The 72,089-nt window shown below is 36.4% G+C and overlaps 1 protein-coding gene and 1 non-coding gene across 3 annotated transcripts; both read left to right on the top strand.

Moving 5' to 3' along the window:
• Nucleotides 1-29,655: 29,655 nt before the first annotated feature.
• LOC112661248 (U6 spliceosomal RNA) lies at nt 29,656-29,761 on the top strand. The gene has a single exon (XR_003137554.1). It is a non-coding gene; the product is annotated as a U6 spliceosomal RNA (small nuclear RNA).
• Nucleotides 29,762-29,784: 23 nt separating this feature from the next.
• On the top strand, nt 29,785-58,646 carry LOC118352125 (transmembrane protein 258-like). 2 transcript variants are annotated; one of them, XM_049100004.1, is made up of 4 exons: nt 29,785-30,554; nt 33,699-33,743; nt 54,904-54,952; nt 58,569-58,646. In XM_049100004.1, exon 1 carries the CDS (start codon nt 30,022-30,024, stop codon nt 30,259-30,261), a length of 240 nt encoding a protein of 79 aa, XP_048955961.1. In that variant the 5' UTR covers nt 29,785-30,021; the 3' UTR covers nt 30,262-30,554; nt 33,699-33,743; nt 54,904-54,952; nt 58,569-58,646. The 2 variants fall into 2 exon arrangements, with proteins under 2 accessions (XP_048955961.1, XP_035561119.1); XM_035705226.2 differs by lacking the exons at nt 54,904-54,952; nt 58,569-58,646 and adding exons at nt 42,656-42,826; nt 42,921-44,310.
• Nucleotides 58,647-72,089: the final 13,443 nt, after the last annotated feature.

The raw sequence follows: 72,089 nt of genomic DNA, 5'->3' as shown, positions 1-72,089 counted from the left end.
TTATAATCACCATGTTAAACATTAGATCCGCAGAACATACTCCTCTTACAGCTAGAAGTTTGTAATCTTGGACCACCTTCTCCCTATTTCTTTCACCTCTAGTCCCAGGTAACCAACATTCTACTCTATATTTCCTTGAGTTTGGCTTTTGAAGATTCCACACATAAATGATATCACACAGTATTTGTCTTTCTCTGTCCAACTTATTTCATTTAGCATAATGCTCTCAAGGTCCATCCACATTGTGGCAAAAGGCAGGATTTCTTTTTTTATATATCTGAATGATATTCCATTATATATATGTGCATGTGTATATGTATGTATAAAGAAAATGTGATCATATATATATGTGATAAAGAAAATATGATTATATATATTTCTTTATATTATCTATCTATACATTATATATATTTTTCTTTATCTGTTCATCTGTTGATGGGCACTTAGGTTGTTTCCATGTCTTGGCTATTGTGAATAATATTGCAATGAACGTGGGGGTGCACATATCTCTTTGACATAGTGATTTCATTCCCTTTGGATATATTCCAGAAGTGGGATTGCTGGATTGTATGGTAGTTTTGTTTTTAATTTTTCTGAGAAAAATCTGTGTCTTTTTCCATAGTGGTTGTACCAGTTTACATTCCCACCAACACAGGGTACCCTTTTCTCCATATCCTTACCAACCCTTGTTATCTCTTGTCTTTTTGATAATGGCTATTTTAATAAGCGTGGGGTGGTATCTCATTGTGGTTTTGTTTTGCATTTCTCTGATGATTAATGATGTAGAGCATCTTTTCATGTACCTATTGGCTGTTTGTGTGTCTTCTTTAAGAAAATGTCTATTCAAATGCTTTGCCCATTTTACAATCAGATTTTTTTTTTGCTATGGATTTTTGTGAATTACTTATATATTTTAGATATTAACCCCTTATCAGACAGATGTTTACAAATACTTTTTTCCATTCTGTAGATTGTCTTTTAGACAAGTATAAGAATGATACTTTAAAGTGCCATTCTAAACATATTGAAAAAAAAAAGGGTTAAAATATATCTGCTGATTCTGTTTTATTTAAAAATACACATGTATCTCTGGTGGCCCCTATTGAAATTATTCCTTTTGTTTTTGTTATTTTCTAATTTTTCTTCATTAATATTATATTTTTATAGGAAGAATAAAATTCAATTCTCTGAATTTTTAGAAGTACATTATTATAAGAAAACCTTTTTTTATTTCCCTAATTTTATAACATATTTCTTTTCCCATATACTGACTAGTACTAACATAAGTTCTAACAAGACCCTTTGGTGAGCTCTAGGTTCTACCAAAATGTTGGCTGGTTGCAGCTCAGCATCAGACCCTTGCTTGATCATCTGCTGTCCAGAAACCTGGGCTTGTGGCATGGTCTTCAACATTTGGACTTTACTCTTTTTGGTTTTTTGGGGACTTGGCTCTCAGCTCTCAGAGCTCCTGCTCAGGGTGCACTCTGGCAGTATGGGTAATTTTATCATTCAACTGGCAAGAGAGCCCTCAAAAAAGTGCAATGTATTCAGCCCCCCAACCCACACCTGTGAGACAAAATTTGACTTCAGGGAGTCTAGAAAGGAGCTGTCATATAACTTGATGTGTAAGGAATAGTTAAAGGCATGGAAATTCAGGACTGAGTACACCTTGTGACATCATTCCAAGTGACATAAATCCACTTGGGGAAGAGTGGTGTCACTGTCCCAGTTTTTTCTATTTTTGATACATTATTCCTGTTTAGACAATATTACTCTGTAGAAATAAGAAAAACAAGCTAAAATTTAAGATATCAAATATAAGGTCACTATTTTTCCCTCCACATTTTTTTACCATAAAGACAAACTTGGCTATTAAAGAATCATCTTCACATACAACCGTGTGCAGGCTAATTCTTCCTCTGATTTTGTGAATATTTTTATTATCTGATACTAATAAACTTTCAGTTTCTTAAATTGTGATATTCTGGGGTCCTTAAAGTAACAGGTTTAAAAGATTACCTGGCAGGAGATTTTTTTTTGAACAGCAATGTTGGAAATGATACCATAGAACTTCTCTATCTGGTGCTTACATTTTTTAATTTAATAGGACAAATATATGCACCTCATTTTCTTTCTCATCTCTAAAATAATCACTTTCTAAAGATATTGTGCAAGGAAACGAGAGTCTAGAGTCTTAGAGCTTGTGCTGTAATTGGTAATTCCAGACCCCTATTTCTGGCCCTTGTTTTAACATATTGTAACAGGAGCACTTTTTTTTTTTTTTTTTTTTTTAAGAAAGAGATCTTGGCAAAACTTTTCCACTCTGCATTTTGCCCTTTGTTGGTTAATAAGCTATTAATGATAATGAGCATTGTGCTAGGTGCTGTGGGGAGTCACAAGAAAGAAAGTCTCATTGCCCACCTAGAAGGGACAATGGTCATAGTTTAAATGCTGCCTGAGACAAACAGCTCTACTTATGTCCCTACAGGAGGAACTATTTTAGTCTGGGTCTGTGGAGATGCAAGAATTCCTTTTAATGGGAGACTTTTTCCTTCTATGTCTCTTTCTTTTATGCGCATAACTCCTACATCTACCCCCCCCCCCATTTTTTCCATATTCATTTCACTCTGCTCCAGGAAGGAATGGATAGAGAAAGAGGAAGGAGGTTTGAGGAAGATGAAGGAGCGCATAGAGAGTGTACAAAGCTGTACTCTTTTTATATTCCTAAATTAGGATTTGACCACAAATATTAGTTCAATACTATAGCTATCTATGTGGGGTTTTTTTGGTTGATATGGGTTTCATTCTTTAATACAACCAGGACCTCCAATTCGTTGACTCCGCCATGTTATCATTGTCATTTATCCCTTTGTCAATCTTAGATTCTCTAGTTCACTATTAGAAACATTTTTTTGAATGGATTCCCTTGCTGGTTTCTTCCCAAATGACATCTGCCCAGCCTAATCCCAACTCTAGTTAAATCCAATTCGTAAACTACTTACACTTAGTCTTGTATCTACATGGCTGAGTGTTATTAAAGAGAAACGTAGAATATCAGTGACCATCTTACATTCAATTCTTGACACTAAGTGGGAACTTAGTGCTTGCTGTCTGAAAGACAGTCCCATTAGACATTTCCAGACATCTAATTTTCCATTGTCTCTTAGCAATAATTTCTCATCTATTCCTTTCTCTTCAAATCTTCAACACTTCCTACTTCTTGATGATATCAGACAATGACTTATTTCTTACTCGACTCAGAAAATAGAAGTAATCAGGAAAATCTACTACCTGCTGCTATCATTTTGTTTGCCAAATGGCCAGCATCTACACCTGTAAATACCTTCATGCTTATTATATACAGGCCTCTTATTGAAAGCCAACTCCACATGTTTTCCTCTTACTTATTCAAAGACTTCATTTGTGCACTGTTCCTCCTCTCTCGTAAGACATTGATTTTTCCCTCACTACTGGATAAACCCCATCATCTTGCGAACATGTGTGCCATTATCTCCCATTGAACTCTCATCTCTTTTCAGCCATTGCCTTATTTCTCTTCCTCCACCCTTATGAAATGGTTGTCTAAATACCTTTATTCATTCTTAAAAATTATTTTATTGTGGGGGTGCCTGGGTGGCTCAGTCAGTTATGTGTCTGACTTGATTTCCACTCAGGTCATGATCTCAGGGTTGTGAGATGGAGCTCCGCATGGGCTCCATGCTGGCATAGAGGCTGCTTATGATTCTCTCTCTCCTCTCTTCCCTCCTGTCCCCTGTCCATAAAAAATTAATTTATTGTAAAATATAGCACACATGTAAAACACTGACAAAAACATAATGCAGATGAATAATGTATATGAGCAATTATAAGAGAACTACCCCTGTAATCATCACCTAAGACATGAAATAGAACATTGTCAGCATCCCAATAGCTCCCATGTATCCTCCTTTAGGCACTTTACTTTTCCTGCTCCCAAAAGGGAATCCCTGTATTCACTTTTGTTCTTTTATGTTCTTTTATGCTCTTGTTTCTACCTCTAGTTTGTTCATTTGTATTCTTGTGTGATATCTTACTATATGGCTATATCCCAGTTTATTCAATCTACAATTTATATTTCTGTTGTTTGCTGTTTCTCTTTATGCCACTGCATACATCTCGCTGTTGTCTTCGTTATGGCTCCAAGTTGCTCTGTTCAAGGTTTCAGGTTTCCAAAGTCAAGGGTCAATTTCCAACCTTATATTAATGGATTTTGGGGGGCATGATTTGACATAATTTACTAACCTCCTTCTTGAAACAGTTTTTTCTCTTGGGTTCTGGGATATTACTCTACCAATTTTTCTTCTATCCTTGTGGCTGGTCTTCATCAGTGCCTTTTGCCAGCTTTTCCTTATATTTTCCATATTTAAGTGTTGGAATGCCCCAGGAATCAGGTCTTGGACACTTTTTTCTTTCTTTTTTCCTCATGCTTAAGTACTCTCATGCAATCTATGCCTTTGAATCTCCAAATTTATTTCTCCAACCCAAGTCTTACCTCAATATATGACTCTGCCAATGGAGTGACTTCATTATAAAAATCTATTTTTTTTCATTATAAAAATTTAAACCTAAAATCAGACTCTCCATTCTTACCCTCTACACTACCCTGCTCTATTGTTACACTTTCTCAACTTGGAAAATGGTGACTACGTTCTTCTGAATGCTCAGGCAATAACCATGGTGTCATCCATGAATTTTGTCTTTCTCTTTCTCATGTCAAAGCATAATATTTCAAAGTAAAAGGTATGGCTTTCATGCAAGTATATAAGGAACATATGTAAAAGACATATTGATGATGGAACCAGTAAGATATATTTATAAGCACTCTAAATGATAAATATTAGAAAAAGATTGCCAGGTTAGATATAAAACTAACATCCCACAGAGCAATAAACTACAACTTTTGGGGTTGAAAAACCCCATATTATAAGTTCATAATTTTTTATGAACTCCAGAAAGTAATTATTTGCATCTTTTCTGGGAAGAAGTCTACAAATTTAACATGTAACTTCACTAAGCCTAGGACCTTTAACCCAAAATACAAACACCGGGATCCCTGGGTGGCGCAGCGGTTTGGCGCCTGCCTTTGGCCCAGGGCGCGATCCTGGAGACCCAGGATCGAATCCCACGTCGGGCTCCCGGTGCATGGAGCCTGCTTCTCCCTCTGCCTGTGTCTCTGCCTCTCTCTCTCTCTCTCTCTGTGACTATCATAAATAAATAAAAAATTAAAAAAAAAAAAAAATTTAAAAAAACAAAATACAAACACCTAGGTAACAGTTAGGTGGGCCTTTGTCCTCATAAATTTGATGCCATCCACTTTTTGCCATATTTCCAAGTTTTGAAAATTTTTCTTAATGCCCAACAGACAATCCAGCCATAAATCTTATTGGCTCCAATCTATTTTCAGGATTCAAACATTTCTTATCATTTTCTTTAGCTACTGTACTGGTCCATATCATCATTATCTCTTGCCTGGATTTTTGCAATTGCTCCCTAAGTGATCTTTCTGCTTTTGTCCTTGCCCTTCTACAGTTTTATTTTGTTTTGCTTCTCTCTTTTCTCTCTCTTTTTCTCTCTCTCCATTCCAAAGGCAGCAAGATCCTGATCTGTTCAAATTATTCCAATGTTTTCCTATCTCACTCATAAATGCAGTGTTTACCTTGGTCTACAAGACACAATACTCTTTTTCTGGCTAATTCCTTGGTCCTATCTCTTCCATTTTACTTTAGTGTCTTTGCTTATTCTCTAGGAGACATCCTGCCTTGGGGATGTTATTACTTAGACAACTCTTATTCCTAGCTCTCTGTCTCTGACTTCCTTTTTCACTTCATTTGGGTTTCACCCAAATGTTACCTCATAAAATAATCTTTTTCTGATTTGCTGTCTAATGCACTCCCACTCCTGCCCTGATTCATAGCATTTATCACTGCCTATATATTCTAAAGTTATGTTTGTTTGTTGCCAGTTCCTCCCTTCTAGAATGTAAATTTCATGGGAGCAGTGATTATATTTTAATAACTGTCATAAAAACTGTACAACGTAGATCTTAATAAATATCTATTCAATCAGTAAATGAGTAAATATATGGATTCTTCCTTGGAAATAATCTCATGGAGAAGCTTCATTTTTCAGTTGTCAAACCTATTGATTAACTATCTCATCCCTTCTCTGAACACAAATAATCCCATTTTTGCAGCTGTGTACTCCCAGCATAATTTTAAAAGCCATACCTTCCCAAATGAGTCTCAAAAGAGCCATACTTTTGTTTCACTATTAATTCCTAGGTAGGCATTAAAGTCTGGAAAGAAGTAAAACTAATAGCAGTTAGTGTTGAGGAGGGAAAATTTTTCTCTACCCTTCAATATTCTTCTGGCTGGTCTAAGTATTAATTTGACATGAGATAGATTAACAGGAGAAAAAAAATCCACAAAGTTTAATTATGTATGGATAGAGGCCTAATAATAAAGTTGAGACATAAAGAAATAACCAAGGCAGGCAGCTTTGTTTTTTTAGACAAAGGAACAATAAATCTATGAGAAATTGACAGGATAAGGAAAACTTATGTTTGGGAACTTCAGTAAGTAAGGAATTCCAAACAGAATTTATGAGGGGATAATAAATTAATGAAAGTAACAAGGTTTGTTTATACAGACTTCTCAGCTCTGAATCTCCTATCTCTAGTGATAAGGATGTCTCTTTACCTCCTGGTATAAAGGAGAGTATTTTTCACATGGGACATTTATTTTCTGCTTTATTGGAATCAAAGGAGGATTAGAGTGCTTTTCTTACACTAGCTGTTTCTTAAGTAAGTTTAATTAAAAATAATATAGTCGCACATTTTGGGGTGGTCTGCCCTTTGCCTCCATGCTAAGAAGGAAAGTAGATTGACTTTTCCAAAGACTCCCCCAGTACCAACCAAGATTTCACTAGTACAAGTATCACCGATCTGCATTTTAGGAAGTTCCAAGCCCCTTGCTGATGAACTTCTATTTCCTCTTCTCCAGCTATATTGCTTAGACCAGTGGTTCACAAAGCATAGTTCCAGAGCCTGCAACATCTGCATCTCCTGAAATACTGCTAGAAATGCAAATTTTCAGCCTCAACACCGACTTACTAAGAAATTCAGGAGATTCGGCTCTTCCATCTGTTTTTTGTTGTTGTTGTTGTTGTTTTGTTTTGTTTTGGTTTGGTTTTTGGTTTTTTGTTTTTTAACCACCTTCCAGGTGATTCTGTTGCTCACTTAGAATTAGAACTACCGCCTCAGGTAGTTGGCCTCTATACCTTGAGGCAGTGGTAAAGTTAACTGGATTGAGTCAATTGCCTCAAATCAAATCTTGGTTTTACTGATTCCTGGCTGTGTGACTTAAACTAAGTTACTTAATTTTTCTGTGTCTCATTTTCCTTGTGCATGAACTGGAGATATTAATAGTACTATCCTTGTAGGTCTATTGTGAGGATTAAAGTGATATATCCAAGTAAAAGAGGACAATGCATGGCACATTATAAGAATCAACTACAAAACAGGTAAGTGTATGGCACTACATATATAAATTATCTATATTCCTGACTGCTTTTGGTTATGTTTTCTCTACTAGCTTTTAAACTCTTTGAGGGCAAAAAATTCTATTTCTATACCCCCAGAGAACTGAGCATATCATTATTTTTTTAAGACTTATTTATCTGAGAGACAGAGAGAGAGTGTGCAGGGAGGGACCGAGGGAGAGTGAGAACCCTAAGCAGACTCCCTACCAAGCATAGAGTAGGGAGTCTGACATGGGGCCTGATCCCATGACCCCAAGATCAAGACCTGAACTGAAATCGAATCAAGAGTCAGACACTCAGCCAACTGAGCCACCAAGGCACCCTGCATATCATTACTAATATTACAAACGGAGTGCTTTACTATGTGTCATAAAATGTGCTAAGAACTTTAATTTCATTTAATTCTTGGAATTCTACTAATTAAATGTCATTACCATTTTATAATAAATATATTTAACTGAGTTGTTTGAAGTATTCTGCTGATTACTTAACAAAAAAAAATCTGTATTAATTTGTCCATTGCAATTATTTTTGCATTATTTCAGAAACTTTGTAAAAAACATAACTGCTAATGAGTTTCAACCATTACTTATATAAAGATAAGTCACAAAACTATAGATCTTTTGCAGCCTAATTATTTGATTGTGTAGAAATTCTGTGTACCCATTTATATATCTTATTAATTTTTTATAAAGAGCAAAAAATTATAAATGTTAAGTCAAATTGTCTGTAAATGACTTAAGGAATATGTTAATGATCTTGCTCCAAATGAATAATTATAAAGCAGGTGCACTTGAGATATGATCATTTAACTGACAGCAAACAGCTTCTAATAGCTTCAATAACCAAGATAATGGTAATATCAGAGAAGTCTGTTAAGCTCATTGTTCATATCATCCATTTAATACGTAAGAGAACTTCAGCTGGAATCTCCCTGTAGACTCATTGTCCCGCTTACTTAAATAGCAGTTAATTTAAACACACAGCAAAAAGTCAAACTCCATTATTTCTAACATTTTTTTTTTTTTTTAGTAAACAATATTCTCCTGTCATAAAATTCTGGCTAAAAGAGACACTTTCATATATTTATATGGGCATTGTCTTCTGTTGTTGAGATTTATCCCCCAAACTTACAATATCATGAATGGTTAAAAACACAGGAAATGTGGAAGCCTGGAAGTACAAGTTTCTGACCAAGGGCCTAATGAGGTCACTGTTACCATGACCCCCAGGTTCAAAAGGAAAAGAAGCTAGTGGATATCAGCAAAGTTGATAAAATTTTAACATACTGTGTTTAGGTTGCTTAGTCGAGAGAAACAGGACTCACACTTCTAAAAACAAACTGAATCTAGAACCAGTGCTTATAAATATAGGAAAAAATCAATGTTGGTTTCTAGCTCATTTCATTTGAACCTCAAACTATCTCTTCTCAGCAGGACTGTACCAACAAGTGAGAAGAATCAAACTCCAACTAGCATAAGCAGAAATGGAAGTTTATTGACTCAAATATCTGAAAAGTCCAGATAGCTTCTCTTCCAGACAGGCTTTCTCATAAATGGAGCAAGATAACTGAAGTGTACCCAACCTATCACCCCCAAAGACCCACATCAATCCAGCTTAATGATCTCAGTTGAAAAATGGTTTCTTCCCTATTTGATGTGGCAAAAGATTCCTGGTGGAGAATCTGACTGACCTAAATTTAGTTGTGGGTCTATCTCTAATGCAAGAGAACAGGAATATAGAACAATCCCTTCCGAACACAAACATGGAACTAGTACCCTACATGAAAGCAAGATATCATTACCAAAATAAGTGGAAAGGGTTACTGGGCAGCTCATAATAGCAGATTCCCTTACATTTACTGTGGATTGCCCAGCACATATGCACCCCCCACTTTTTTTCATACATAATTTAAAAAAGCATAATACATAGCAACTACCATATAGATTCTAAAATATATATGCCCCTTCTCTGATGTTCAAATTTTACATATTTTTCCAAGTTTGAGATTTCTCTAGTTTATCTGCATTTGTCCCCTGGTCAGAACATGGCTCTTCATGATCTTGTCAACCATGGCTAATGGCCCAGCCCTCATTTTAGAGTCTGTTACTTGCAACACAACATTCATGACATCGGGATTCCTAACTGTAGGTGACAAGTCCAGTCCAAGAGTATGCTGTCTTTATCCTTAAAAAATATCATCAGAGTCCATATTTTTGACAGACTCTCCCTTTATGGTGGGCTGTTGATTCTTCCAAATATTATACTCTAATAGCTTCTCAGCCTCAGTGGGAATAGAATTGAGGATTAAATGATATTATGCACATGAGGAGCTGATCACAGTGTCCAGCATAGAAAGTACTCAATAAGTGATGGTCTTTTATATTTGCAACTCTTATTATTATTCTATCACCATCATCATCATCATCCCCTGAGAGCTTCTGGTAGGTAAGTCTTGGGATTGACTTAAGTCATGTGATCATACTTGTGGTAGGGAGGAAGAGAGATGGAGTCACCTCTCAAACCTGGAGAATGAATTACCCCAAGCTTAATGCGCTTTATTTTCAGAAGAAGGAATAATGCCAGGTAATCAAGAACAATCTATATCCACTACAATTCCCTTATCAACCATCTGGCCCACATATTGAATTTTTTTCCCTAAAGATCCTTAAACGTGTGCAAATAATAAATATTTTGATGTCAAAATTTGAAGCTGTGGATAACTGACCTCAGTTGGGTTATTTGAAGACATGACTACTTAAGGATATTAACAATATGTGTAATACTATAAATTATTAGATTCAGAGACTTAGTAGGATCAAAGTGTATGTTTCCAAGTTTGCAAGCTGTAGCTAAATTACATATCAAAGTATTATTTGCTAATTAAAAGCTGATTTAGAAGTCATTTCAGACGGTCATTAGTTTAACTTCTGTAAAATTTAGTACTTTTTTTTTTAAATTTAGTACTATTTTTATACGTAAAATGAATATAGGTAATATGATCTATACATATATCCCACTATCTGTTTCCAGCATTTTCTTTTAGGAGTTACTTAAACTATTATACTATAAGGAAGGGGAGGGGGGAGCCAGTATTGTGAAGATATCTGCTCTAAGCATAATAAAACAGGTGTACCTTAATACGTCTACCAGGAATGTTTTAGCTGTTAGCATCTTTTAAATGCTTCTGCTGAGAAACCATGTTTTCATAACAAGGTTGGTGAGTATTAAACCTGTGATAGTTCTTTCTGGGATTACTATAATTTACAAAAACAATAAAAACCTGCTAAAAACATTTATGTATTTTTAAATGTTGTAATCTAGGGATCCCACTGATATTTGTGGTGAAAGATTTGCCCAAGGCTACATAACCCTGCTTGTACATTGCCAGGACTGCAATCTGTTTTATGACAAAACAGATTCATTTATCTCCAAATAAATAAATTACTTTTGTGAACATTTAGAAACATTTGCATAATTAGGCTGTAAGATCTTAGCAGTCTTTTTCATAATAATTAAACTAATCTAATCTTGGACAGGGTAAACAGACTTACTAGGATGAGAGCAGCCTTCAGGCAAGGAACTTACCGCATTCTGCAGGAACTGTAAGGCTGATGATGTTTGTTAATTATGCAGAGCTTTTACTCCCTAGTAATAGCAGCGTTTGTATTGCCTGAAGCTTAGATAGCTACTCCCAGGCACATAAAATTAGACTCTGCTTTTTTGACATTCTTTAAAAAAAAAAAAAAAAACAAAGAAGATACTTCAAAATGATTATATGCTTTCAACAAGGAGGGCATTAGCTTTCCACTGATGGATCCTGGATCTGCACACAATTGGCCCATTCTTCAGTCATGTGATCTTGATTATCTTTAGATCTGGAGCCTTTCATTCTGTATACAGATACACAGAGCTGAGGCTTAATAAAAGAGCAGTAAAATGAATGACTAGAAGTTCCTGGAATCCCAAGTTTGAAAAAAAGACACCTTACCACATAACTCATTTTAAAGAAGGCTCATTGTATTTATAATTATCAAAAGGGAATATTGTAAAAAAAAAAAAAAAGTCAAATAAAAATGAATGTTTTACAAATATTCAGTGCTTTTTCTAAACAGCCCATCAGATTGGCTGATATGGTGGTTTAAGGGTGACTTAGCTAGAGGGAACCAGTTTTTCTTTCTGGTTATAACTAGTACATTTACCTTAAAAATGATCTAACAGATAAGAGATGAACTTCATGAAACTGACAACAATTTTATGTGCTACTTTTTATATTTCCTATTGCAAAACAAAAAAAGTATTCCTGTACAGATTTTTCATAAGAAATTTTAATAACTGATTTTTCCAGAACCAAGTCCTGAGAACATTAGTAAATTTAGAATGCATAAGTGAGATTTGCTGGGGCCACAGGAAACATGAACATTTAATGCATTTATTTTTGTTCATATGGGATTTAAGTGAATGTGGTTGCAATAGCACTAGTCTTCATAGAAAGGGTTGTATTATGTATTCTTTACATGTCATCTCTTATTTTTGTCTATAATTTATTCATATATGCACAATATTTTTATTTTCACTTGTAGTTAGGTGGGCTCCTAGCATGATCATTTGTTCTTGGAATGTTCAATCCTCAGTGCATTTAATTAAGATATCACAAGCCGCTGTCTCCATGGGAAGAGATTTGTGATGTCACAAGCATTGGGCATATGAGACTGACAATCAGGAAATAGAAATTAAGGATGGAAAAAAGTGCCATGTGAATTGTAACGTTTTGGGAAGAGAGTGGGAAAGACAAGGCAAAAGGAAGCCATTCATCAGTCTTTCTCAAATAAACTTTACGACAGTGAAGGTGGAAAGTATGACTTTTGCTCTTTTATAAATTACATTTTTGATAACTTGGAATTTCATCAAATATTTATTAAAATTTTTGGATTATATTCACATGTAGTCATGAAATATGTTTTTTTAATAATAAATTTATTTTTATTGGTTTTCAATTTGCCAACATACAGAATAACACCCAGTGCTCATCCCGTCAAGTGCCCCCCTCAGTGTCCGTCACCCATTCACCCCCACCCCCTACCCTCCTCTCCTTCCACCACCCCTAGTTCGTTTCCCAGAGTTAGGAGTCTTCATGTTCTGTCTCCCTTTCTGATATTTCCTACCCATTTCTTCTCCCTTCCCTTCTATTCCCTTTCACTATTATTTATATTCCCCAAATGAATGAGAACATATGTTTGTCCTTCTCCGATTGACTCACTTCACTCAGCATAATACCCTCCAGTTCCATCCACGTTGAAGCAAATGGTGGGTATTTGTCGTTTCTAATGGCTGAGGAATATTCCATTGTACACATAGACCACAGCTTCTTTATCCATTCATCTCTCGATGGACACTGAGGCTCCTTCCACAGTTTAGCTATTGTGGACATTGCTGCTATAAACATCGGGGTGCAGGTGTCCCGGCATTTCACTGCATCTGTATCTTTGGGGTAAATCCCCAGCAGTGCAATTGCTGGGTCGTAGGGCAGGTCTATTTTTAACGCTTTGAGGAACCTCCACACAGTTTTCCAGAGTGGCTGTACCAATTCACATTCCCACCAACAGTGTAAGAGGGTTCCCTTTTCTCCGCATCCTCTCCAACATTTCTCCTCCTTCTACTATTCTATTCCAGAAAGTTTATGTTTTCACTTTGCCACCTTTAGAATTTCCCTTCTGTTTAGATATCACAGGCATAGAGTATATGACTTGTATTCTCTTTTACTCTAATTAAATGAATAGTTATATAAAATTAAGATGGCAACTAATCTTTTTCTAATAATTTTATTTTCTGTCTACAATTGCAATTTTGTACTTTTAAAACTACTAATTGCTAATCTTATTTTAACAGCAGTAGCAGATACCTTTTATATTTTAAGAAATATATTACACTTTTCCAGAAGTTAAGGTAACTGAGATGTACAGAGATTCATTTTCCTGCTTCTGTTGCAGAGATTTGGCAATGGGGCCCAGATCTACTTAATTCCAAAGCCTAGGTTCTCTCTTTCACTGTCTTTCTCATTGATGGAGACCTGAACCATTTTCTTCTGAATAGTTTTATAATCTAATAGTTGGTTAAAATAATGGCCCTCTCCAAACTTCTATGAATCTTACAGTTATGTTAGTAAAGCTCTTTTTTCCAGGTAATACATACATACATATATATATATACACACATACATATTTATATGTGTATGTGTGTAGGTATATATATTTATCTTTAAGTTAGGAGCATGTACTTCTGTCACTAATTATTAGAATACATACTTAATTTTTAAAAATTTGAATTTAACAAAAATTTAAAAATTTGAATTGAATTTGAATTTAACAAAAATTTGAATTTAACAAAAATTTAAAAATTTGAATTGAACAAAATTCAATTTGTTCTTTTGAACAAAAAGAGACACAAAGAATTTAACAAAAATTTAAAAATTTGAATTGAATTTGGATTTAACAAAAATTTGAATTTAACAAAAATTTAAAAATTTGAATTGAATTTGAATTTAACAAAAATTTGAATTTAACAAAAATTTAAAAATTTGAATTTAACAAAAATTTAAAAATTTAACAAAAATTTGAATTTAACAAAAATTTAAAAATTTGAATTGAACAAAATTCAATTTGTTCTTTTGAACAAAAAGAGACACAAAGAATCAATCTAATAACAATTTTTGCTCTCCCTCTTTCCACCATCCACCCCAAATTAGGAATTTATATATCTGGGCTATTCAGTGCTGGGAGACAGATAATTCTTCATGGGTTTCTTCATATTATATGAGCAGAGGCACTGAGTGTCTTTTGTCCAGGACTGTCTTTTCAAGGATGTTTGTATAGTGAATCACCTTGGAAGATAGAGATAGTGTATCTTTCTGAAGCAGAGGGCAATATTTTTGCTGTGCAGTATGATAAAGGTAGTATCTGCCTCGAGGCCAAAACTCAGACAGGTTTGCCCATCGCACATTATAGAAGACTGGGGTTTCCCAGGCAGCCATGCAGATGCACTGAATATGCAGCTCTCCCTGGACTACTCAGCATTGCTCTGGTAGGACTTGAGAAGAAAGGGATACAGATGCAAATATGAAGTTTACCCTTGCGTGCTGCACCGTAAGTAATAAAGTCCTTTTCCTCTGAGCCAGGAGTCTCGTGTCTTCTGCCAATATCTACAAAACTTTGGCAGGTGAAATTTTTAGGGAACAAGTAGAATAAGTGTCTCAGACTCTTCTCCGTCTTTGACATTGCCCCAAGAACCAAAGATGTTCTACATCGCTAATTAATTTGGTTTGAAGATTGATAGTTCCAGTCACAGGAAGTGATTTTAAACTTTGGAGTCCAGTGTGTACACAAATACACATTAATCCTTTTAAAGTGCCATCCTTATAAATAACATCCATCCTTATAAAAAACAGTAAGAGCATTTAAATGAACATAGAAAAAATTGGCATAATCTGATGACTGTAAATCTGAAAATTGAGTCCCTATTGAAAGGATGGGTCTGGATTATTTGCTTATTAATAGCAGAGATTTTTTTACTCTTAAGTTGTTCTGAAATATGAGTTTTCTTTTAAATTCAGTATCTTGAAGTAAATCTTAGCCTTCAATTTCATCATAAGCTATTAAGTTTTAGCTCTGCTTAAAAATAAAATTTCTGGGTAAATAAACTTTATTACAAGAAAAAAAAACTTTTCATAAGTACTATTTACCATAGGTTTATAGTCTCTCACTCTAACCGGAATTTGTTAACCAATACATACATATATACAAACATATTAGAAATAAGATTCTAACAAAAAGAATAAATTAGAAATTTTGTAAAACATAATATGTATCTTCTGTCTCTTAATACCAAAATTTGCTAATTTATTTTTTTTCCCAAAATTTGCTAATTTGGAAGGTACTATATAAACCTAGGGGAAAATTTATTTTATGAATAATTGAAGTAAACCTATATTTCAAATAGTCTTTTATATAATCTTGAAGTTTTGAGTCAGTGTTTTCATTCTGATTAAGTCATTATGGTTGCCCATGTAAAATAGTTGCTGTAGGCTTTCTTTTTTTCTTTTTTTTTTAAAGATTTTATTTATTTATTCATGAGAGACAGAGAGAGAGAGGCAGAGACATAGGCAGAAAGAGAAGTAGGCTCCCTGCAGGGAGCCCGATGTGGGACTCAATCCTGGGACTCCAGGATCATGCTCTGGGGCCAAAAGCAGGCGCTAAACCGCTGAGCCACCCAGGTGTCCCTGCTGTAGGCTTTCAGTTGCTCTGCCATTTCCTCTTGTTGCCTGTGTTCACATTATTAATATTATTGTCAATCTTTTTAATTCAGTGTCCACTATGTGTGGGTAAGTATTGTCAAAATCAGTTACTGCAACTCATAAATCCACATATTCAGGCAGATAAAAGTGAGTAATAAAAGAAAGTCTCACATTTTCTTCCTGAAACCCAGTGGATGATCTTTTATACACTTCGGACTGCATCTTATTTGGAAACCACTGAAATTATGTCAGTTTATCTATACTTCAATTCCATACCTGCCCTTTCTTTCATTTCTTTATCACACTGAAATTCATTTCCAAGGCTCCTTCCTCCTTCTGAAGCTCCACAACTTACAAAATAGGACAATGGGAGGGTGAGAGAAATCAAGATATTTCTTCCCCTGTTTTTTCCTTCCTTTGGTGTTCCTGCAATGACTAATTTCTCTCTGTGCCTGTAGGTCCTATTGGAAAGCTTCTATCTTCCTGGTTCTGTCTTCTAGCAGGAAAATCCTTCCACTTCCAGCCCTAGTCGTCATTCATCAGTCTTCTTCTGGATTCTGCTAACACCACTTCTTCTGCTTGTCCTCTGGCAGGGGTTGTAGTGACTTTTCACTGCTGCTAATCTCTGGATTGCTTTTCAGCCTATATTAACAATCCTTCATGTTAAAGTATTTCTTTATAAGATTTAGAGTCATTTCTGTTTTTCTGACCAGTCCTTGGGTGATAATACACTGTATATTAATTAAAGACTATTCTACATCTAGCAGGTCTGTTTATCTAACATGGTAAGTCCATGGAGAGAACATGACCAGCTGAGTTGAAGATGAAAACATTTAAGTATTTTCAAACGCGTGTTTGAAACAAAATAATCCCGGTTCAGATGACCAAACTGCTTAATTGGATAACCAGAAGGTTTAGGCAGTGATCTCCATTGAGATGAAATCTCATTCTGATGCCATGCCAGGAAAGGAATCCAAAATCTCTCCACTATCAAACTATAGTTCCTAAAAATGGAATAATGCCAGAATTCCACTCCATTTCTCCAAACGTGAGAGATCTTAAACTGAATAAAGACAGGCCATTTCTGTAACATGAGCCACCAGTATTGATCATCTTATCTATGTGAATTAAAGAAAGCAAACCAGGAGTGAGGAAAACTTGAAAAATAATTGAGAAACATGTCACCATAATACTAAAGGAAAAATGATTATGATTTGTGGGTAAACCAAATACCTGTACCTCATTTGTCTTAAAAGGTATAGTAGAACTTCTTATCAATGAGACTCTAAATGTAAAAATATTTCAGTCAGAGAACCATCAGACTCTATAGATGTCATAAGCAGAACTCTGCTATTACGCATGTTTAATTTCTTCCTAGAAACTTGGTTGTGTCAATAAGCTATTTATGGTCATGTGACAAATATCTCTTATGACCTTCATTAAAATCAGGATAAGGTAAATGGCATATTGAATGCTTGTGGGACAACTTTGCTCTGATATCCTGGTAATGTTCTTCAGTACATTCATCCTGACATTTTATTCGAGGGCCTTCTATGTGAAAGGCAGTGTCCTATGTGCTGGAAATACAAAAAAGATGGAAACAAAATCCTGACTGTTAAGATCCCAGTACAGTGAGGAAGATTCACAGTCTAGTAAATATGCATTGAATTATTCAGTTGGCAGCCAAATGATTCAAATATTCTCTAATTATAAGATTTATCTGCCATAGCAGATGTATTTTGTTCTCTAAAAAGAAACAGTGTTCTACGAGTGTAAAATTACCTTGTAATCTGTGTCTTGCTTTTGGATGGGCAGAAGAATCTCTGAAAATGCCAATATTTCCATTGTTTTGAAGATACGACATTGTGTCTTGTAGCTGTTCGACAAAGCTTAATACACATTTGTTTCAGTATTGATTTTATTCTAGAGCTTGTAGAGAAGGACTGGAGATATTTTCTAATTATCCCCGGCTTTTACCAACATAAAAATTATTCCATGTTGTAGGCAAAGATTTCAAAAGAAGCACTGTTCTACTCTATCGGAAGCTTGATTTTCTTTGAGAATATTCTAGCCAATTGGAAGTCTGGCCCAATGTTTTCTATTCCCTGTATAAAATATATTAACCAATGCCTCTGCATTTTAATAAGTTACTCTCAAGATGCACTTGTATTTCTGCCCCTACTAAGTGAATATGAGTCATATGTGTATGTTTCCAGCCCGTGTATGTCTGTGATGCTCTTATAATGATTGCACAATATAACTAAACATTATATAAATGAAAAATATTTATCAAAAAACTTGTTCTGTGAAAACTAATTCGAATGCCCTGGAAAGATTTCATAAATAGAATTACCACAAGTTTTTCTTTGGAATAAGCTGTACTGAAGACAAGATTGCTTTTTGAGGGGAGGGTATGGGATTACAAAAATCTAAAAGGATTCCTTGCTCTTTACAGAGTTTTAAAGTTCCTAATTTAAAGCTCTTAAAGAAAACATTAGTCTGACCACCAGATTTATAGTTGGAAGAAAGATCTTAGTTGGTTTCTAAATTAAAAGATTGGTGAGTAAAGATATCTGTGACTTTTTAATTGAAGCAAGATATTTAAGATATATTTAACAAAGTTTTAAACAACCAAGTAACCACAGGGCTAAATTGTGTGGGATACATGGCCTCTTGCTGTAGCTCTCAAAGCAAACATATAGTCTCCTTACCTCCCACGCAATTTTATGCTCTTTGAGTTTTCATCTTGGAATCCAATATTTTGCATGCAACGCCTATTTTAACAAACGTTTGCTGAATGAATGGGCTACTGGTTTCAACCTCTAGTTTTAGAGAGAGCTAAGGAAATTGGCTTTTGGCAAAATAATTAGCATTGTTTTGTGTAAGTTTGCAGTCATTGATTTACATATTATTAATTGCCCTCAATTCTCTTTTTCTCCTCTGTCAATCTCTTTAGATTGAATTTCCCCATCTTTAGCCTAAATTAAAGGTTAAACTAGAAACGAAGTCTTTGAAGATGAACATTGCCAAGCGTGGTAATATTAGTACTTATCTGAGATTTTTTTTTAATACCAAAAAAAAATCAAGTATAATTTTACCTATTCCAACACCTGCCATCACCCCTCATGGAATCAGCAAAGGAACTCTCTAAGAGGTCTAGGTTTTTGCAAGTTTCCTCCATACTGACTCACTTGAAAGAAACGAAAGCCTTTGCAAAAGCAAGTCCGTGAATACCGCATACTAATCAAAATGCACTTCTTGGCACTTTTCCTGCGGTCACCCAAGGGAAAATATGTCTGCCACTCCACAGCAAGCATAAAATTTCATCCTGACTTTCAGGCAAAACACCAATGTAATTGACATGTACTACTAATCAGATGAGTATAACACATGATAATATCTTTTCCTCTGTGACTAAGAGTGATATGCTCCGGTGGTTATCGCAGCGTGCGTGAAGCAACTCTCTTTATATGCACATAGGTGTTCAAATAATGCATTCCGAACACCAGCACGAGGCACTCTATCCATATGTGGTTAAATAATTGAGGCAATTGCCGTGTGAGTTGCTGGCCACCACATCTGTATATTTCTTAGGCTGCAAGCAGCACCAGATGTTTTACCAGATGATGGTTTATGATGCCACGAGGTATTTCTGACAATCCCAGTGGGGATGCGGGCCCTGTGTTAACTTAGTCCTGCAGCCTGACAGGGAGAGCCAAGAGGAGCCAGCTTGGTGACCAAAGAGACTTTTGCCCGAAGAGCACCACCCACCCTTCCTACTTCAATATATAGCAAGAAGAATTGCACCTTCTCTCCACGACCATAGAAATTGCCAGCCCTAATAAAATCCTCTAGTATCATACCATTCTGCAATTTTTAAGTATGTGAATCACCCATTACGTTAGCCATTGCTGACTATCTTAAAAATTATGCTTAAATGTGTTGCTTATTTTACTTAGGTACTAACCTCCTGACTTTATAATGAATACATGATTCATTACAGAGGGCCAGCGTAATTGTCACTGAGAATACATTTCTATAATTTTATTATATTCCTAAATCTACATATTTAAAGTAAATATGTGGCCTATCTCTTGATATCACTCCAAGTAACTTCTTTTTGGTAAAATAGTTCCTTTTAATCATTCATTTCATAAGTATTTATTGGGTACTCTTATACCAGATACTATACCAGATACCTAGACCTTTTAGAAAGTTCATTTGCTGATTCCATGAGGGGTGATGGTAGGTGTTGGAAAAGGAAAAATTACACTGTAATAATAAATAAAACATAAAACCTTTTTCCTAGTCATATAATTAATATTAAAGCAAGAGAGATAACATTCTCCTGGAAGAGCTTTTATTCTATTGAGAAAATTCATTAAAATGACCTATTATAACATTAACACCTATGTATTATAGAAGAGTACCAAGACAATGAGATGTGGCAAAGGAGGGTGACAAGGTCTCCTCTCTGCTTAGGAGGACAGCCTGGTTCTTGAAGGCAGTGGCTTCAGGAGCCAGAATGATGTTTGCAGCAGGTGCTGTTGAGTCACTCTCAGTGCTGAAGGAAAGGCAGAGCTGCTGCATTTGTGGAGATGACCTCTGCTCTGGAGCTTCTCCTTCAAGGAGTCTAAGCCCCCTTAGGGACCAGAGTCCCTGGAGGCTAGAGACATGTGTGGGTCTTAGGAAGGTGACCTTGAGCAGCTCCTAACAGGGATGACTCTAGTTAGTGAGCATGACCCTGATAACCTCCTGGGTTTATAGCTAGAATCATCCCCCACCTATCCCCTTTCTAGAATCCAAATGAAGTTGCCTAAACTCACTCATTGACATTGAGTAGACCTACCAGATCTTCCCTTATCCAACTCCAGTACGTTCCCTGGCTCTAGTTCCTGTGTCCTCAGCATGAACTTTGTCTTCAAATCCCAGAATAGGGAAGCTGCTGGCTGGCCAAAGACCTCAAGCTTGCCTGACATGTGATACCCAGGGAAATGAGGGATGATGAGAGGCCAGTAATGAGCTGGGCTCAGAATGCTTTCCATGTCTGGGGTGCAAGTTGTGTACCAGGCCTGCTTGATGGCTGGGCCTTCAGTGGCAGGCTCTCACAGGCTCTACTGTGGTTCTATTGGAGTTAAACCCTGAGACCACTTAAATGTTCCTTGAGATTATAGAATTGTAGGGTCTGATTGAAAGTAACCCCAGGGCTAGAAAGTCACCACAGTTGTACCCTAGAGAAAGAAATGCTTCCCTAAATAGGAAAGAAGTTTCAAAGGGTTCATGAAAGAGTTCTAGAGAATGAGTTAATAATTAGTGAAATTAATCAGATGCTTTTAGGGTTAAAGTAAAAAAAAAAATCTCAGCAGCTTCTCTCCGATTATAGCATGCAGAACATGCAGAGGACCTCGCTCCTAGGCTAAAGGAGGTCATGATATTCAGTTCTTCCAAACTTGACAGCCCTCAACCTGAAGAGTAGTATGGACAATAGATGACTCCTAACATGCTCTACCCCTCAAAACAGGCTCTTTCCTTTTTGAAGCATTAATTCATGTATTTATTAGCTTATTACTGGAAACAAAGGGATAAGGAATGAGATTCAGAGTATATGGGGCTGCTTCTCTATGTAGCAGAGCCTGGAGCCATGGGCTCTCTGAGATCCAGGACCAGGAGGTTGAGGCAGCTATTTTTCCATCTGTAAGCAAAATAACAAGTTGGAGAGAAAGGGGCATGCCCTGGGTGTGCATTTTACTGATCCAGCTCGTTCAGGCCTTAGTCAAGTTACCTGCCCAAGGTCATAGGAGAACTCTCCTGGGTCAGCAAGGAGTTACTGTAGCCTCTTCCTTGGTCTCCATTCTGCTCCATTAGGAGGAAAGTTCTAATATGTTCTGGAACTTCAAGGCTTTATAATAGAAAAGAAACAAAAGAATATCCATATTTGTGGAGAAATAACAATAAAAGTCAAAGTTTTTAAAAAGTCGTCATCTCTAATCTTACATCTACAGGTGAACCCTGTTAATATTTTAACATCCTCCCTGCCTTCCTTCTCTGTATATTTTTCACGGTTTAAGCCTAATAAGTAGACAATATCACGGTCTGCTTTTTCTGCTTATCATTATCCCATAAGTATTTCCCCCCATTACTATTTTATTGTACATCTATTTGGTTGCTAATGAAGGCAAACTGTTCCGGCATTTCATAGAAATTTGTACTTTATGTTTTGCTAATTGTTAGATAAGCTGTCTATTAAAGGTTAACAAGATGGACTTTGAGACAAAACTGGTTGGAATTGCCTCTTGGCTCTTGGCTCCTCTACTTACTACCTGTACAGCCTCAGTCTTCTCATCTGCAAAATGGGGATGATGATAATAATATAACTGCTACCTCATAGAGTTGTTGTAATAAATGGATTAATATCTGCTTAGAACAGACACATATATGCATAGTAAGCATTCTGATAGTATTACAACTAGTAATTTTTTAAAAGATTTTATTTATTTACTCATGAGAGACACAGAGAGGGAGAGGCAGAGGCATAGGCAGAGGGAGAACCAGACTCCATGCAGGGAGCCTGATGTGGGACTCGATCCCGGGACTCCAGGCAGATGCTGAACTGCTGAGCCACCCAGGCGTCCCAACGACTTGTGATTTTTAGATCTGTATATGTTAGTTTTTACTGTATAACCAACTACCCCAATACTAAGCTGCTAAAACAATAAAAATTATTTCCCGTGTTTTTGTGGGTTAGCTAGGCATTCTCTGGGTCCTAGCTGATTGGATTGGGACTGGATGATATGGGGCTTCTACTGCAATAGCTAGGATGCTGGAGATTTCCTTTCCACATGCTCTCCCATCCTTCAGTAGGCTAGCATAGGCTTGTTCATATGGTGGCAGAAGGTTTCCTAACACCAAAAAAAGAAATTTCCAAAAGCAGACACTACTTATGTGTCTCTAATATTCCATTGGCCAGAGCAACTTACAAGGCCAAGCTCAGTTGCAAGAGGTGGAGAAAAGGGCTTCACTTCTTAATGGGAAAAGCTATAAAGTCATATTGCAAAAGGGATGCAGAGAGAGGAGGGATTTGTGGTCATTTTCTGCAATCTAAAAGCCAATGAAAAAGTAAAGTTAATGGATATAAACTAACTCACCAATTTCAGGCATTACTAGGACAAACCTGTGAATATATATGTATTTCATATGATTTATATATATCTATATATATAAATTTCATAGGATTTATATAAAAACTATAGATCGTCATCAGTTCATTCAGAAAAAAAGACTGATTTTAAGAATCATCTTATTCATGAGTGAACACAGCTAATTCTAAAGTTAATAGGACCCTTGTGTGTTCATCCAAGAGCAGAATTTGGTCCACTGTGTATGCCATTCACTGCCTTTATTTACATTATAAATTACCACATTTTATTATGTCTACTCCCATACCATCTCCATTATAGTCTATTATTTTAATATATGTTAAAATGGAATTAGCAATTAAATTACTAAACCATTATTCATACAACCTAAAGTGTTTGACCTCAATCTCCAGAAGCAGGGGGATTTGTAATTGCCTAAACCTCTATCTATGTGTGTATGGACTCCTTTAATTGTGCATGATATTTTCTTGGTGTTGATGTGGTCAGAAATTCTGCTTTAATTCTACTCATTTCTCATGAGGGAGACTAAGTTCTATCTGGGACATCATTTGAGTTCTCGTTTACATGAACAGATTTGAAGATGTGTACCCCATAGGGTCCCTCCTCTCCTTTAAATTCAAGTATCTCCAATGTGTTTTCTTGATTAGTTATATTATATAACTATTTGTAATTTCCACCACATATTCATCAAAAGTTGATATATTCCTCATTTTCTTCAAGTAAATAAATGTTTCTTTTTTTAAAAAAAGATTTTATTTATTTATTCACGAGAGACACAGCGGGAGAGACAGAGACATAGGCAGAGGGAGAAGCAGGCTCCTCACAGGGAGCCCAATGCAGGACTCGATCCCCAGACCTGGGATCACACCCTGAACCGAAGGCAGACACTCAACCGCTGAGCCACCCAGGTGTCCCAATAAATATGTTTCTATTGGAAGCTCCTGTGAGGCAAGACCACACTTTTTATGTCATTGCATTTCTTGTCATGTCAAGTTAATAAGTGCCTAGCATAGTGCCTGGTGCTCTTAGTTCTTTAGGGTTGCTGTGGTGACTTAAAACAATATAAATGTATTGTTTCATAGTTCTAGAGATAAGAAGTCCAAAATCAAGGTATTGGCAGAGTTGAAGTCCCTTAGAACTGTTGGGAAACCCTTCCTTACCTTTTCCCAGCTTCTTGTCGTTTGCTAACAATCTTTGGCATTTCTTGGTTTGCAGCTGCATAACTCCGATCTTTGTCTTCTTTATCACATGATGTTCTCCATGTGTGTTGTTGTATTGCACACAGATACAATTTCTTCTTAACTAAGTATACCTGCAAGGTCCAATTTCCTAATAAAGTCACATTCTGAGGTCCTGGGGGTTGGGACTTCAACATCTGTTTTGAGGGCACACATCCAGCTCATAACCATAGACAAACAACAAATATCTGTGGACTTCAACAAGTATTGAGCTTTGCTAGATAGTGTTCTTTATTCATTTCTACTGAGTCTACAAAAGAACTATTGGCCCAGGAGATGAATGAGGAAAAAGTATATTATTAAAAAAGTAAAAAAATGATTAATGACATTCAAATCATTAAAAAAGCCTGTAGGAAAATGTTCAAACTCACTATTGGAAAGATATGTAAATTACTATTATAACTGTAAGGGTCAGAGATTTTCCTCTAGAATATGGAGGATAATAGCACATTCCTAAATTTCCTTCACTTTTCAGCTTCACTTCCTTAGGGAGGATTGTTCTGATCTCTTCTCATGGGTCATATCTTTCCTTCAGTGATTTATGGGCCACCGTGTAACTTTCTTTGATAAAAATTTGCTATAGTTGTGATTTTTACATTTATTTAAGTAAATATTTGATTATTGCTCTCACCAGTGGACCTTAACCTCCAAGACAACTGTGCTTATTTTCATTTTTTTTAAATATCTGCAACACATAGCATAGTGCTTAATAACAGGTACTTAGTAATGATTTGTCGATTGATTGAATGTCCATATAGATAAATGAATTGGTGAAATGGGCTAAAGTTGGTCTTTCAGTTGCTCTAGTAAATATTTATTATTATATTTGTTATATATTTACATAGGTTATTATATTATGAATATATAAATTATGCATTGTTAAAATATTTATTTAATATTAAATAAAACATAAGCAAGATTGTAAGGGCAATCTTTATTTACTCAGGTGAACAAACTGCTTTGAAGCACTTTACTAGCACATAGGTGCATACAAATATTTAATATACTAATTACAAATAGTAATTATGTACTTATTGTATGAGCCCCTTCTCTTGGAAAAACTTTAAGTAGTCCTAAAATTACTATATATTCTTGAAAATTATGATGCTAATTTCTAAAAGATTAATTAATTAATTAATTAATTTGAGGGAGAGAGAGTGTGAGCAGGAGGAGCGGCAGAAAGAGAGGGAGAGAGACAGAGAATCCTTAAGCAGATTCCTTGCTGAGCACGGGGCCCAATGCTAGGCTTGATCTCAGAACCCCAAGATCATGACCTGAGCTGAAATCAAGAGTAGGAGGACACTTATCTTACTGAGCCATCCAGGAGCCTGTGATGCAAAATTTTATATATGTGTTTTGTATTAGTTTTTAATTTATGTTGGCTTGTCTTTTCTCTATTCAGTCCAATTTGGTGCTTCCTGTATTGTTTGAAATTAAAATAGGATGTGTTTTACACACACAAACACATAAACACACATACACATACCGGGGCCAAAGTGACACTAATTATTCCTCTTCAATTCCAAGTAAATCATTTTCTCCTTAGGATTTATAAAATCACCTCCCTAATCCATGCTGCTAAAAATGAATTAACTTGCTCCGATATTTTGAAGAATGTCTAATTATTTAATTATCTCCATTATGTGACTAAAGCTTTAGTGAATTCCCTTCCTAGCATCATCATGTTCTTCCTTAGGGCTAAGCTTCATTTGAATGTACAGCAAGTTCATGCACACACGCAGACACACATACACGCACACACATCATAATGCTATAACGTTACAAAGCAATTTTAATTAAAACTATTGAGAATACGTTGTTGTATTTTCAAATCATCTTCCTCTGAGAATGATATGAAATGGTGATGTGTATACTCCAGTGGGAGACCCAGCAAATGTTAGCTTTCAGTCATTTTCCTAAGACCATGCAAGAGTTCATCTCCAGTCCCTGGTCGGGCTCTTGTGGGAATAGAAATACCATGCTCTTGGCTTGACATCAGTGCCATTTCCAAATGTTACCATGGTGATCACCTATGCAGCATCACTAACCCTTCTCACAACAGCTCAATTTGAGATTCAAGTTTCACGTTTCCATGATTATGGGAGGGTAATTATTTCATTACTCAAGGGAAGAAGATTTAAGAGGTAAATAGCTCTTCATTAAATCTTAAATGAGTCTAGTCTTTTTAGGCCACAGAAATGCCAAATATTAAAGTGATGAAATTTAGAAGAGTAAAACGTGACTGGGAATTGAAAAAAAAATTCAATTTTTGCATAGTATAACCATAAATATTTTTTCTCCAGTGAAAACATCTCACATAAAGTACAAGTATATTGTGTCAATAATTCATGATTTAAAATAATTTTCATGTAAACTAAATGCAGGGAAATGTCTGTGTGTATACTTGAATAGAAATACCTATAAAAAGAGAGGGATTTTATGAACTGGTTTGAGAGGAGGTAGTGTCATATTATATAAGGTATACTTTTTTCTGTTTATGTAGATATGAATTTTATTGTCCAAGGAAGGATTCTTATTGTGCAGATTATCCTGTTATAAAGTATTATTGTGGCTTTTATTTGCTATTGATATTTGAAGATAATGCAGCTGAAAAGAAATACTAATATGAAATATTTTCAGAGTATGCTTGATTTTATGAAATATCACAGGTCAGCTATGAATTGAGGAGATTCAGAGAGTACCTTAAAGATAAAAAATAAGTGGCTGTTTATGCTGCATAGCCCAACTACAGCACACAGGGATTACAGTGATGCAGCTGAACTGTCCAAACCTCAACTCTTGTGGAAGAGACCCTGAAATACTATAACATTTTTAGGTCAAAAATATTTGGCTGACTTATACTGTATGTTACCTAGTTTATGTTTACTACAAGACAGAAATTTCTAAACACACTCTGTTCTAAGATTTTTTTTCTTTCTTCTTGTTCTTTTTTTTTTCTATGTTTCCTCTGACAAAAAGTCCATTAAAGATTTTAAAAGAGAATTAAAGATAAATGGATGGTTCGCTCCTACCCATGATAGAGAGGATGTGCAGTTCAGTATTAGTGGTTTAATTTTGACCTGTCTGAGATCCTGTAATCGTAAGATGCACAGCCTTAGAGAGGGCAAGGAGGAATTCATGCATAATCATTTTCCCAGAAGAAAGAAAATCTGGTTTAAGCCCATTTTCCCCTTTCTCAGTCAGTCTTTACTATTTCCTGACACTGCATTAATTTACCTGTCATGCCGACAGCTTTCTTCCTTTCTTTCTTTTGCTTCTCTTTTCTTCTTTTTAGTGGAAAGAGAATTAGTCAGAACTGATTGTTAGAAGGCTCACTGATTGAGTAATTAATTAATTAAAAATTATTCATTCATAAACCTCAGGAGAGGTGGAATGGGAAGGTTAAGAGGTTCAGAGTGGCTGCAGTTTTCAATGCCTCTTTGCTTATTATTCATACGCAATCGAGAAACTCATCGAAGGTATGCTAGCTTGCACATCTCTCAGAAAACAGAGCCTGGAAGGCACAAACAATAATGGTCCATGACCAACAAAAGCATGTCGGTCATGGAAACATTCAATGGATATTAGGTTTTTAAAAGCTATACCCAATGTTTTAATACAAGCAGAGCCCTAAAGGTGTGTGGATCCCCTGAGGGGATCGCAGGCTAGTACAGAATAGGGCAACTTCAACAGAGCGAAGGTTGATGAACCAACCGTTCTGATGTTCCTCGTCCCTTCTCCACCCAGACTTTCTTGGGCAGTCTTCTCACTCAACTTATGTCTAAGTTACAAACTAAATGCCCCTCCTCCAACCCCTGCTCCCCCCAAACCCCACGGTCCTGTTGAAGGGACATTCAAAAGTCTAATCATTTAGATATCTTCAATCCAAATGCTGTCTGTGTGTGTGTTCATATGTGTGTGAGAGAGTTTGGGGGTGGAAACTTGGCTTTTATTTAAAAAAAAAAGTCCTATGAAGTTGTTGATTTTCAAACAAAAGCTGTTCTTCCTTTCAAAGAGATTTCCTCTGCTTCACTGATACAGCCAGGTGCAACTACAGCCTGTTTCTAAAATAATACGTTTTTCTGTACTAAATTAGTATATACTTCAAATGTCTTACAAATTTGTCAATGAGTTCTCAATAAAGCTGCAAAAATGTGTTGCCATATCTGAATTGCAATAAATCTTTGAGGGCACATTGCACAATGTTGTGAATTAGAAACATAAACGGGGAAGGGGCTCCTGAATATATAAGCCAAGAAGGCATCAGTCTCAGGGTTTCTTTTCAAGGTGCATAAACTAAGTTGTCCTACAGTGTTCATAACCTTAGTGGCTTAACACGGCAAAATTTATTTCTCACAAAGGCAAAGCCCTCAGTGAGTTTGGGGGTGACAGTCTGGGACAACCATCCTCGTCGTGGCATCTCAGCAGGCTTGTGGCTTTTCCAGGAGTGCTGTGGCAGACAGGGGAAGGGGCAGAGTGGGAAACTGAGCACGGGCTTATGTTGGCTCAGCCAGAGAGTCCGTACGTCCCTGCCACTCACACATATCATACACAACACTAGCCTCAATCCCACCTCCCAGCCATGGGGTGGGCCTAGGAAGGAAATAAGAACTGATATTGGGAAGTCCTAGATGAATATCTGGAAAAGAAGAGGAGAATGTATAAGCAAGTGGAGAAATCCTGAGCCCCAGAAAGGCATTTCTTTATTCTCAAAAATGATCACTGGAGTTTTTACTGTGATACACTTCTGTCTGATAGAGCCTGTGACGAGATGAAAGAAAGAGCTCCTTGAGAGAAAACAGCCAGTACACACTCAGTGCTTCACAGCTTGGGGAGAAAAGGGAAGAAAGCTGTGACAGTAGTTGAAGGATACCAAAACTTTACACTTGAAAAAAATTTTTTTAAACCTGCTATATTATTTAGCAGCCTACCAAAGAGAATAGTGTGAGAGGAGGAACAGCATTATTCATTTAGTTAGTGTGGATTAATGGCTACTATCATGTCTCCTGAGCAGAAGGATTTACTAAAACAACCTCTTAGTTTCATTTTGTGCTAACAACTCTACCAACTACCTTAATTAATTGCCCAAAAACTGTTAATAACCATGTCATCATAGACCATCATGTAAATGAGCTTTAAAAAGTAAAATCTGAAGAGCAATCTTGCCATTCATTTATCTGAACTAATTATAATGTAGGAATAATTCTCACAGCAGGTGAAAACTGAGAAAAAGCATGCTTTTGCAGGAAAGCAAAACATTTTAGATTTGACATCAAAATTTTGGAAGAAACAAAGAGCTTTCTTTTTCACAAGGCAGACTATTTTAAGTTTGTTATTTTTGTTACATTCATATTTTTAATGAAGTATTTGTAAAAAAAATCAAGAAGACATGGTGCTTGTTTCAATAGCACATATACTAAAATTGGAATAATAAAGAGAAGATTATTTGGCCCCTGTACAAGGATAACATGCAAATTTGTGAAGCATTCCGTATTAAAAAATATGGAAGATTGTGTTCAGTTTTCCTTTTAATGTTGATGACACAGAGTGTCATATCCTCATTTTATTTTCATGAAGAAATTATTTGCAGAACCAACAAGGAAGAGAAGGTGCTACACTTGAGAATCAATGGGTATTCATAACTTGACTGGTTCTTTTGTTTTGGTGACAGTATAATTTATAGCTATAAAATGTAGACTATATCCTGCCGGTGTGTTATTCCAGTGGCGAAGTGGTAAATAATCATGTACTTGACAAAATGGAGCTAGAGGCCATGAGGAGATACACCAGCCCAATGAACTCGGCTGTCTTCCCCCATCTGACTGTGCTGCTCTTGGCCATTGGCATGTTCTTCACCTCCTGGCTCTTCGTTTATGAGGTTACTCCTCCAAGTGCACTCAGGATAATCTATAAAGAGCTCCTCATCCCTTTGGTGGCCTCGCTCTTCCTGGGCTTTGTAGTCCTCTTCTTGCTGCTCTGGGTTAGCATCTTCATATGAGCTCTCAAGGGTTCCATCCAGGCAGCTTCAATGAATCCCTGCTTTAGTAAATTAATTTGTTTTACTATTGTTGGAAATGTCCTACCTGCTTGCTGCTCACAATAAAGGCAGGTATGTGACCTTAAAAAAATGTAGAATATATTATTTCTTAGGAAGGCACCCTGGTGCAGTGAAAAGCATTGGATAGACATCACATCCTGATACATGCTTTTTAGCAGTGTGAGTTTGGGTTTAGTCCTTTTTACCTCATGGAGCCACAGGATACAGAATTGGGGTGAAGACAAGCTATTATGGTATGTAATATATTGACATATGGTTAAGTATTTATTGTAGCTGCATTTTTGCTTGTTTTTCACCTTTATAAGTTTGGTTGTTCACATTTTCTTGAATTTCATTACCTCTCCTTTTGAGGAAGAATCCTGTTACTTATAAACTAATTTATCCTGTGATGCTAAAAGGGGTTCAAAAAGATTCCAAAGGGGAAAATAATTGGAAACTTTTAAGAACAGTCTCAGGTAGAAGGAACTTTAAAACTCTTTCTAGAAGCAGATGGTAGTTTTAAAGTCTGCATCTAGTGAAAGAAATTGTTTAAACTTTTAGTTTTTCACGTGTGAGAAAAGTTACAGCATCAGCATAGGTGGGGAAAAAAAGCTATAAGCCCTGATAATTTAGTTATCTATGAAAGTATACATAAAAGAAACTCATTAAGGTTCCTTAAAAGAGAAAGAATCTCATGAACTTCATTACATTGCCCATTCCAACCTGGAATAGATAGAGAAGCAGAAGAGCACAAGAAATCTATTTTTAATAAAATATCAATGGAGATTTTACTATTATATGCTTCTGTAGGATTTTGCCTTCATTTTGATTTCAATAAATGAAAAGTTTGGAGGTGGCATGTAGACTTGCTGATAACTTCATCTGGCTCATCTTCATGTTCCATAAAATGTTAATATCTTTTGTTAAGAAAAATCATCCAAAACTTGTAAATAAATCAGAGGATGACTGACTTTTCAATGTAATTGTTTAACAGACACATCTGAGAATTAATTTAATTTTAAAGGAGGATACACCTGTATTGACTTAACTATTTGCTACTTAATCATTTTTTACTATTTTCCATTTCTGTGTTAACTTGCGTGTTTTAGCTAGGAGAAAAGATGATGCCACATGTTATAGTTTTATTTCTCTATGGAGTATTACACAGTTTTGTATCTTAATACAAACCCATTATCTTAGTAGCAAATCCATTTCAGCGTTCCTTTGACTGACAGTTATTTTTAAAAATCATTCTGACCCTTGTTAAAGAAGAGTAAGGAAGATTTTATTCAGGGGACTAGTGCAATGGCATTTTGCAGTAGGAGAGATAGAGATCGGGCTCAATTCTAAATACAAGGAAAGATTTACAGCCAAAGAGCGAGGTGGGAGCATCGGTGGATAGAAAATTACTGATGAGGTATCAAAACTAGGGCGTCAGTCTCCTAAAGACAGGCTAGAAATATCAGATAACAGGGGGGTTAGGGAGATAAGGAATTTGATCAGATTTTGTAGGTGATGATATATTTAGTGTGGCAATTCCTTCTAAACTGACTTGGCAAAATTCTTGCTACAATGGTGATGCAGGCCCCACAAGGAAGTACACTAAAGCCCAAGGTCAAGACTTCCAGGTCTTAGAGGAGTTTGATGAGAATTGGATCAAAAAGAGCATGTCTTTGTCATTACGTGTTTCTGTATGTAAACATCTCCTCTGAACTAGGCTCTCTATCTTACTGGCTCCTTCATTAATTAATTAATTAATTAAATCTGTAATATGTGTTCATTTTTATATTTATATGAGTCATGTTTTGAATTTTTTTGAAAATTGTACTTTAATCCTTCAATCATGAGCTCATTTTTATGTAAAGGTTTTTGAAATACAACTTTCAAAGTTGGGGAGGAGATAATGTCCCTTCACAGTAGTCTGATCTAACTCTATGCTATTAATCAGTTTTTTAACTAATTAGCCAATTATTACACACATATAGTAAGAATATCAGCATCTTCAATAAGAGTGTGTTCAATTGGGCAGTAACATATTGAATGTTTCTCTCAAGAGCATTGCATTGTCATTAGGCATAATTTGGGAAAATGAGATAGGAATAGAGATGAGATAAACATAAGGAGACCAAATATTATTTTATATATCCACTGCTTTATATGCTACTCTTTTTCTTCCTTTCATGTATTAGTTTGGGTCCAAACAAAAAAATGGATAGTTGGAGGAGAATTAGTTATAAAGAGACCTCTTACAAAAGAGTGAGAATGATATCAGGAAACCACACCTGCTAATGTAGCTTGTAACCATAGGTGTTACTTACAGAGAAGGCACCCGGGAGGTGCTGTGACCTCGGACTGAGGGAGTTGATCCTCGGGGAGAGAACTGTAGAAATGAATATCATGACTTTACTCTCCTTTCCCCACCCCTGTGGGTGCTTCCAGTTGGCTAAATCTAACTAGAATCCAGAAGATAAAGTTGTAAATTGATATAATCCATATTCTTTAGCCTCCTGGGGCACAGAGTAGGGTGGAGATGGGTAAAAAAAAAAAAATGGATCTACAGGATAATATGAAAGAGCTGGTAAATATTCAACAGGGATGCTAGTTGCTAACATATAGGACAGGAGAGACCAAGACTGGAAGACTTTTCTGGCAGGGATCAGAGGTTTATGCAATCCACAGTTTCATGCCAAGGGAACATGTAGTATTGAGTGAGAGCACTATCTGTCCAGATAGAGAATTAGATCTGGAGAGTAGTAGCCAGTAAAGTCCAGGGACATGCAGATCGGTTCTGCAAACACAGGTAGTTGAACGGAATTAACATTCTTGAAACAACTAACTTAGTGACAGTGAGACAATCCCTTTAACTTGCTTAGTTTTACATTTTTCATGTGGAACGATGGAATGAATGCTGGATCTTCATATAATTTTTAAATGGGAGAATAAAAATAGGAACAAACTTTTTTATCAGTTTTTATATTGTCTTACTTCTAAGTATTGTTTTTCAGAAGAAGAGCTAAAACAGCATCTTTTGTGTCCTCATATTATTATTTATCAATGAATTCTCCCCGAAGGAGGCAATCAACACCAGATTGTTAGGGTCACTTTAATCAGAGCTGTAATGGTTTACTCTACTCTATGAAGTTGATATTTACTCTATATATAATGAGGAAGCAAGAAGTGATAAAATGGTCAACTGCAAGAATTAAGTATTTATATCCAAATGGAGGGGAAAATCTTTATTTTAATTAGATACTCCTCTAGAGTATAAAGGAAAAAGGTAAGTTAGTGTCTCTATTACAAGAGAGCAACTCAAGGTTAAGTAATTTGAATGTGTACTAGTTGACCCAAAGACAGAATGAGGGAATTGGTATTTAACCTAAGGTTGTGTGCATTTCCAGCCTTGGGGACTGGAAGGCCCTCTCTGAATTTCACTGTGGAGATCGGTATGTACAGCTTGATTGTCCCTGTCAAGTGTGTGCTTGGCTTGCTCTCCAGCTTGCATGTCTCTGCTGATTACTGGCAGCTTGAAATTGTCCTGAAAGAGAACGAGTGCTCTTGATTAATCCCCGTGCACAGTATCAACATATTATTGATTCATTATCAGCACATCGTGTTTCATTTCTCCACAACAGGGATGGTCTGAAGGCAAACGTGACTTCAAAACAGATGCAACCCAATGAACACCCAAGTTGGGTACCTAGCTTCTTTTTCTGGGCAAAGTCCTTCCATTACATAAAATGCTGAAAATATGCCTCTTCTCTGGAGAAGAACTGTAGAATTTAACAGCTCCAGTTTAACAACTATAAAGCAATCTGGTTTATTTTATTATTTATGTGTTTGGTTATAAAAACGGTAGATAAACAAGTTCTCTAAGCTGGAGTGCATTAGATAGTACACACTGTATTCACAGCTTTCATTTATATCCCTGTTAAATACAAAGCTATAAAGAGACAAGTTAGCATTGATTTATTCATTAATCATTTATTTATTCAGTAGTTCACTTACTAAGACCTACTGTATTACTATATTGATGCTAGGCACCAGGAGTACAAAGGCATGGTTAGATTCAGAGTTTAAGAGAGAAAAAGAGTAGATACGTGAAAAAAATATATATATAAAGTATTATTTATATATTACATTTAATGTATTTTATATTACATTTAATATCCATTTGGAAAGATATATAAATATATCTTATATATTTATATATTTATATATATATAATATATAAATACATAATAACAGTATATTATTATAATCACATGTATATTATATATAATTGTATGTATATTATATATTATGCATATTATAGACATATATTTTTATATTATATATGTAATATACATGAATTATACATAATATATTAAATATAATAAATTATATATTATATGTAATATATAAATTATACATAACATATAAATATAATTTTATACAAAACATTAAACATATATGTATATATTTAGTAATAGAAATATATACAAGGTAATGACGAGTTAATGAATTCTTATAGCAGGATTTCAGAGAAAATTGTGACCGTGCCAGGGTTTGGGAAATAAAAAGTTCTCCTGGAAGACGAGGATAAGAAGTGAACTTGGAACAGAGGAAACAGTCTGTGAAAGAGAACTACAGATTTTCTTTAGGGTGCGCTTGGTAGTTGAGTGTTTCTGAAGCATGCATTTCAAGGTGGAAGTGATGAGATAGTAAGCCACAGAGGTAGATAAGGGACTGATTTTTGAGGGGCTGTCTTTTATACAAGGCAGACTGGCCTTTAGTAGGTGACAGGGTTGTGAACACTGGCATTTGATCTGCATGTTCGAAGATCACTCTGATACACTTGAGGGTTACATAGTTGGAATTCCGGATCTTGGTCACAGGCTATTAAAACAGGACAGTTGAGGAAGTGCCAATGGTGATGAGGCCAGAGAGTCCATATGTATTTTAGAGATATAATCAGAGGGATTTAGCTCAAATTGGATGTTGGGAATAAAGAGCTGTCGAAGATGCCTCACGGGATTCTGTCTCATGTCTGTTCCTCACCCACTGAGGTAGGGAAAAGCAATAGAAAAGTAGAATTGTGTTGGTAGGAAGCAGGATGGTGTGGCAGGTAGTGGCAGAGTAGTAATAATTGGTGGCATTTTCACCTGGTTGACTTTAAGGGCTGAGTGTCCAGTAGGCAATGGGATCTTTAAGTCTGACACTCATGCATAGGAAGGCAGCTAGGTAATGGAAGAACCACCAGGCAGAAATAAAAATAGTGCATATTACTATCAGCTAAGTCATAATGGCTGTGTCTCCAAGACCATGCCCAAAATAGTGCAGGCAAAGATAGAAGATTATCCTTTGCAATTCCACAGGTTAACTATGTCCTTAGATGTTGCTTCTTTTTATTAAGTTGTATTGATCATAACTTCATTAAAAAATAATCATACATATATTATGTATATCTAGATATACATATAAATATTCACTGAAAATGAGGCTCTTGCTTACGTACTTACTATTCCTACTTAAAACATTTTTTAAAAAGAATTTTTGGCTTTCATTGAAGGGGCAAAATTGGTACAGAGAATTTTTTGTGTCCCCTTCAACCAACTTCCCCCAATGATGTCATCTTGAAGAATAATAGAATTATTGAAATAAGGAAATTTATATTACTACATTAAATTATTAACCAAACTATAGACAATATTCACATTTCACCAATTTTTATATGCATTCATTTGTCTGATGCTGTTATTGTTGTTTTGGTGTATAGTCCTATGAAATTTAACACATGCACAGATTCATGTAACCACTACCATAGAATACAGAAGTGTTTCATCACCACCAAAAGTCTCTTCTATCAGTTTAGAGTCACTCCTTTCCCCACTCCATTCCCTAATAAGCAGTAATTTTTTTTCTCTGTCTCTGTAGTTTTGTCTTTTTGAGAATGGCATAAAAATGGAATCAGTATGTAATCTTTTGAAAATGACTTCCTTTACTCAGCCTAATACCTTTGGGTTTCATTCAAGTTGTTATGGGTATTAGTGGCCAATCTTTTAAATTAAAACTTACACTCACTTGCAAAGCCTGTCTCTGGCCTGCAATTACTTCGGGGTTTAGGACACTCTTATTAGCCATGATTAATAAATGGTAATGTTTCACTTATCTAACATGGAGATTTGACCATAATATATTCATATGCAAAGATCCGGGGTGGGGGGGTCACCCCATGGAGGTAGCCTTAGTGACACTAGCTGAAGGCCTCACCTGGATCACTCAGAAGCCAAAATAGGAAGTGGGTCACCCAGAATGTAGATACCTCCAAGGCGATGACAGATCAGGTCCTGAGTTTCCCATGGCTACAGGAAGCAAGGGAAACCTCTGGCTAAAGCCCACCCAAATGGTGAGATCTGAGTTGCTGAACCTGCCAAGGAAGCATAAATCTGTAATAGAGACTGAGACTGGAGCATCTCTGGTGCCGCCACAGATTCTGGTCTTCCCTGGGAAACTGGCAAGAGCCTAGGAATAGTACCTGTGGTTAGTCTGCAGCAGACAATTTCCTTTGCAAGTAAGTATAAATAAACACTCAGTCTTGCAACTGTGCAGCAAATGCTTCAGCAGCTACTAGAAGTACCATTTGAGGTTTCTGGCAGACAAGCCATGTGGCCTTCAAACTAAATGCAGGAGAGCAAGCTCCCATAGGGAGGGAGGCCCAATGCTCCAAGTGTAGGGCTGCCTATTAGTTGAATGTCTGCACTTCCATTTTTGCTAGCTTTTAAAACATTTAAAGCCAGGCTTGAAAGCTTCTGCTTAGGATTAGTCATCGAAAACATGGTATTGATCCAGTTATGGCACAGAATGACCAAAAGAATAGTGAACAGTTAGAGTTTCACAAAAGCATGCCAAACTGTTGATGGAGAACATTAGAAATGGTGGCTCCTGAAATAAGTGAGTGGAGGTAAGGCTCCATAAGACCTGTTATTACCTCTTATTTTCTTGTTTTAATAGTAAGTGTTGGGCTTTGCAAGTGAAGGTTGACATTAACATTAGAACTGCCTGATGGGGAACACCAAACATCTATAACCTTGTCATCTGAGGAGTGTAGGATAAAACACATCTTCACACACCAACAGCCTTGAGAGCCAAGAAACCTACTCTGGAATTTGCATTTTGTTAGCTGTTCACTGGGGGTTACAAAGGAATTATTTTCATTTATCACCATTTTACCTACCATCACCCAAGTGCAAAGACTGAACTCAATAAATATTTGTGGAATAAAATGAAAAAGGCTTCTGGGCTTCCCAAGACAAGATCAGATGGCCCCACAGGCATGTGTTTCAGCTTCAGAGCAGTGAATACATTCCACTGTAATGGCCTTTAATTTTTTTTTTTTTACATATGTGCATATCTCTCTAATACCTGGCTTAATAGATAATAGTATCTCGGTTTTATGTGGTTGAGGGATCTAAAGAAAAAAGAGATGTTAGAAGGAGAATTTCATAGTCCTTTCAGATAATTGTGGACATTCTCTGATATTCAGAAAATTGGACAGGCAGTAGTTTCAGTTTCAAGTCAGTTGCAATGGGGGATCTAAGATCATATCAAGGAGTCTATTTTTTTTTATGCTCACACACACACACACACACACACACTCACATCTATATCTAGCCATTGGTTTATCTTGTCCTTTGAATGACTCTTTTATCCATGCATGATTTTGTGACAACTTGCATAGGTCATTTGGAAAATAGCGGTTCATGGGTCAAGTAATGTCCTCTTTACCTGTCTATTTCACTAGAATGCAGGCAACTTGAAGGCAAGGACTATAGTGTGTTCATTGATAGATTCCCTGTGTCAACCACAGTGCCTGACACATGATAGTCTTTAAATATTTGTTGAATTGATTAATGTATGAATGGAGGATGCATGATATTTCCACTGAAATACTCTCCAGATTCTTCCTTGCATGTCACGCTCTTTCAAAAGAAAATGACTCATTTATTTAATACACTTATTTGTTAATATACACTTAGTTTAACTCTCCTGGTTCTATGATTTATTAACTTTCTGATCCTTGGCAAATGATTAATGTCTCCTAACCTCAGGTTCCTTATTTTAATGGGGCTAACAATCCTTGTTCTGCAAACAAGTTTCTGGGAGGACAAATTAGATCATGAAATTGAAAAGAATGTGTGTATTTTGTTTGAGACATATATGGGGCCCTTTATTTACACTTCATCCCAAGTCTCTAATTTGTACTTCATTTTCCTGCTTTGATGAAATTAATGCTTAGCTGAAATAAAAATATTGTTTTTTAACCATTTTCCTACAGCCCAACACCACAAAATAGCTTTCCTTGCTAATTAGATCATATTATCACTCATAAACTGAGGATATACGTAAATCAATCTTCAAAGGCATTGAAATTCTCACATTTATTCAGAACTTTGTAGTTCATTTCATGTATCAATCCCTGGGTTCTAAGAACAGATAAGCTTTTTATGCTAAGGAGAGAGAGTTGGTTTCCTGAGAGAACCTATTTGTACACTTGCAGGAGATGACCTGACATTCAGAATTTACATTCATTCAACATATTTGACAAGAACAATATTTTGAAACAATTGACATCTGCTAGATAAAGATATGAGCATTTTGTTCTTGAGCTCTTACTACGTACTTAGTTGTCTATCAAGACTAAAAAAGCAGAGACAAAAGCAGAATAGACCCAGAACTTAAGGTCCAATTTAGGGCCATGCATGTGGCCCATGGTCCCCAACAGAAGTGAGATATAAATTCTATGAGAATTCATGAAAGAAAAGTTTATTTCCCAGAATTTCTGCAATGTGGCAATATATTTTAATGATGAAGGACATTATTTAAAAGGGCAAAAGAAAGAAAGTCGTTGGGGGTCAGGTTGACTGTGAGCACAAGGAGTCTGGCCTCTATTGTATGTGTGATGTAGACTCACCGAAAATACTGGTCTGTGAAAGGACATGATGAAAACAGCATTTTAGTAAGATTAATCTGGCAATAAAGTCCTCAGCTAATGTGAGCTGGAGCCAATGGATCTGTCACAAGTGATCCATCTAGGCCACTATTATAATACTAAGATAAGATCTTGATCTAGATTAAGAGCAGTCAAAAGTAAAGATGACTACATAGCTTATAAGGAAGCATCTGTTGCCAGTTCTGAGAGAATTAGTGGAATGCTTTGAACTTGTAAAAAAGTGGGTTACATGTTTTCCTATTTATGATATTTCAAAGTGTGTTGAAAGCTATTTTTTTAAAGTGTGCATGTGTATGTGCTTCTACCAAGAATGAACTTTAGGTTTTATTTCTAGTCTCATGGATTCTTCAAGTCCTTACTTACATCAATGTCTCAAATATGTATGCTGAAGTCATTTGACACTCTTAACGCTGTGTAGATGCTGCCTATGAACAGATGGGGTTCACCCTTCAGGTTTCAATGTTGACTTGTGTTAAAACCTAGCCTTCTAGAGTAACTGAACATGCCAGTTATTCAATCTGAATACCTATATCAAAATTAACCATACAGAAGGAATGCTGCAATTTAGTGGGGATGTTACAAAAACAGTAGAGTCAGTAGACTCAGATCATACTCTTGCTTTTGTAGAGTCATTTTTATTTTATAATATGTGATAATCAAGGGAAAGCTAATAAATGGTGACAGAAAGAAGAGAGCATTGCTTTTGTTGGTGATGTTGTTACAAATTCAAACATATATCATCATCTGTCTTGAGGTTCTTATTCTTAATAAAGCAAATATAACTTAGTTATCTGTTTGATGTGGTGGAGATTCTTAGAAATGCAAAAACTAGATGTGCTAGGTAACTGGCCAGTGAGGATATACGTACAACCAGTGAGCATAGCACACTTATTTTGGAAAATAATAGCTTGCTTGCGATGACCTGACCTGGTAAAAATAAATCTCTCTTGCTCTTGGGTGTCCAGACCACAAATCCATTCAAAACAGCATGGCCATGAAAGATTACAAAAGAATGATTCTTCCTGATGGTTTACACATAGAAGAAAAAAAAAACAGTAGAAGAAGTTATCTTGAAACTTGGGGCATGGATATTGAATTAGTTCTAATGGGATCAAAAAGATAGAAATACATAGAGCAGTGATACTGTGAAGAAACCTGGGGGTATTCGACTAGCCATCAGCAAAGGTACAAGAAATTTTAGTTGAAGGTAAGCTATTAAAATCAGAGATTCTGAAATGTGAGAAATTATAAAGCAATGAAAACTCACCCTGCATTTTGATGAGATCTATAGTATGTGGGCTCATCCTAAAGTTAGTAGGATAACCTGCTTGAACGAACTTGCCTAGAACTTCCGCAGTTTAGCACTAAAGTCTCCACATCCTGAGAAACCCTTACTGGTCAGCCTAAATCTTAGAATGCTCTATTGAGTAACAGGAGCATGGGTGGGTCTCTTTCCTCCTTCACTTCACCTTTTTGCATTTTTCTCCCCTTCATGGCATTCACCTGCACGTCAGCACCATCATGGTCATCATAGATGCCTCGGGCTGAAAATGGCTTCTGATGGTCAAAAGCCTTCCAAGCCACAGCAACAAGAGGGAATTTTTGCACAGACTTTCACATACATGGTACCTTCCAAGTTTGATGGGCCTCATACACGTTCATGTAAAAATCCCTTATCACTATTATAAACCATTAAACTAATAACCTCATCCAGTTGTGTTTAGTCTGACATTTAACAGCAGATTGTATTTGTAGCCTTGAGAGGTGAGGTGAGAGGAAAATTTATTTGCCTAATATTTATTTTATTTCAAAACTAACGACTTCGATATACAATTTCATATTTTAAAATCTATGTTGAAAGGTCTTCAGATGTGCTAGAAGTACTAAAATAGATACAATCTGGTAGGTTGTCAGGAAAGCAAACAAAAAAACTGCTAGGTCAGGAGCACAGCTGTTTGTGGAGGGCATTAAATATTTTTACAGTCTTTCCCATAGGCCAATATGCTTTTATGCATTGATTTATATTTTAATAATGACAGACTCCACTGGCATGAGCATTTCAGTTCCTCAGAAATTAGATAAAATCATAATTTAGACCCAGGATAAAAGGTGGAGGGAATTAGCATTTTGCAGCATTAATTAGCTTACTTGCCCTCGCTTATTTCTGATCAGATGGAGGATGCTTAGTGCAGCCACAAACACGGCTATGAGTATCCTTCAATTGTACGATATGACATTGATGTTTCTAATGCATGTAAATTCAATAGCTTCGCCTTGATTTTAAAAGTACGGCTTTAAAAACAGTGGTTCGTTTTAGATCACTAGGGTAAGCAATGAACAAAGGAAGCGAATGGATGTAAAATAGAACAGTGAAAGGACTCCTGTTAAAAGAATGCCCAAGCATTGAAAACACTCCTAGAGAATGTGCAATGATGCGAGCTTTCTCCCTGTTTGCTCCTCTGAATTTCTTCCCAAGCATTTCACTGTCTCACATCTTCATTATGATTCAAGGTTGCCAGAAGAAGCTGGTAACTTTAGCAGGCAGGCATTTCGTTTTTAAATAATTGTTTGCATTGTTTTCCAAGGCACACAACTTCAATCTCACTCAACCGGCTCCTCCCTGGCCCCATGCCTGCCCTGTAGCAGCTCCTGTATCCCTCTCAACCTGTGCGTTTTCTCCACTGTTGTCTCCCCAGCCCTTCGTTTCTCACTTCCCCTTTCCACATGGCTGCTTGGTTTGCAGACGATGCCTTCTTACAGATGTGTTCCCTCCCCTGACAAACAATTACTCCTGTCCCCCCAGCGGGAGGCCATTAGGACATCATCACGGGTTCTGCTAAGTCATCTCGCCACCACAGTTGTGTGCCATCACCTCCCATCTGAGACTCTCTAGGCATATGCCACGCAGGGAAGCTAGCAGTCGCAAACGGCGGCACCTCCAGGCATATGATTTGTTATTTGGGTCCAGAAGTGTAACAGATAATGGCTAATACACTAATGTCTGAAGGTCCCATCGGATGCTTTGACTGGCATCATTTGCACCAAACTTGCAAAAGACTGAATGGGTTATCATGTGCTAGCTGAGAAGTAAAAAAAAAAAAAAAAAAAAAAGAAAGAAAAAATAAGAAAGAAAGAAAGAAAGAAAAAAAGAAAGAAAAAGAGAAAACAAAAGCATTTTCACATTTCCATAGCAATTACACACAATGGTTCAGAAGAGACATGACAACAATAGTGATTTTACAAAGTTATTCTATTTGTGCAGACTTTCAGCATTCTGAGCTTTGAATTGGTGAATTATCTGATATTAGTTATTTTCCTGGAAAATGGTTAACCAGTGCTACATTTATTTTTATTTTAATCTCACAGACCCAGCTTATGTGGATACACAGAGTGAAGACCTATCCAAAATGTATTCCTTTTAAATCAATAAAATACACATGCAACTGAACACTTGCGGTTCTTTTTCTGAAGGTTTCTCTGACAGTTCTACCTATTAAATTCTCTTGTTTTAAGAGGTAGCATCTCACAGGGATTTTGGTAAGTTTAAGCTCAATATTTAATATATTATGAAGTAAGTGGATTTTGGCATGATGCCACATTAACACTTGGATTGTTTTTTATTGATTCTCAGGTCTAGTTTACTGCTGCACTGGGGTGCAATGTGTCTTTGTGTAAAATCAAACAATGTGCTAACAAGCTAAGACTTCCACAGAGGCCCAGAAGGCAAATGAAGCAGGGGGCGCTGTTCTCCCTGTCAGACATCTCAACAGTTCCTTTTCTCGAGCTCCTTATCCTCACTTCCTCAAACCTCCAACATAAAATGTCATCAACTGAGATTCATTGAAATGAGATCCGGTGGAGATTAGCGGGAGCATGTGGATTACAGGATCTTTGGAAGAAACAGTTTTATTTTTGTCCAGGGCACGTAGGTAATTGAACCAAGCACCGAACACAGTGTCCCAGTCTGGCACAACATAGACACTCAATAAATACTTATTTAATTGAATGGAACTGAATCCAAGAGCTGTATAGAAGCCCTACTGTAATGAGCAGGTGAAAATTGTAATTGGAAAAGCAGAGTATCAGCCACAGGAACCCAAGGCTCTCCTTAAATTTTAACTAGCCACTTGCACTCGGAAAGATGCTCCTGAAGTACTTGAATTCGATGTGTTCTCTTAAGTACCTAGATAAACATTCCTGCTCAATGTGGTTTGTATTGTTTATTTGCTCAGTTAAACTGGTTTCCCTTGCCTTATTTTTTCCCTTCTGCTGAGACGAAAAGAAACTATAATTCTCGTTTTTCTCTTCACCTGGATTTTCACAGATTTTAAATTAGGCAAAGAGAATTTGGACTACTTATTCTCTATTTCATCCCCATCCTCTATTGCCTCTAGTAAAAAGATTTACAAAAATAAAGAAAAATGGAGTTCCAGTTGAGTTGGCCAAAGGGTATCAGTGACATAAAAATGCAGGAGCTTTAGTCCTGTCTTGATGCATCTCATTTCAACTGTCAAATACATCCAACTTCCAAATCCAGTGTCTTTGAAAGACAGAAAGAGAGAGATAGAGAGACTGCACATTGTTTTGTTTATGTACTTGGAGAGAATGGAGTCTAAAAACACATAATTTATTCAGTTCGATAAATATTTGCTAAGGCCCTCCTATATTAAAGACATTTATTAGCTGCCACAGGTAGATACAAAATGGGGAAAGGTAAGATACCTGCCTTTATGAAGTCCCAAAATAAAGTAGTGAGAAAACTATAGCACCCAAATAACAACATAACACAGAATATTCTGTAAATTATAGATGTTAAAATCAGATGGACCTGAGTTTGATCCCAACTCAGTATGAGCCCAATCATACCACTTAACTCCTTAGACCTAAATTTCCATATCCAAAAATAGAGGCTCAATAATGATGACTTGTTCCTTTTAAAGATTAAATGTACAGTGCCCCTGAACTATATAATGTAGTGCTTGGGACACAGTTAAATGCTTTAAAAAACTGGGATTCCTTAAATGGTCTGAATTGAGGGTTTTCCCAGAAAGATGATAAATGAGATTGGCTTTAAAATAGAAACAGAGTATCACCAGGTTTACCTAGCTGAGGTGGGTAAAGGGACATTCATGTTCAAGGTTATACGCAGAGTTGGCATCATTAATCCTGGGTGTACTGTTGGCCTGGACCACCTCTCTGGGTGGTGCACTGAGATCAAAGACAGAGTTGAGGAGGAGGGACTGGGGGAAACTGAGAGAAAGCAGAGGGAGCTGAGCCAGGATTCCCCGCTGGCTGTTTACACAGTTCAAGACAAGGGGAAACACCTCAATCTGAGTAACAGTTGTCCAAAGAGATTCATGGTAGAGGAAGTGAGAAGGGCATATGGGTTTGGGGATTATAAAGAAGAAATATAGGAGACTTGAGAGTTAAACTGGTTGGTACAAGTGCTGAATCGGAGAAGGCAGGAGAAATCAGAATGGCTCTCCGATGTGCCCCTGGACTCAGAGGCTGAGAGGAACAAGGGGAGGACACACACTTACCGGTCTGCCCGGACTCCACCTTGGTCAGCGGTATTCTGAATTTGAGGTGCTAAAGGCAAAGGGAAGAAACACTAGTCATCTGCACAGCTGCCTGGAATTCTGTGTGAAGCCAGTGGAAATCTCCATCTACTACTAGGCATTGGATTAGGGGAAGCCCAGTCTATGCTGCGGGTGAGGAGCACGATGTATTCCGCCCAGCTTGGAAGTACAGTATATTTTGCATGCTTGATACGAGGCCAGTGCTAAGGAGAGAATAGAGCATATGATTGGGAACTCATGGGAAAAGTGAACACACAAAAAAAGAAAGAAAAAAAGAGAAAGAAAAAGTCAATACTCTAGCCTGCAAGATAAACCCAAAGAGACATACAGAGGTAATAATGCTAAGAACACCGAATGTCAGACTGAGGAGGTATATATAATTCAGAAGCAAAGTGAACATTTTTAGATATAATCGAGAGGCATAGGGAGGTAATCAGAGCTTCATGTTTTTTTTTTTTTTTCTGGAAATGGACTGGAAAAATTAGAGGTAGAGAAATGAGTTACAAGGTGATTAAAAGTGAAGTATTGCTCTAAACCAATCGGGATAGAGATGAAACGACAAATGTATGGAAATAGAACAAATGGGGTTCATAGCTGGTTTGAGTGTGAGGGAGGGGCAGGCGTCATGCAGGAGGTGTCTGCAGCAGTTATAAGCAAAGCCTCTAAAGTCAGAGAGACTTTGGGCCTAGGTCTGACCATGGAAAAGTTATGTAATTTCTGTGCCTCATTCTTTCTCATCTATATAATTAATTATTAATAATACCCACTCAAATAGCGCTGTTGAAAGGATTAAATGAGCAAATAAATGTAAAATATTTTGAAAAGTATCTAGTATGCAGTAAGTACCCCATAATTCAGAGATATTTGGAGACTTTGAGCTTCTCCTCTGAGATACTGGTGGGTATGGTGGTGTCACAAACTGAGAAAAGGAATGTGGGAGGAAGAACATATTTGGGGGTAGAGATGAGGATGAGCTTCATGAGTCAAGTTTCCCAAATACCACCCTTAGCCACACCATGGTGCAGATAACTCTGTCAGTTATCTAGCCTATGAGGGAAAGCAATGGCAAAAGGCCAGATAGAACAAAGTAAAATCATCTAGATTCATCCTAGGGTGTGGTAGTAGGGTTAGCCTCTGAATGGGGAAAGGTTTCCTTCAGTCTCATAGAGAATGTAGCCATAGAGATGTTTCAAGGCTGAGAAGAAGAAAGCTGAAGAAATTACTTTGAGTGATTTTAGTAATAAAAGAAGTTTAGGTGCCTTAGAAGCACAAAAGATCTGGAACAGTGTCAGGTAACCTGAAGAGAGTGAGAAAACTTAGAAACAGCAGCTGAAGGGATTGAAAGAGTTACCTAGTGATGAATAAAAGAAATGTAAAGTCACCTGCCTCTGGAATCTTTCAGCAAAATGTCTTTTTAGACTTCATTTTCCACATGGGTGATAAGTTTTAAAATTTAGATATTTTATGTCAACCATGAAAGCTGAAGCCCTTAGCTTTCCCCCAGATGGATGTAGCAATGCCACTTGGCCAAATATTAAAAATGATTTGGGGCTGGCTGAAAGGTATGTGATGTGCCTGTGTGGGAGATGAAAGGGGTGTGGGACACCTGGGTGGCTCAGTGGTTGAGTGTTTGCCTTCAGCCCAGGGCGTGATCCTGGAGTCCCAGGATTGAGTCCCACATCGGGCTCCCGCGTGGAGTCTGCTTCTCCCTCTGCCTGTGTCTCTGCCTCTGTCTCTTATGAATAAATAAATAAAATCTTAAAAAAAAAAAGAAACAGGAAAGGTGTGTGTGTGTGTGTGTGTGTGTGTCTGTGTGTGTGTATTGTGTCGGGGCTAATGGTGTGATGGTATAAAATAACATCATTGTCAGTGTTTAATTAACTTTGGGTTATTTCCAGTTTCCCTAGGTAACATCTAAAAGTTTCTTAAGGATTATGCTAAATAAATGATCAAACAAGTTTCAAATTAATTAATTGACTTTAACAATAATCTCTTGAAAAACCTGGTATCACAAATTTCATCCTTCCAAAGTAGCCTTTCCTTATAATGTAAGAAACAGAAAAGGGAAGAGTGAAACATTCTGGCTTTCCCTGTGTGTACTGACTAGGGCCCATAAGGGAAATAAGGGATCAATTCGACGTCACTGTGGTTATTAGCACATGGAGCAACTGTTTGGATTTTAGCCTGATTCATATTCTAGGATGGCTTTCAGGATCCTGCAGAGTCATCACTGTTCATTTTGAGGTGTTTTCCATCTACTTTACATGCATAATTGCTCAGCAACTGGTAGATTCGTTGAGTTCAATATGGAGCAGCGTTAAGGCAAAGAGACATCCCATGGGCACAAGATTATTTTCTTCAATTTCAGCCTGTGGTGTCGGGAGCTGTTCTGGACTTGTGACTGGTACTGTGCTCAGCAACCTGCTAGATCTATGTTTCCCTTCAGTGGGTTCTGAATGGTTCATTTTAGGGAGTTGGTACTGTCTCGTGGGATGGGGGAGTGCCAGCTGGTTTTAAAAATGCTCTTCTAACTTTCTGTGTGGTATCTCCAATAAACCCATTCTAAGCAAAGTTTATTAGAAGGAACTTGGGATCATTTAAAACCCTGTAACATAATCCCTCTATTTAGCAATGAACAATTTTAGCAAGGTTTATTTAACAATAAACATTGGTATACCCCTGGATACTACTGGTTAGGTGTATATGAACTCAATAGGGTAATAGCAATGACCCACTGGAATAATAGTAATTATTTGAGTACTACATACCTATGTGCCAGAGTATCTTCCAACCCTCACAATAATCCTTCATGTTAGATACAATTAGTCCCATTTTACAACCGATAAAATGGGTTCTCTAAAAGATACATTCCCAGTGATCACACACCCAGTAAGTGATAAATTCTCTATCTCATTGTAATATATTAGTTAGCCCCTTAATAGGAAATAATGGGAAAAAAAGGTTATATGGCTCCCATTTCACATGCTAGAGCCCATTTTAGTTTACAAAAGATTGTGTCTCCCTCTCCGTTATGCTAGAGTACAATACCCCTTGTGAGGATACTTGAAAGTATTAGAGCTACAATAGCATCATGTACAAAAGCTTAACGCTCAGTAGATTTCCTTCTGACCATATCATTGTGATGCTCCTCAGAAATTAGAAGCACAAACTATTTAGTTTAAAAGGAGCCGTTATAACGTTAGACTAGGATAAGATATTTTTAAACATTTTATCTACCCAGCTGCCTTTACTTAAATTCAGGAGCCATGCTTTCTGCTGTTACTTAATTCACCATCATGCCTACCAAGTGAGAGGGTTCCTGGTAAATTTTAGGTATATCTGACTCCTTTTTTTCCAATATTCACAATTGTAGGCCACTTGTAACAGATTTACACCTGCCCCAGCTGTGGGATCAATCTAATTCTTTTCCAAATAGAATTCGCATGGTTTAGATTAATGACTCGATGTTTTAATAGCCATTCAAACCTTTTCTACCTGGTATCTTGGTATGACTGTGTACTTGGTTCTAGAAACTGGACTGTTGCTTTGTTGATTACATGCATATCCCTTTCTTGTTGACCTTAGTATCATTGCCTCGTTGGTTCTGTTTCTCCCTGACCAGTTTGCTTCTGCTAGTCTTCCAGGTTCAAGTGTCCTCATTGGTTCTCAGATACCTGTGGCAGACCTTTGACACGCTAATACCCTGCCTACTTAGACCTCCACACATTTCCTAGCTCACAATTTCCTGATCTCAAGCCCTGCTTCAAGACCTGCTATTGGTTCTGCCCTGAGGGCATGTCTTCTTCTGGTGAATTTCGCTTCATCTCTGAGTCTTGATTTGAAATAGATGATCTGATCTGAGCTTTAATTTTGACACGAATTGAAAGATAGATTCTTATTTTAGAAGTTTGCTTATTAGGATATTGAATTATGTTTCTCTTTGGAAAAGTCAAAGGCGGCTAACTGTCCTTCTCAACAGCCACATGATAGGGAAAGATGTGGCTACTCTTTCCCCCTCACAGAGAGGAAACTAAGGAAGAGATAGCTATGGCTATTTCAGATCTCTTATGCATGTAGATACACAATGAACATGGTCAACGTGAGTCTCCATAATAGGCAATTAGAGTATCTCTGTGTGCTTACCACAGGTTAGCCCAATGAGACCATCGAAATTATACAGATTGAGAATACAAGGGCACCTTCCATAACTGATCTAAAAATCCAAGAAGCCCTTCAACAATCAAGCACAAATATTTCTTGAGAATTTTCAATCAGAAAGTATACTATGTGTGGGGCATATACAACCTGTTCTTCACTCTCAAGAGATCCACCGACTTAAAGATTTGATAGTTCATGGATCACACGTGACATGCTACCTTGTAGTGTCATGTCACAAGGGAGAAAGAGGACAGCAAGGGATTATTCCCTTTGAAAACAGGCCATAAAGGCAAGGGTCTCTCCTTTATTGCCACAAGTAGACTTTATGGCTGACATCTAGTGGCCACTCAGGGAATTAGAGCATAGGATTAGAGCACCAGACAATGATTGAGGGTTGGTAAAGGAGGCATTAAATATTTGAGGTATACCTTCCCAGGAGCTTCCTCTCACAGTCAGGGACCTAATACATACAGCGTTACTCATACTTCATTTCCTGAGTAAAATCCTAAGTAATTATTTAATTTTGGAGCTAGAGGGCTTTCACACAACTTTCATTTAATTATGCTCCAACCATTGTATGAGGGTATAAAGAAAAGCAAAACTTTACAATTTCCTACCTTTTTTTTTTTTTTTTTTTTTTACAATTTCCTTCTTTAATGAATGTTTTAAGATCTACCTATTGGAAAGATGAATCCCTACCTGTTTACTTTGACTATGATACATCATTTTTTACTTCTTGAAAAAAAATAGTCATTTACCAACCTACTTCACTGGGGATACCTTTATCTGTAAAACAGTGAAAATAAGTATAATATAACTCATCAGCTTGCTTTAAAGATTTAAGACAGTAAGACATGTAAATAATTTTTTACAGTACTTGTAGCATAAAAAGTACTCAAATGGCACTTGATATTATTATTTGGAGGGCGGGGGTCATGATAATAAACATTAGACAGTTTTAAATGCATTCTCAGTAGTGGCCTCATTACCTGTGAAGAGTGTTATTCCTCCCAAATATTAAGGTCTACCTGTTTAGAGAACTTACATGTTATATGTGATATTCAGTGATCGTAGAGATTCAAAATTGAAGAGATATTCCCAATCTCTAGTCCTGCCCTCTCATTTACGTGTGAGGACACATTATGTGAGAGGTTGTGTAGTTTAGCAAGGTTATGCAGATAGTAAAGGAGGGGACTAGAACCTGGGATTTCCCATGAAGTTCAATGTATTTACCTGTACCTCAAGTGGTTCATTTATATCTTCAAACCAATCAATACTGACAAACGGATTTTCTCTCACATAGTGAAATGTGAGATATATGACCAGGGGTTTGTATTATACAGGTATAGTAAAAAAGTTCAACACATTTCTACACATCAAAAAGTATTAACAATTTTGATAGTCTGGCAAAAACAATTCTTATTCACCGTTGGAAAATTAGTAATACAGGTAAACAATAAGGTTAGACTGAAAAAACAGCCATAATCCATTTCTCAGGCATGCATATATACATATATATATTTGTTATGTCCATTTATGTCCTTTATGCTATTCTATAAACAGATACACATATATTTAGACTAAAAAGTGAGTTTAAATTGTACATACTGTTTTGTGACTTGTAATTTCCAATTGATATGCATCTATGGCACCATTTTTATTGGCTTATTGTAGCTATTATATGCTAATACCAAAATTATTTTGAAATCAGATGAATGATTAACGAGGAAAATTAGGCTGTTGGTAAGCAAAAGGCAAAGGAGAGTGAGAGAAAAATTGGTAGTGCTATTGAAAACCCTGTTTCTAAAAAAAAAAAAAAAGAAAGAAAGAAAATCCTGTTTCTTCCCTTATTCTTTTAACTCAGGCCTTTATGTGCCTGCAAATGGTATCAGACAATTGAAGGAAGGTATACCTTGAGGATGTACTGCCTTGGGTCCTGCTGGAAGAGAAAGTGGAGTGTTTGGTTGAGGGAATATGAAGTAACAAACTTGGAAACATGGGTTCTGTCAATGGCAACAAATGGAGTCTATTACAGAGTCCAGGAGGGTAAAATACCAAAGGGAGAGTAAGTTGCCAAGATCTCCCCAGTGAGGCGGGGCAGGCCCATGTATCATGGAGTTCGGGCGTGGCTCTCAGTTTTTATAGGTCTGTATAAGCTTACTATTGGATTATAAATGTACACACTTTACACTTTAAAAAATGCATTGCATGCACATCCCTTTCCATAATTGTTTCTGAGAACCCAGGAGAGGGCCGACCAGCAAAAATATGTATTCAGGTGTGCAGGGCGAGGGCGATGCTAAGTGACAGTGACTGCTCCAGGGCCTCATGACAGAAAAATTCTACATAAAGAGTGTACACCGGTGACTAATAAAACACTGTCTGTTAATAACTAGAATTAAAATTAAAACACACAATTTAAAAATTCTACGTGAATTGTAAAGAGTCCATCAAATTTTCATATTGTAAGAGAAAAACAAAGAAAAATGCAAAATTATATCGGACTCTGATAGGAGTCAGGACAGAGCTACTTAATTTCTCATCTTTCTCTGAACCTCATTTTTTTCATTCTCATCCGTCACATTTTCACAGTCGAGCAAAACTATACATGCGAAGGGATCTGAAAGTTTCCCAGCTCACCTTGTCACTTTCTTTTTTCTTGCATGCCATTCTACAGTTCTTTGGAACCCTTTTGAATATATATTGTGTATATTTTCCTTATGAAATGTGTTTTTAGCACTCAATAGTGCACTCCTCACTTTTTCTGCAATCCTAATAGCAAATTATTGAGAACACTAGTAATGCTCCTTGGATCCTGCTGGGTGTATCCACAGGCACTGCCTTTGATCCACATATCTGTCTTGTGTGCAGCCTGTCACAGTGCAAGTGAACAGGGGAAGCTGAGTGCCAAAGGCCCTGTTTGGGGACAGGCGCTTTGTGAAGGTCCTGCCAACCATGCCGGCCTTGTGGAATTGCAGCATGGGTGGACTGTCAGCTTTGCACCCAGCACGCTGACAGGTGGAGAGCACTGGAGAAAAATTGGCGGTTTGTGTCTTCCAGGAGGCAAAGGCATGAAATGCCTTATTCTCTTTCTTTGGAGGAGCACTTCCTATTTCGAAAAGAGAAAGGTCAAAATAATAATAGTCACAAATAGAATACTAGGGTTTACCCACCTCTGACCTTGCCCTTTGTGCTCCAGATACAATTTTTTTTCGGTCTCGGAATAAAATTCTCTGGCCATTTTATAGGGAAAAATATACAATAAGATCACAGGTAAGGATTACCTATACTGGCTAATAAAGAGTGTTTACTTAAAAAAAAAAAAAAAAAAAAAAGCACACAACACTCACATGTCCTCCATTGCTTCCTTTATTAGAAAGAGGCAGACGGCCCTACTAGTGCGGCATTATCGAAATAGTGTTCACACCCATTCCAGTAGATGGTTCACACACTTTAATTCCTGTTAAAAACTTAATTAAATTGCATGATTTATTAGCTTGTGTTAAATTGAGAAAAACAGTCTGGAAAACCTATGCATTCTGCATAAGACCCAGCCAGCTGTCTCAGAGGAAAGACTTTGGGTCTTGTGTAAATGTTGCAAACTACTGAATTGCTAACAGGCTCTTTGTTGGATGTTCTTATACTCATAATAGACTCCACATCACTTGAAAAAAAAAAGTGGTATTCTAAAGAAATGAAAGGCAGTGTGTATTTTGTTAAACAAATCAGCATAGTCAATAATGATATTTTTCTTTGATGTCTAACAGATTCTGCTACATCTCTATAACTATTAGCCTATAAAGATATTTTGTAACATAGTCCACCTCTAATTTTACTTTCTCTGAAACCAACTGTCAACCGTATTTATCTCCATGCTTTCAAACCCTCTAGAAATGCACATCTTTCTGTGATTGCTTTTAAGAGGCGCAACCTTAATTCAGGCTTCCTACACTCCTCCGGTTTATGGTGATATTAAACTCAAGCAAAATCACTCATTGAAATCAATCTGGGGGAAAAAACCCACTGGTCTATAATTTAAGATTATTTGACTGTTCACTGGCAAACGATTAGATAGCATAATCATTTACTGAACCTCAATCTGCATTTTTTGAAATACTCGTACTTACTACATGAGAGATGAGAATGGAGAAAGGAGAGAAAAATAGCAGCAAGCACCAGACAGCCCAGCCATTCTGCAGCTCTGTGGTTGCAAGTCTACGTTAAAATGCCTTCGGAAGGGTGCCTGCGTGGCAATGTTGGCTAAGCGTCCTACTCTTGGTTTTGGCTCAGGTCGTGATCTCAAGGTTGTGGGATTGAATCCCAGTACCAGGCTCTATGTTCAGCAGGAAGTCTGCTTGAGGATTTTCTCTCCCTCTGCCTCTCCCCTCTGCCCTAGGGTACATGCTCTCTATCTCAAATAAATAAATGAATCTTTAAAAATAAATAAAATAAAATAAATAAAATGAAATAAAATAAAATAAAATAATAAAATGCCTTCAGAAAGATTGGAGGAAGCCTGACTAACACAATCACCTAAGGTATTTCATCTTTGTGGACAGTCACACACAGTCACACATGTGTATGTGTGTATGCATGTACACTTGCACATACATACGTACACACATACACTCCTTGCTTCGAACTCATCAGGGAGCTCCTCCCTAATTTAAGCCCAAGCTTGCAAAGAAGTCAGTTGTTATTTCTCTTTCCTGACACTATTACATCAAAACAGTATCCAGGCATTAGACAGTATTTATTAGCTTGTAAGGCCAGAGATAATGATCCCATTCAATCAGAACATATGAATAATTCAAGAGTCCCAACTTCACATAATTTCTGGCTCTACTTTTAAAACCAGTAAAAGAACTATTTGTATCATTTATTATTTTTGGTGACAATGAGTAAAAGACAAAAGATGTTTTGTGTGTGTGTGTGTGTCTGTGTGTGTGTTTCCTGGAAAGATAGCCTCTTGGCTCTTCATTTCAAACTGATCAAAGACAGTGCCAAAAGGACATGTATACATATATAAATATGAAAAAGCATGATACTACAAGGGGGATATATGGTTATTACCTCTATGGATACTTTCTTCTTTTTTTTAAGATTTTATTTATTTATTTGAGGGGGAGGCACATGCAAGGGAGGGGCAAAAGGAGAGGGAGAAGGAGAAGCACACACCCTGTTGAGTGTGGGGCTGAATGGGGAGCTTGATCCCAGGACCCCAAGATCATGACCTGAGCCAAAGTCAGACACTTAACCAACTGAGCTATGGATTATTTCTATATAAATTTGTTGAGGGTGTTTTAATCACTGTGAATAGTTTCCTATTATTTTTACACACTACTGCTAGGAAACAATTATAATTTCTATAAGACCATTGAAGCTATAATGTCAGGGGTCATTTCTGATGCAATCTGAAAAGTACATTTGAAAGAGATGGACTATTTTAACCAGCAAAGAGAAGTTGAAATAATTTAATCTTATGATGGAAAATGTTGCTGCTTATTTTCATCCATCCATCGCTCTTTTGCCAAATCATTTGGCAAACTTAGAGTGAAATAATGTTCCAATTGCTGCTTTTGGTAAGATGTACTCTAATGAATGGCATGTGACACAATCATTAGAATGAATCAAGAAGTAGCAATAGACAAATTAGATAAGTGAAAGCTTTTATTTGTACCTCAATGGCTTAACAATAGGCAAAAATGTATTATTGATATAAAAGACCTTGGGAAGAAATTGTATTTAGGAAACATTGCCTAAGAAAATATATGGTCTTCAATAAGCTAATTAGCTTTTCTAAAAATATAAAATAACCGTGCTTTAAAAACAGAAGTAGTGTTGATTGATGCTCTTGTCTTTATGATATTCTTGCAGTGGGATTTTCCTCACCCCCACACAGAATATTCTGAAGAAAAGGACTCAGGTAAAGTAAACCTGAGAGGATAGGAGTCATTGAGATCAATATATCTATGAGGTTTTTTGAAGTTTATAAACAACTACTATATCCATTGTCTCAATCAGCTGTCCACAGAAGGAAGGTCATTATCAAATCCCAAGATACAGATGCATTTGTTAACTTCCAGATATGGTCCAAGTATGTGCTTGAGCATTTATATTAGCCATTAATTAAAGGCCACTTGGGGGTACTTTGAGCTCTTAAACTGGATTAGTGAAAGTGATCAAAAGGACCAATTGAGTTTTGTAAATTGGGTTTTACAAGATAGGGAATAGACTTTGAAAAGGACTTCCTAAATCAGACATCATTGATTTCTTCATCACAGTCTTAAAATGAGGGCTGTCATTAAGAGGATTTGAGAAAAATCATCAACTTGAGGTTGACACTATCTCCACAGTAGCTGAAATGTAATGTGTTGTACCAACAATTAGTGTCAGAATTCTGGAAACAAAATCCAATGGCACTTCATGATTTAGAAGCTAAGTTTGAGACAAAAGGTTCTTTTGCCTATAATAGGGACTGATTTAGAAAGAATGTCATTGGTATTCTTAAGAGTCATTAATAAATATTTTTATGAACCTAGATTTTTAGATTTTTGAGTTGGATAATTAGAATGTTTTAGATACAAACATAATATTCATGTATATTTTCTACTATTATTGTTCTTGTTTTGTTAAGGAGTGGCCTTTTGACTTTAAATTTTGTATATATTATTTCTAATGCTTATAAAAGCTTACAGGGTACATGTTCCTATTTTGAAAATGAGGTGTGGTTCAGGGAAGGTTCAAGGAGATAAGTAAAATTCTTTATGGTTATATGAGCAGTAGGTGTTAGAATTAAATCATCCAGAATCATCCACTCCAAAGCCCTTATTTATCTTCAACCCATATTACCTCACTAATTTTGGATATAAAGTTCACAATGTTTAATTTTTTTCAAAAACATAGTCAACTACAAAAACAGATGTGTATGATTTAAGTCACGTGTTTTGTGGAAACCTTTTATCTAGGGTTAGGATTCTTTATGGCTTATCCATGGAATTGAGCCATTGACCATTGGTACTCATTTTCAAGAAGCATGGAATTCTCCAAAGGTTAGACCCAAAGAAAGTCATTTTTTGTCAACATTTATCTTCTGGTCATTCTATGATGTACATTTTCTGATTCAAAATCAATGGGTTTGATGAAACTCAGAGACCCTTTTGAACATTGGATTTGTACTGACTATTTTCTCAGAATAATATCTACATTATTTTATATGGCTCAAGGATCACCTGAGGCTCAAGTTTGTCTAAAGTATGACTTCTGGTTTTCTTCCAAGGAAGATAATATTATCAGGTATTTATAGGAACAAAAGATAGTGTATTTGCTTCCTAGAGTTGTCATAACAAATGACCAAAAATTTGATGACTTAAAACTACAGAAATTTATTCTTCATAGCCTGGAAGCCAGAAGTCTGAAATGCAGGTGTCAGGAGGGTTGTGTTTTCTTTAAAAGACTTCCAGGGAAGAATGCTTCCTGCCCTCTTCTAGTTTCTGGTGGCTCCAGGTTTCTCTTGTGGCCATGTATTTCCAATCCCTATGCCTCTCTTCACATGGATTCTTCCTCTATATGACCGTCTTCTCTTCTGTCTTTCAGAAGCACACTGGTCACTGGATTTAGGGTCCACCCAGGTAATCTGGGATCATCTCATCTCAGAATCTTTTACTTAATGACATCTACAAAGACGCTTTTTCCAATAAGGCCACTTCACAGTTTCCAGGGGTTGAGAGCTGCACATACTTTTGGAAGGTTACCATTCAATTACGGTCAATAAGGCCTGTTTTCTTTTTGAAACTAAGAGCCCCATCCAGGAAAGGGGTCAAAATACTCCTACTAAGAATGGAATGAACACATAACAATTGATAGAAACAAAAAACAGGGAGACAAACTATAGAACTGAGTAGGAGGCAGTATGTTCACCGACATGAACATTAGGCTAACTCTCCTACAATCAATCTCACTTACATGCTCCTTGAAGACAAGCTCCTTGAACCTCTGAAATCTTCATTTTCCTCATCTCTCTAATAGGATTAGTATCTCCCTCATATGGTTGCTATTGAGGCTGAATTAAAAAACAAAAACCAAAAGAGGTCAAGAGTTTAGCATAATGCCTGGCATGGAGCCTGCGCTATGTAATGCTGGCTATCATTGTATGCTCCCCTGAAGCATCCTTTTCTCGTTTCTTAGGCATAGTTATTTATCTGTTTCTGTCTCTGTCTACTTATCTATCCATCCATCTTTCACTTATTTGCTCATCTGCTTGTTTGTGTTACTAAAATGATTATAAGTAAGAATGAATCAAACTCCCAGAAACACTAGACTTTCTTTTTTAGAAGTCACCTTCATGGTCAATAATAAGTAAAATGAACATTCTTTGGCCTAGAAAGACCCTAAACATCCATTATCCATTTGCCATTATCGATCCCTATTATTTCAGGGTTGTGATAGAAAGAGGAGAGCAAAAGATGATGTAGACAGTTCTGACTACCAGACAATTTACCTTCTCTTCAAGGTGACAAATGAGTTATACAATAATTGTTCTACAGTATATTCGGTGTTTCAAACATGTATGATCAGGAAACCATTGGAACCAAAGAAAATTTGGGGAATATGCAATTTAGTAGGGCAGAGGAGAGGCAGGTCAGAAGACTCCTTCCCCAAAGAATTATATATAATGGGAATAGCATAAGTCCAGAAGTCTGGAGGGGAAGTCAGAGAAATTAATCCTATCCTTGTCACTAATCAGATGTTCCTTAAAATCTCAATAATTCTCTTCTGTGAAATGACGCTAATATCCATATAACTATATTGTTGTAAGAGTTAGTCAAATAATTCATTTAGAACAATACCTGGTTCCTAGCAAAGGACATATAAATATTAACCATTTAGTTGTGTTATAATCACTGTTAATCAATTTCCTATTGCGTAAGTTCTACAAGTCTTGTGTCCTTTCCTCCCCTGAATGGCAATTCCCATCTCAGAACTATCTCCTCAAGAAAGCCATTTGTATCACCTCTCCCTGCCCCATTTTCTATACTCTCTGATAACAGTCCATGTTGAGATAATCTTGCTTCTGTGTTTTTCTTTTCCACTACACTGTAGTCACCTTGAAAACTAGAAACGTATCCTATTCATACATATTGCCCAAGCATATAATAAAAGGTTAGTCAGTGACTGTTTCTTAGACTGTTAAGATTTCAGGTACATACTTTCCTGCTCCCTGTCCAAAAATAAAATCTGATAGGCTATGAAGTTGTGTTAACATCCTTCAAGAGAAATTTCATATAGACAACTTCAGATCAGAACATTAGGATGAGGTACATTTAGCATAATTGTATTAGTTTTCTATTTAAAAGTAACTACTTACCACAAATGTAGTGATTAAAATAACATGCATTTTTAAATTTAACTTTTGGGGTTCTTCAGGGGCCTGTGAGGTTGGAATCAATATGTAGGGTGGAGTTGCAGCCTCATCAGAACAAATGGGAAAGGATTTGCTTTCCAGCTCCCTCTGGTTGTTGATGGAATTCATTTCCTTGCAGGTTTAGAATTCATGGACACTTGCTTCTTCAAAACCAGCAAAACAACAGTGCCTCTCTGTAGCAAGGTTGCTAAAAAGGTGGGAGTATTATATAACATAAAGTAATCATAGGCGTGATATCCCATGATGTTGGCCATGTAATATAACATAATAATGTCAGTGACATCCCATCATATTCACCATATTCTATTAGTTAGAAGCAATTCCCACCCACACTCAAGAGGAAGATACTGTACAAGTGGTCAATACAAGAGGTAGGGACCAATGGAGCCACCTTAAAGCCTGTCCTCCACAGTAATGTTAGAGATGCCCAAGAGTTCTAAACTTCAGATTTTTACTGCTTTTACTGAGGACTCTGGATCCAGGACCAGGATTAGATAAGAACAATAGTATACAACAATGCTATATGGCATTAAGAAGAAAAGACCCCACAAAATGTGAAAAAGAATACAAAATACCTCTAATGTAATTCTCTGTAATGAAAATCCTCTAATGCTGAGACTTGGACGTATCTGCTAGTTGATATATTTTGGTAGAACCATCATTATGAAGATAATTCATCACACTAGAAGAGTTGTACTGAGCATTATAAATTACTATAATAATATGCTGCACCTGATAGTTATTAATTTAGTGCCGTCTGATTTATCATAACATTAAAGCATTCTGTATTTGAAGAGAGACAAATAGAAGTTTATTTTCTTGGTGTTCTGAGATATGGTGAGCACAAGATGCTTAAGAACAATAATTAGAAATTAAGAGTTACTGTATATTCTGGACCAGAGTCTCTGATTACATGGATTTGGTAATTAGATGTCTTGACTTCATTTTTTATTCGTGTGTGTGTGTGTGTCTGTGTGTGTGTGCACGCGTGTGTTTTAAATAGTCACTCCATGTTTTTCCACGTGAATGTGGTTGGGAAGCTTACCTGGATTGTGGTACCTGCCTAGGATGCCATATCAACTCCCTGAATGATGCAGCCAACCTGGCTGCCTGTCCCAGAAGCCTCTTCTCTGTAGGCTAATGGGGGAAGACCACCTTCCTAGCTTGAGGAGGACTTCGTTTGCTAGGAGTTGTGCTTTTATATGGAATTTCTGAATAAAGGCCCAACTCAAAGGACTAGAAGAGTAAGGGAGATGGAGTTACAGAGTGAAGAAGTTGTGATGTCAAGTAATAGTGTTAAGCAAATGCCCCATCCCTGCAGGACAAATACTAGTCATGCCCAGTGAGTTACTTCTGCTCATGAGGCTCAGCTTAATGCTGTCCAACAAGCCTTGAGTCAGGAAGTACCTATGACTTCTGTAGTTTAATTATCCACAAAGAGATTAATTTTGATGAACATTTAAGTTCCAATATGTTCTTATGCATTTTATATTTTGTGAATAAGAAGCTATTCTCCAGAGGCAGGAGCAGGCCAGATGTTCACTATTATAGGCTGAGGGATTTGGTGGCCCTCCCAAGCCATGTCTTAAAAGACATCGAACAGCTGTGGATATGTTTCAGGAGAAAGGAAGCTAAAAGGAAGAAAGTTACAACTAAATGCAACTTCTAATTCTAAACTGGATCCTGTATCAGAGGGAACTAAAGTGACATAAAGGACATTTTCAATTCACATGACTAAGGTTAAATACAAATAGTCAACTGGGTAAAAGCTTTTTGTGTCAATAATGAGTTTATTGGAGTTGATAACTATACTATGATTATATAAGATAAATTCTCTACCTTTAAGAACTATACAAAAACTACATAGAGTTAAACATAATTTAAGTTACTTACCCTCAAATGGTTCAGAAAAAATGTGAGTGTACGGAGTGGGGGCAAATAATAAGGCAAATGTAGTAAAATATAAACAATAGATAAATGTGTATAGACAGTGAGTGGTTTTTTGTGCTATTTTAAATTTGGCAAACTTTCTATAAGTTAGAAATTATCTCCACATTAAAAAAAAATTTGCAATTGGTCTCATGTGATTAACTTTGCCAGCGATAATGACCTCTTTACCAGAGACAGTACTAAGTCCATGGTATGTGGGGGCCAAAGCATTACTTCTATTACTTGATCACTTGTATTTTCATGGAGTGAAGTATCTATAGAAGGAAAAACTTTGGAATGTCAAATAGCTTTTGCAATAGAACTTGATGATAGGTAAAAGAACACCAAAACCGTGGGTAAGTTTGGCTATTTCTGACTGCACTAGATAATTTTTAAAAATGACAAATTTGAGGTTTTAATTTCTCAGCTCAAGACATGAATAAGGAGCCAGAAAGTTTCTAAGACTGTATGAAAAATAAAATGTTTTATTTCTTATAATCGCAGGACTGAGGTTTCCAAAACAAAGATTGCCTCTGCAGATGGTTGAGCTACAATGTAAATTGGATTCACAGCTTGCAAAGTCTCCTATGTTCAAGTTAGGATGTTGACACAAAAAAATCGGAATGTAAAAAACTGGAATGAACTCCAAATCTCGAGGGATGGAGGTGCATCTGCATTCTTTTATTTTAATTCTATAAAGCTAGATATAATATACATTCAGTGTATGTATATGGTGAAAATGCACAGTTTATGAAATTATGCCAAATATCTACACCTATGTAATTTACACACCGATCAAAATATGGAACATAAGTATGTTTATTTATTTATCAACCTAAAATAGTACTACACACCCCTTTCCAGTTAATCCCTGCCCACCTCCAGTAATCTGATTCCCATTATCATGGAGGATTTTTCTTTTTCCTTAACTTTTTGTGGTGCACAGAGTAATTATTCCCCTCCCCCCATGGATACCCACATCCTGGTCCCTACAACCTATAATTATGTTGGGTTACATACAAAGGTGAATTAAGGTGACTGATTAGCTCAATGTAAAATAGCGAGATTGTCTGGGATTTTCTGAGTGTATCCTATGTCCTTAAAAGTAGAGGAACAAAGCAGAAGAGAACATCAGGGGGAGATATGGCAATAGAAATACAGCCAGAGAGATGGGTATTTCTGGCTTTGAAGATGGAGGATGTGAGCCATGACCAAGCAATATGGGTAAACTCTAGAAGGTGGAAATGTAAAGAAACAGATTCTTCCCTAAAACCTCCAGAAAGGAACAAAATTCTGTTGATATCTTGATATCTTGATTTTAGCCTAGTGAGATCCACATTAGACATCTAACCCACACAACTATAAGCGAATATTTGTATTGTTTTAAGACGCTAAGTGTGTGGCAATTGTTATATCAGCAATAAAATAATACACCTAATATATGCAGGATAATACTGTATGTATTTTTTAGTGTGACTTCCTTTTTTTTTTTTTTTAGTGTGACTTCCTTTGCTCAGCCTAATATTTCTGAGATTCACCAATGTTGTTGCATATATAAGCAGATATAACTGAACAGTATTTCATTTATGAACATGCTACAATTTGTCTTGCCGATGGACATGTGAACTATTTTTAGCTATTATGAATAAGCCATGTGCTGTTAAGTTCATTTTTGGTGTGTTTTTGATATTTGGGGTTCCCAAACATGAGACTGGAGCTCTTAATAATTCCTCCCATTAAATGCCTCCACCTAAAAAGACCTTTCTTTACATTGTGATACTGAATTCAAACTTTTGTCTTTTTTTTTTTTTTAATTTTTTTTTAATTTTTTATTTATTTATGATAGGCACACAGTGAGAGAGAGAGAGAGAGGCAGAGACACAGGCAGAGGGAGAAGCAGGCTCCATGCACCGGAAGCCCGACGTGGGATTCGATCCCGGGCCTCCAGGATCGCGCCCTGGGCCAAAGGCAGGCGCCAAACCGCTGCGCCACCCAGGGATCCCATTTTTATCTTTTAAAAGATATGTGAGAGAGAGAGAGAGAGAGAGAGCATGAGAGAGAAAGCGTCATGGGGAGAGGAGCAAAAAGAGAAGCTGATTCCCCGCTGAGCAGGTTGCCGAACTTAGGACTTGATCCCAGGACCATAGGATCATGACCTGAGTCCAAGGCAGATGCTTACCCAATTGAGCCACCCAGGTGCCCCAAACTTTTCTTTAATAAAGCAACCTAGAGTACTAGTATCATGGCTATTTCTATGAATAACAGCAGTAAACTACCTTTATAAAATAACACATAGTATGTTTTAGTTCTTGTGAAAATTTTTGCATAAAAATAACCATCTAAATCTATGTAATTTTTTTTTTTAATTTTTTTTTTTAATTTTTATTTATTTATGATAGTCACACACACAGAGAGAGAGAGGCAGAGACACAGGCAGAGGGAGAAGCAGGCTCCATGCACCGGGAGCCCGACGTGGGATTCGATCCAGGGTCTCCAGGATCGCGCCCTGGGCCAAAGGCAGGCGCTAAACCTCTGCGCCACCCAGGGATCCCAAATCTATGTAATTTTTAAACCCACTTACAAGATACTTTTTAGCAAAACATCAGGTTCCCTTGAGGTTCTGCTTATTTGTTTTTCCAGAACGTGTATTAATACCACACAAAGCATAGTTTGGGAAAACCTGGTCTCATTTCTCTTGCTCTGATGCTTCTAGTCACGACTCTAAGGCAGGAGGTTTTGTAAATGTAGTGTTTGTCTATGGCTGTATTTATCTCTGGCTGCACTCCAAAATGAAACATAAATTATGTCTGCATAATCATTTCCTTTGTTCCTTTCCATTGGCCTATATCATCAATGGTATTCTGCTGATGGAGTTACAAATGGCAGAATGATAACATCATGCCAACTTTTAGGCACCTATACACCAAATTACTTAAAAAAATGTGTCGCAGTTGGGCACCCAAATACAAAAACTGAATTCTTATGTGCAAAGTGAATAAAAAGCAATTTCCTGGTAATGCAGAGCCCTGAAAAAGAAAAGGAGAAAATTTAGATTTGGATAGTTGAGCTCAACTTTATCAATGAAATGTATCTTAACACTCTTACCTTCCTTTCTATCTGCCTGACAGCTGCTTACTTTCTTCTTTTTTTAGACATTGTTGCTTGATGCCCAAGATCAGATCAGCTATGTCTTCACTGCACTCCCTAACATGCTCCAAGTTTCCAGTTACAATACTTTTTCCCACTATAATGTGATTTCCTCTTTAGTTTTGTGTATTTCCTAGTGGATTTGTAAAATCTCTCTGTGTAGAGATTATTTCTCTGGTTCACTATTGTCTTGTTGGGGCCTAGCATTGTATCTGGTACATAGTAAGTGCTCACTAAATATTTATTAAGTTAATAACTGTTCTCTCTCCTTTACTCTATAGCTAGATATAGATATAGATGCCAAGGGAAATATATACCAAGAATTAACAATTATATAAGCATAATGTCTTATGTTTTTTATAATCCTGGTGTTGATAGTATTGAAAAACACAGTGTAAATAATCTTCTGATGTTTTTACTATCTATGTTGGCTGAAAATTTCAATAGTCAGTTTTCCTAAAATGAGTATGGCTCAATTAGATTTCAGCTATTTCAACTATACATGTACTTTGTTAATGTGTCCATTTTTCCTTCACTCTTTTTTTTCCCTTTCTGACTTCATCTTTTTTGTTGTTCTTGTTGTTGAATTCTTGTTTAGGAAATAATTTTGGCTGTCAAACAGTTAAATTCTGGGCAGCACTGCTCAGTTTAGATTCTATGTGCTTGATGTTCTTATCATTAACTTTAAATAGACCTATTCTGTAGGGCTATTATAAAATACAATAGTAATAATGTTTTCATTCTTTTCAGGTGTAACTTTGAGTATCTTAGATACTTCTTTTTGAGTAGAATTTACAATCCTACACTGTAGATGATGGATCTCTGTAGGCATTAAAAATAGTGTAGTCTACAATGGGAAAAAGAAAGGAGATTTGGTATTCAATGTGTTATTCAGGGTTCTCCAGAGAAACAGAACCAATAGCATGGATGGATGCATGCATAGATACATGGATGGATGGATGGATGGATGGATGGATGGATGGGTATAGAGATAAAGATAAATATTTTAAGGAATTGGCTCATGTAATCATGGAGGCTGGCAAGTCCAAAATCTTGCAGAGTAGACTGGTAGATTGGAGACCCAGCAGAGAGTTGATGTTGCAATTCAAATTTGAAGGCAGTCTGCTAGCAGAATTCCCTCTCCTTTGAGGGACATCAGTCTTTTCCTATGTAGACTTTCAAATGATTATGGAGAGTAATCTGCTTTATTCAAAGTCTACTGATTTAAATGTTAAACTCCTCTTAGAAACAGCTTCACAGAAATATTGAGAATCATGTTTGTACAAACACCTGTTTACTGTGGTCTAGCTAAGCTGACACATAAAATTAACCATCACAGTCCACGTAATACATCTTTTTTTACCATACCTAACAGACATAAACAGTATAAAAAGACAAAGCTATTGTGTGAATCCTGTTTGGGATCTCTTCCACCAGAGCAAAAGGTACCTAGCAATCAATAGCAAACAGGATCAATAGTTTCCACCAATAAATTCACAATAGGTTGTGCCATCAACTTGTATGGCTTTAGGTATTAAGTTGTTCTAAAACAGTGCATCAGTTGCCTCATTATCAAGAATAAAAATTCACATGGTTATGGTAAGTAGCATACACATTGTAGAATACAATCATTCCTATTGTCTGCTTGCTCCTGTGATAAATGCAGAAAATCTGATATTGAATATCAGAAATGGAACCCAAGAGGCTAGAAGCTGTCTCTAAATATAGAGTATAAGATCTCATTGGGTTCTAAACTTGACAAAATGATTGTTTCTTGCTCCCAATTAATGAGTACTAGAAGAAACATAATAAACTATATACATGCTATATTTTCTTTTACATTTGTACGTACATCACTTACTTTTTATCCATGTTTGAATGCTTCCACAAAGCATGATCAAGAATGCTTGTAAAAATATTTGTCTACATGGGAAAGGGAAGTCCCATATTTTTGCCATGTGGAAAGACAGGTGGCCACCTGGAAGGGGTTTGCTTCTGTATGGCATAGATGGGAATGGCCTTCCCTGATGAAAAACAAAGTGCCCAAAGAACTTGTCAAGGGGCTTGTCTTAAGGTAGACCAGGTGCTCACAATACCACACAAGAAAGATACTACGCAGTGGGGTTTGTTCTCTCCTTGATGCGTGCAAGCTCCATTATAGATAATGGGAATTGCATGTGTATTTGCAGAAAGCGCTACACTGTGTGAACTGCAAAGAAAAAGAAAACACAAGCATGAGATTTTAAAAGAAAGAAAAAAGAAAAGAAAAAAAGAAGAAAAGGAACTAAAAACATTTTGCCTCTGTACTCCTATGGTGATAATAAAAACTGTTGATGCTGAAAATGAAAGCATACACTTTTTAAAGAAACTAAATGTGGTTACATACCCTCCCACCTATGTGTAAGCTCAGATTCAAGAGCATATTTGGCAACTGGTACTTTAGCTATTCATTTGCTTCCATAAAACAGTAGGTATATTGCATGGGGGTGTTGACTTTATTTTTCTCTTTTTAGTTATTTATTTTCAATGATTTAAAAATATTATAATTATAAATTCTGGAATTAATGTAACTGTATAAATATAAATTTTTTTTCTATGTAGAGACCAGACACACAGGCTCTGGTATGCATGTACATATCCAACGATCCTTTAAATAAAACAATAGTCATAAGAATTTTTTCAAGTTAGGCAATAGTTGATAAAAATATAAATTAGTTATTATTAGAACAGGTAACAACAAAAACTCAAACAGAGATGGTGCTTCTTTGATGTACATAAAATTTGGGGAATGTGTAAATATTTTGAATTCTTGCCAATAGCTAAGCACAAATTCCTAGCATGGATCAAAATCTTGCAAAATGAATCTTGGCAAAACAATAAAACAAAACAAAACAAAAACCCAGAAAATATTGAGTCAGTCCCATAAAAGGCAATAAATAGACTGCAAATAGCAATTGCTTTATTTCCAAGTCAATTCATTTTGGCAAACTGCATGGCAATATAATGTCTTTTATATGGTGCTGAAAGAATAGTTTTCAGTGTGAGTTGTGAATAGACCCTTTACTAATGATTAACCTTTACTACATGATAGTTAATATTCATAATAGAGTAGATATTGTTTCTGCAATATAATTTAATCAAATGACATAAGAATTTTCTAGGTTTTTTTGTTTTTTTTTTTTAACTGACCAACATCCAATTATCCCTGTGTGTGGTTTCTGTGTACAAAGGGAAGATAGTTTCTCCTTCACATTGCTGCCATGACCCCTGGGGCTGTAAGAATTATTAAAATCACAGCCACAACTTAGATTTGCCTGGGCAATTAATAATCCCGGAACTTATCTAGTTCCACTGGATGCATTTTCCAACATTTTAATAACAAAGTTGATAAGAATAACTATGATAATGGCATTTATAGTCTACTCTATGCTCTACATCCATCACTGTTCCTTCTCACAGGTATCCTGCTAAAAACTCCTAGTAACAATGCTTATTATAGATGAGGAAACTGGGCTTAGAAAGCTAAATATCTTTCCCATGATTGCACAGCTAGAAAGTGCTTGATTGACTAAGCCCACATGTCTATGACCCTAGAGTTAATGTTTTTTCCCCATTTACCATGCTGTATATCTTTATGTGGTTAAGTGCTCATCTTGTAATCAAGAATTAAGTTACTCTATATTAGAGGTGGTAAACAAAAATTTCATATGTCACAACAAATGATTTTTTAAGTAAATGGAAAAATAATATTTCTTATATAGATTGACATAATTTCTTAATTTTAATATTATCCAAATAAATTAAAGCTACTATGACAAATCACATCATTGCTTTGTTATATTTTAAAACAATAATACAATGATAAAAAATGTTATTGCAAGTAAAAACTCCTTTAAATTTCACAATACCAAATATATATGGATTGCATGTCTGTTGATACAGAATGCTTCAGCGTACTTTAAATTCTGGAATTGGAGGATGTCTATTAAATTAGGACATCAAAGAGCATCAAAGTCCTGGGCTATTTTGCTTATCTCAGCCCTTGTCTAAATCCATCACCAGAAATAACAAAGTGTCAATATTGCTAAGGTTCTGAGGCATCTATTTCTTTTAACCAAATGCTCTATATTTTAGAGTTCCCCACAAGTGCATAAATATTAGAAGCTTTTGCTAGCAGAGTGAATGCTAGGTGCTTAACTTTTTTTTTCCCCAAAGTTTTTGAAATAGAAAAGAAAACTTCCTTTTGTTTGACTCAAATTGGGTTTCCAGATGTTCAGGGTCAAAGGTTGAAAATAAAAGTATCAAGTTTTTGCCTACTCTAACCAGACAGCATGCCCAAATGTGTGAGAGGTTTCCCAGAGGGTGTCCTTTTGTAGTTTTATTTTTTCTCTTGTCTCTCCTGGTAAGAGGTCCATATTCATTCGACTAAATTATGCCATTCTAATTCCACCTTATAAGTGGTCTAGATCTCTTGTATTTATTCTTCAATAATTAACTGCATAATGAACCCTTAAGACGCCTGTCATAAGTGCATAAATTTAGATACGTTGGTAATTCTCTTCTTCCTGATTTTGCCATGCTATGCTCTGCTTGGTAACATTTGATGTCTCTCTTTGTTAACTAGTTACTAATATAAGATGAGAAAGTAATAAAAAATAGAGATAATTGTGGACTTGAGTTTTTAATTTTTTTTTCCTTTGGCTGAGTGACCTTTAAAAATTACTTTATATTTTAAGAATAATTTTTTTTATTTTTAATTTAATTAATCAATTTACTTTTTGCTGGTCACATTTGTTCAGAAAATGTTCTGAAATAGAAATTTTACCAGAAAATGTATTAAAGCACTCCTTTCAAAGGTTTGAATTTAAATGTCAACTTGAAATACCATACTGTCAAAAATAAACCTAGAGTCGCATCCATGACTTTTGTTCTTATTCTTTATGAAATACACTAAAGAGCTTATGATATAATTAATAACTCAACAAATATAAAATGAGCACTTACTAGAGAAGTGCTCAGCACAGAGCAGGATCAAAAAAATTATCACTTCCCTTCTGTGAAATTTAAGTTGAATTATTGTATGCCCTCTCTTTTCCATAGTTTATTCTAGTGCCTTTTATATGGATTTGAAAACTATAGGACATCTCAAGAAAAAAATCTGTAAAGCTGTATGTCTAACCAATGCTTCACGGCTGTATGGTGAGGAAGCCACAAAAAGCAGTGAGGGAAAACAAGAAGTAGGAAATGGGAAAAGAGAAAAAATATGAAGGAAATAAGATGAAGTGTCAAAATGAATCCATGATCTCTTACTACCTTGGAGAACGTAACATAAGAAACAATGTGTTACAGCTGTAAGCACAGCAATGCACTTGAGTTCTGTTCCCAAAACCTCAGACTTTTCATTTCAATGGATGCAAATACTATTCCATATTCAAAAGGAGAGCTTCCTGTGTTTCCAGTCCTATCTTTCAAAACTTGTATTTAACCAAAGACAACTATTCTTTGCCCTCTTAAGAGTTTGTTGAACCCATAAAGCATTGTCTGAGAAAAATAAGATTGTTAAATTGCATTTCTCACAAAATACAGAACAAATAATAAAATATGCTCTCAGATTTTATTAATAATTATTACTTCCTTTTAAAAATATATTTATTTATTTGAGAGAGAGAGCACAAGTGGGAGCAGGGGCAGAAAGAGAAGGAGAAGCAGACTCCTCGTTGAGCAAGAAGCCTGATGCAGGGCTTGATCCCAGGACCCCGGGATCATGACCTGAGCTGAAGGCAGATACTTAACCAACTGAGCCACTCAGGCACCCCAATAATTATTAGTTCTACATATGACCTTAATATAGGGTTCACTTAAAAAAAATGTTTGGACCTAAGTTTAGATGCTTTGGATAATATATTGAACTCAAGCCAATTATATAAAAAGAAATCTACTTGTAAAACCATTCAATTCTAAGAACTGTACTATGAATGCAATAAAGTATAGCCTGAGGAATCAGATTCCATGGCCCTTTAAATCCTGTCCCAATTCAGCTAGTAATATTACTTGTCTTATTACTGTTTCCTTGTTTATAAACACCTCTTAGGTTATTATGAGTAATAAAAGGGGTGTCATATATAAAGCACTAAGAACAGCGTCTAACACATAGCCATTATTATGAATGAATTATGAATTACAATATCCAGGGAGGCAGGGATTTTTTTTTTGTCTTATTTGTTCATCAATGTATTATAAACACCTATTATAAGAGTGAATACTTATAATAGAAGTCCAAAAAATATTTTGAAATAAATAAATGAACCTCCCAATTTAAAGAATAATTTTGTGTTAATCAGTTATCCTTTTATGGCACAATATGAAAATAAATTAACATTATTAAATAATAGAAGTAGAGGCAGAAGAAATAAAATCAATTTAAATGGACAGAAATATGCAGAGAAAATGGGATTTGTATTCATTTATTTTTTAAACAGGACTCATAGATTTTAGTTCAAAACTTGAGTTTGTTTTTAAGAGACACCTAAGGGGGGAATATAAAGTAGTATAAGAGGAATTGGTGGGAAAGTGTATAACAAGCAACTCAAATAAAAATTAAAGTTATATAGTAATATTATTTATTAGACAAGATAAAATTTGAAGGGAAAACTATTAGTAGTGGCAAAAAGAAGTATTCCATACTGATAAAGAAAACAATTCATAAAAAAGTGTAATAATTATGAACTTTCAAGTATCCAAAAACTTAGGTTTAAATATGTAAAGCGATTATTTGCCATGACCAAGTGGGATTTATCCCTGGGATGCAATGCTGGTTTAACACTCGTAAAACAATCAATGTGATAGATCATATCAACAAGAGAAAAAACAAGAACCATATGATCCTCTCAATAGATGCAGAGAAAGCATTTGACAAAATACTGCATCCATTCCTGATCAAAACTCTTCAGAGTGTAGGGATAGAGGGAACATTCCTCAGCATCTTAAAAGCCATCTATGAAAAGCCCACAGCAAATATTCTCAGTGGGGAAAAACTTAGAGCCTTTTCCCTAAGATCAGGAACATGACAGCGATGTCCACTCTCACCACTGCTATTCAACGTAGTACTAGAAGTCCTAGCCTCAGCAATCAGGCAACAAAAAGAAATAAAAGACATCCAAATTGGCAAAGGAGAAGTCAAACTCTCCCTCTTCGCAGATGACATGATACTCTACCTAGAAAACCCAAAAGCCTCCACTCCAAGATTGCTAGAACTCATACAGCAATTTGGTAGCATGGCAGGATACAAAATCAATGCCCAGAAATCAATGGCATTTCTATACACTAACAATGAGACTGAAGAAAGAGAAATTAAGGAGTCAATCCCATTTACAATTGCACCCCAAAGCATAAGATACCTAGGAATAAACCTAACCAGAGAGGTAAATGATCTAGACCCTAAAAACTACAGAACACTTCTGAAAGAAATTGAGGGACATACAAAGAGATGGAAAAATATTCCATGCTTATGGATTGGAAGAACTAATATTGTGAAAATGTGTATGCTCCCCAGGGCAATTTACACATGCAATGCAATCCTTACCAAAATACCATGGACTTTCTTCAGAGAGTTGGAACAAATCATCTTAAGATTTGTGTGGAATCAGAAAAGACCCCGAATAGCCAAGGGAATATTGAAAAAGAAAACCAGAGCCAGGGGCATCATAATGTTGGATTTCAAGTTGTACTATAAATCTGTGATCATCAAGACAGTGTGGTACTGGCACAAAAACAGACACATAGATCACTGGAACAGAGTAAAGAATCCAGAAAGTGGCCCTCAACTCTATGGTCAACTAATATTCGACAAAGGAGGAAAGACTATCTACTGGAAAAAAGACAATCTCTTCAATAAATGGTGCTGGGAAAATTGGACAGCCACGTTCAGAAGAATTAAACTAGGCCATTCTCTTACACCAGACACAAAGATAAACTAAAAATGGATGAAAGATCTAAATGTGGGACAAGAATCCATCAAAATCCTGGAGGCAAACACAGGCAACACCCTTTTTGAACTTGGCCACAGCAACTTCTTGCAAGATACATCTATGAAGGCAAGGGAAACAAAAACAAAGATGAACTATTGGGACTTAATCAGCATAAAAAGCTTCTGCACAGCAAAAGAAACAGTCAACAAAACTAAAAGGCAACCTACAGAATGGGAGAAGATATTTGCAAATGACCTATCAGATAAAGGGCTACTATCCAAGATCCGTAAAGAACTTATTAAACTCAACACCCAAGAAACAATCCAATCATGAAATGAGCAAAAGACATAAACAGAAATTTCACCAAAAAAGACATAGACATGGCCAACAAGCACATGAGAAAATGCTCCGCATCACTGGCTATCAGGGAAATCAAAATCAAAACCACAACGAGATACCACCTCACACCAGTGAGAATGGGGAAAATTAACAAAACAGGAAACAAGTTTTGGAGAGGAAGTGGAGAAAGGGGAACCCTCCTGCACTGTTGGTGGGAATGTGAACTGGTGCAGCCACTCTGGAAAACTGTGTGGAGG

Source organism: Canis lupus, chromosome 23 (genome assembly GCF_003254725.2).
Source record: "Canis lupus dingo isolate Sandy chromosome 23, ASM325472v2, whole genome shotgun sequence".
Taxonomy (NCBI): Eukaryota; Metazoa; Chordata; class Mammalia; order Carnivora; family Canidae; genus Canis; species Canis lupus.
Note: the sequence above shows the minus strand (reverse complement) of the source record. Positions and strands in the feature narration are given on the sequence as shown.

Coding starts and splice junctions, on each gene's coding strand:
- LOC118352125 (XM_049100004.1), top strand. CDS start 30,022: ATGGAGCTAGAGGCCATGAGGAGATACACCAGCCCAATGAACTCGGCT.